Below are 72089 nucleotides of genomic sequence, written 5' to 3'. Positions count from 1 at the left end.
CCCTTCAAATATAAAGGGAAGACCTTCTTCTTAGCAACATCATCGGGTATACCTGCAAGCTTAAATAATCCACAAACTTCATCCACATATATTAAGTGCTCATCAGGATGCTTTGTTCCATCTCCTGTAAAAGGGTTAGCTAGCAGTTTTTCCATCATACCCAAAGGAAATTCAAAAGTAGTTTCATTTTCAATAGGTTCAGTAGGTTGAGGAGAAACTCTTTGCTCTACTGGACGGGGTGAAGACACCCCGAACAAGCCCCTCAGAGAATTACTTTCCATAGTAACAAGTGACAGTAAATTTCAGCACACTATATAAATTTTTCCTTACCAAATTCCACCTACCAAAGGCGCTAAACTCCCCGGCAACGGCGCCAGAAAAGAGTCTTGATGACCCACAAGTATAGGGGATCTATAATAGTCCTTTAGATAAGTAAGAGTGTTGAACCCAACGAGGAGGAGAAGGAAATGATAAGCGGTTTTCAGCAAGGTATTCTCTGCAAGTACTGAAATAAGTGGTAACAGATAGTTTTGTGATAAGATAGATTGTAACAAGCAACAAGTAACAAAAGTAAATAAAGTGCAGCAAGGTGGCCCAATCCTTTTGTAGCAAAGGACAAGCCGGAACAAACTCTTATAATAGGAAAAGCGCTCCCGAGGACACATGGGAATATCGTCAAGCTAGTTTTCATCACGTTCATATGATTCGCGTTCGATACTTTGATAATTTGATATGTGGGTGGACCGGTGCTTGGGTGCTGTTCTTACTTGAACAAACATCCCACTTATGATTAACCTCTATTGCAAGCATAAGCAACTACAACAAAAGTATTAAGGTAAACCTAACCATAGCATGAAATATATGGATCCAAATCAGCCCCTTACGAAGCAACGCATAAACTAGGGTTTAAGCTTCTGTCACTCTAGCAACCCATCATCTACTTATTACTTCCCAATGCCTTCCTCTAGGCCCAAATAATGGTGAAGTGTTATGTAGTCGACGTTCACATAACACCATTAGAGGCTAGACAACATACATCTTATCAAAATATCAAACGAATACCAAATTCACATGACTACTCATAGCAAGACTTCTCCCTTGTCCTCAGGAACGAACGTAATTACTCACAAAGCATATTCATGTTCATAATCAGAGGGGTAATAATATGCATATAGGATCTGAACATATGATCTTCCACCAATTAAACCAACTAGCATCAACTACAAGGAGTAATCAACACTACTAGCAACCTACTAGCACCAATCCCGGACTTTGAGACAAGAATTGGATACAAGAGATGAACTAGGGTTTGGAGATGAGATGGTGCTGGTGAAGATGTTGATGGAGATTGCCCTCTCCCGATGAGAGGAGCATTGGTGATGACGATGGTGATGATTTTCCCCTCCCGGAGGGAAGTATCCCCGGCATAACAGCTCTGCCGAAGCTCTAGATTGGATCCGCCAAGGTTCCGCCTCGTGGCGGCGGAGTCTCGTCCCGAAAAGTTCCTTCTTATTTTTTTCTCATCGAAAGAATTCATATAGGAGAAGATGGGCGTCTGAGAGCCACCAGGGGGCCCACGAGGTAGGGGGCGCGCCCTAGGGGGGGTGCCCCCCACCCTCGTGAGCAGGGTGTGGGCCCCCTGGCCTTCATCTTTGGCGAGGATTTTTCTTTATTTGTTTTAAGATGTTCCGGGGATGTTCAAGACTTTTGGAGTTGCGCAGAATAGGTATCTAATATTTGCTCCTATTCCAGCCCAGAATTCCAGCTGCCGGCATTCTCCCTCCTTATGTAAACCTTGTAAAATAAGAGAGAATAACCATAAGTATTGTGACATAAAGTGAAATAACAGTCCATAATGCGATAAATATCAATATAAAAGCATGATGCAAAATGGACGTATCAGGCATAAGGCCGAGCCTTCCACCCTTTACCAAGTATATAGATGCATTAATTAAATAAGAGATATTGTGATATCCCAACCAATATCCATGTTCCAACAAGGAACAAACTCCAATCTTCACCTGCAACTAACAACGCTATAAGAGGGGCTGAGCAAAGCAGTAACATAGCCAAATAACGGTTTGCTAGGACAAGGTGGGTTAGAGGCTTGGCTTAACAATATGGGAGGCATGAAATAGCAAGTGGTAGGTATCGCAGCATAGGCATAGCAAAAGAGCGAGCAACTATCAAGCAAAGATAGAAGTGATTTCGAGGGTATGGTCATCTTGCCTGAAATCCCGCAAGGAAGAAGAATGAGTCCATGAAGAAGACAAACGGACATAGTCTAACGGATTCCTCACAAACACGACGTTAATGGAAGTAACCCGAAGAAGCAACACCGGAAAGAAGCAAACAACATAGTAAACAAGCACCACATAAGCATGGCATGATGCACAACCAAGTATGATGCATGTCCGGTTTAATGATACATGGCATGGCAAAGTGCACAAACAATCCTACAAATTAAGTGGAGCTCAATATGCAACGAGTTGCATAGTGACGGAACACCACATTCAAGTTGTTTAGTTCGATCTCGTTTATGTACCCAACAATATTAAATGTTGATTAACATGGCAAGAGGGGAGGCATGATAAACTACACCATCTAAACAATTTAAATGGGTCCGGATATAACAAATAATGAATCTAGTAAATCCCCATATGCCTTAGTAATCTATTCCAACAACAATCTAAACATTTTAATTGTTGTTATCATGATGCGGATGACATGAACAAGTTTATGCAATTTATTAAAAGTTGACAAGAGCATTATGAAGCATTTGTCACCGTGGTGGAACGGAAAGGGGTGCCACGAAAACGATAACGAAAACGGTGCCACGGCAGTGTTCCGGTTCCGGTAACTCAATTGAGATACTGATGCAAAGGAGAAGTGTGCGGATGCATGCAAAAGATGGTGGGGCGCTCCCAGATACCGGGTTCCCATATGTCGGTGGCAAGGCAAAAGAGGGGCAACGTGCACCGATAGTCCAGACTCGAGGCAAAACAACCGTGCATCTCATACAACATGCATTCATTCGTTCACGGGCGTCGTCTCGGGGTTATACCTTCGAAGCGTGCAAACGGGACGGTTCTCGTTCGGTGCAAAGTAGAGGAAGTAGTTGTTCTCGTTTCATAGTTGTACACACTCCATAGGTGTTCGGGGTCACAACGAGGAACTTGTCATCTGCGGGGTCTTCGAGGGTCGACGGTAGTGGTACTCGGTCATTTTGAAGAGGTACTTCGCGACATGCACGGGATGGTAGTTGTACACGGTCATCGTGGGAAGTAAAGGTACACACGAAGGGAGTCGAACTTGACGGTTCCGTTGCAAGGGTGTTCGGCGACAGTAGTGGTACGCGTTTCGTAGTCGTTCGGGTCATCGTTAGAGGAACTTGACGGAGTTGAAACCCTTCGAGGTTGTCCTGGTACTTGGGGTCTTCGGACTTGCCGGTCTCGACGAAACGAAGGGGTACTTGGCGATCGACGGATGTCGTGGTTCTTGTCGGCCCGAGTCCCGGCGTATTCGGGTTCTCCCAACGTAGTTGTACCATGTGATGGCTTGGAGCGGCACCGATCTAATCCAAGCAGCCGGTCTTGGTGATGTCCGTTGGGTCTCATTTGTGGCCATGGAACAGTGGCTCCGTGAAAACAACAGAGCCAGAAGGATTCAAGGCCATGGTAGTGGCGAGAACTTGCAGGACGCAAGTGGAGGGGTGGATGGCGACGGGCGGTGCAGGAGGGCAGCAGCAAGGAGGCGGTGATGCGGCGGGAAGCAGCCAAAGGTGCACGGCTCGGTGACGAGGAGGACCAGCGGGTCCAGGGGTGGAGGTGACCAGCAGGAGGCGGCGGACGTGGGAAGCTCGCCGTGAGGGCGGCATGGCGAGGCACTCCGACGACGAGGCTCGTGATAGGGAAGAAGCCAAAGGTCCCGGTGGTGGAGGTCGGCTCCGAGGCAGACGCGGGGGAAGGCAGCGATGCAGGCGAGGAGGAGTCCCAGCGGCAGAGCTCCATGGGAGGCGCAGCTATGCGCGGTGGACGAGCAGGACGAGCAGGAGGCTCGCGGGGCCTCGGGCGCAGCGTGCAGAGGAGGCAGCGGCGCGGCTCTGGAGCATGGCAGGAGGAGGCGACGAGGATCCGGGCAAGGACATCGACATCAGAGGCATGGTGCTGGTCGCAGGGGAAGGAGAGGCCGACGCGGGGTCTTATGTGTGTGGGGTCGCGCGAGAGGAGGAAGGAGATCGAGAAGAGGAGGTTGGCGGCGCTGGGAGATCAAAGAAAGAGGAAGGGGATCGAGCAAGTCCTCCTGGCTCGATGCGTGCGTTGAGTGTGGCGGCGCACGCAGGGAACCGAGGGAGAGGGGGTCAAGCGAGGCTAGGGTTGGTAGGAGGCTGGACTAGGCTAGGGATTAGGCGGGCCTGTGGGGGAGATGGACCTTGGGCCGGCCAGCCTGAGGCTGCAGCTGGGCTTAAATGGATTTCCCCCTCCGTTCTCTACTAACTCTCTTTAACAAATTTTCCAAGGAGAAAAAAATAGCAAGTAAAGCCCAGGGAGATAGGAGAGGAGTATTTTGGATCATCCGATCAAAATTGGATGGTCGGAGATGAATGGGTTAGGGAGTCCAAACAAGGAAACAGTGATGTTTTGTAGATGTTTGGGGATAATCCGGATCCAACGATGATGACTGCCCGATTCGGGTTCGGGTGAGTTTCGGACACGCGCGAGGGGTCGATGCACTGAGCAAAGAGGGGTTTCAGACCATGCGATCGCATCGGACGGCTCCAGACGCGAAGAGGGGTAGGTGGATGGACTAGGTGGGTTGTGGCGAGGCTGAGAGGAGAGAAGAGAGAGAGAGAGAGGGCCCGGCAGCAGTTTTCGGAGACCGAAAACGTCCGACGATAGACCGGCTACTATTGCCGCTATAGTTATCCGTTGGGGCGTCAAACGGACTCTGGATGCGATTAAACTTGGTAGACGACCTATCTACACTATAATAAGACCGCACGCCAAATTTCAACCCATTCCGAGAACATTTTCCGGCCACTTATAAAATACTAATTCGGACATGCCACGGGTGCGTGCAAGTGTGACTAGGCTCAGAACGGACAACGGAAGGAACGAGGAGACCGGGACGGATGCAAGTTTTGAAAACATGATGATGCAATGCACCTGATGACATGCTAAGATGCGACACGCAAGAAAATGACAAGGCAACAACCACGAATAACTGGAAGACACCTGGCGCATCGGTCTCGGGGCGTCACAACACTCCACCACTACGAGAGGATCTCGTCCCGAGATCTTGAATGGCACCGGAGGGAAACGGAAGAGGAGGGGAAAGAGGTAAAACTAAGTTGCTTCTTAGACCAATGAGTGAAACCAAAGAACCTTGCGAGGTTAAACAATTGGAAAGAAGAATACAATGGAGATGAACAAATTTGAAAACAGTCCGTTAGAAAAGAGGAACAAAGAACATTACTAGAGCCTTGTAGGTTGAAAGACATAAGAAAAAGGGTTGCAATTGTCAAGAAGTACATACAAGCACTCCGGTAGAAACGAGAAGTACATGGAATGATAAGGATCAATTACGACAACACTCGGATTGGAAATGGAAGGTAAAGAATATGAGCTTGGCAAAATGAAAGCACTTGGGTGAGAGTCCGGTTAGAAGAGGAATAATAGCGACAACACTCCGGTTAAAGCAAGATAGAGAAGGAAAAAGAATGAAATGATTTGGACAGCACTCCGATTGTAAATGAAAGGAATTAAACATGATCTTGACAAAACAAGATGATGGGTCGAAAAGAGCAACATCACAGTGCCTCCGTAACAAATATAAGAATGGAACCAAAAGAACAGAGAAGAAGACAACAAGTTCTGCCTGAAATGAATTTAAGAAAGCATCCTTAAAAAGAAGGATTGAATGGAGTTGTTGGAAGATCAATACGAAAGGATATGATCCTCGTGGGCTTATGGAGACATCTCAAAATTATGAGGTGACAACCAACCACTACCAAAAGATTGATTAGCTGAGATGGACGAAGATATGGAAAACTTCTTTCACCGCGAGAATAGGAGGAAAACTTGGATCATTGATAAACACCATAATATCAACATTCCTTAGGGAAGGTTTTAGGTGAAATATAATCCAAGATAACTCCAATGAAGAGATTGATGGATTTAAGATACCTCATTCTTGACCACATGTGAATCATGAAACATGAACTCAAATATCAAGAATGACATAATACCACCTCCAATGATACGGAAGAAAGAATTGCCCTCTGGATTGCAAGATGAAGAAAGCTTGAGCTCCTCTGAAAAGAATCTCGATGAAAACTTCGAGAAGGAAATTAAATCCTTTATGAACCATCATGTAGAACCTCCATGAAGAACTCCGATAACAAAAGGATGATCACACGAAAGGAAAGAGAAGTTGAAAAAAACAAGGTGAATCCTTGTAATGATTTAGAAGGAGCTTCGCGATGAGATAAAGCGGAAAAGCTTGGAACTCCGGAAAAGAAAGATAAAGCATCTCGAACCGTGAATGTGATATGATGAACCACTCCGGAAAGCATGAAATGAACTTACTCAATGAAACAAGAATAAGAATTCTATTATGCTCATACTTCACCAATTAAATTGATGACAAGCAACGGATTTGGCATACTACTTATTCTCGTAGAAAGGATTAAGAGAGATCTAGCGCAAAGTTGAGAAGGTCTTCGACGAACCACCGGTAGAATTGAAAGAACGAATGAATTGATACGATAACGAAGGAAGAGAATTCTTGAACCAAACCACCGTAAGAATTAAAGACGATCAAAGGAAAGATATCGAAGCACTGGGAAGAATTAGCAAATGAATGAAAATGCTTGAGAGAATTTAGATACAAGTGAATGAAGAGATCCCATGCTGATTAGAGAAATTTGAATGATGCACCAGATAGATTTAGAGAATGAGAGCTGAAAGCTGAGAATGAATAATATTTGAAAAGATGGCCTTCAGAGGAAAAAATGGAAACAACTCATGAAATGCTACGGATGGGTGAAAAGAATTCTCACGATCGAAAACAACAATGAGAGGATGACATAAGGCTAGCACCATGAATCTTTGAGAGAACGGATAAGATTGAGGAGAAACTCTTCTTCGATCTTCAAAATCTGAGAATGACGACGAGAAACACCACCAAGAATTCTTGAGATACTCCGATATGAAGACTAGAAAGGTTGAACCAACGACGAAGAATTTGAAAGACCTTGGAGAAAGACATATGACTGATGATAATTCATTCTTATGTCAATTTTGAAAGAATTTAGGTTAGCTCCGGGAAAATTAGAAGAGTCAGGTAAGAACGTGGGAAAAACCTGTGGGTTATGGGCCCACTCAAAAGATACACCATTGAACGATTGCTTGAAAAGAGATATTGCACCGGTTAAATTAAATGGATTGAATAAGATAAGACCTCGAAATAGGCTAAACGGATCTTGGATGTCAAGACGAGCCTTCCGAGATATCTTCAACACTTTGGAAAAAATGAATAGTGAGAGGTGAATGATTAAGAGGTGCACCGACATAAGAAAACATTTGAAACGAGGAAAAGATATGATCGACAAAGCTTGAATTGAATCCACCGGAGAAGAAAATGAGTGAAGAGTGGCGAACTTGAAGCTCCGTTAGTATCTTCTTGAGAATCACCGGATATGAACATTGAAAGAAAAGAATGAAGAGACTTCACATGAACAAAATAGATTCTTGGTTAAGAAATCTTAGTCCTTGAAGAAACAAGGGGTGGGTGGGTAGGTGGGAAAACAAAGACAACTTGGAACGGATGAAACAAACAATGTTGTGAATAACTGAGCATTGATCTTGCGAATGTTGAAAAGATTGGATCCACCTGAAGAGGAGCACACCAGTTGGAAAGAATTGACATGACCAACTCGATGATCAAGAAGGATTTGTATTCACATAGGAATATGAGAACACTGCTTAGGAAAGGTATGGAATCAACATCTGACTTCGAAGCAACTCGATACCACAACTGAAAACAAAACAAAGATTGGCTTGCAGAATAAGCCTGAACAAACATATGATAGAGATTTCGTCCGAAGTTTTCATGGTGGGGCCCACACGGGCTCGATCATACAACACCATCATGTACAAGGCAGTGCACATGACATATGAAGCGTCCTCGAGTCAGCATAGCCAAGGACTCTTTAAGACACAACGAGACAACTGTAAAACCAACCGTGGATAGGCGGACCACTAGACATCGAACCCCAATTTCATATCATACATCTGTTAGAAAGATATCCTAGGAGCTACTTGAATTCCCACTTATAAACTCCCGAAACTTTTTGGTTATGCAATCAGGTGTTGGGGATATAGGGGAAGCATAATATCTCACCCAAAACTAGCAAATCCTACATCCAGCTGTATCCATCCTTCAACACATAACCAAGAAACATTCAGAAATCATTTACCTCAACCTTCGAAAAGCATCCGTTATACGAGTTATGGCAATACTCCCGAACTCCCGCCCCAGTACTGGGTGGCGTCGAGGTTATCTCACCAACAACTGCATAAAAGAGATTTTCGATGTCGGCCAAACTCAGGTATTCTAGAACTGCAACTATAAAATTGTGACGACAACACCTCGGAGCTCAACTCCCCGGGACACTGCCACAACCCCTAAATGTCAGGAGGCACCAAGAACAATGTTCTTGTCACAAAACCATCGGAACGATTCCAAGATACCCGCGTGATCCTAAAATTTTTTTTAGTGAAATTTGAGAAGAGAAGAGTCAAAACTCTACGTCAGGATGCCTCACCAGAGCGACGAAGGGACTGAGGAGTAAAAAGAATCCTACTCTCCGATATATATAATCCTAAAAGACTCAAAACATTTTTCTAGACTCAACAACGCCAGCGATTCGATCAAGCAGGGGGCTCCTAAGTCGGGGAAGGCTCTGATTACCAACTTGTAACACCCACGATGCAGCTATATCTCCCACGTGTCGGAGCACGACTTAGAGGCATAACCGCATTGTAGGCAATGTCACAAGTGGGGTAATCTTTACACATCCATTGTACTGAATAAGAAAGAGGTACAGAGTTGGCTTACAATCGCCACTTCACACAATACATAAATATAGCATTACATCAACCAGATACAATCAAGGACCGACTATAGAACCAAAATAAAAGAAGACTACCCCTAATGCAAAAGATCCCTGATCGCCCCGACTGGGCTCCACTACTAATCAACGGAAACGAAACAACACGATGAACAAGATCTTCATCGAGTTCCTCATTGAGCTCGGTTGCGTCACATGCATGGTATCATCGGCACCTGCAAACGGGTTTTGGAAGTAATCTGTGAGTCACGGGGACTCAACAATCTCACACCCTCGCGATCAAGACTATTTAAGCTTATAGGTAGGGAAAAGGTATGAGGTGGAGCTGCAGCAAGCACTAGCATATATGGTGGCTAACTTACGCAAATGAGAGCGACGAGAGAAGGCAAAAGCACGTTCGAGAATCTATGATCAAGAAGTGATCCTAAAACTACTTACATTCAAGCATAACTCCAACACCGTGTTCACTTCCTGGACCCCTCCGAGAAGATACCATCACAGCTACACACGCGGTTGATGCATTTTAATTAAGATAAGTTTCAGGTTTTCTACGACCGGACATTAACAAATTCCCATCTACCCATAACCGCAGGCATGACTTTCGAAAGTTCAAATCCCTGCAGGGGTGTCCCAACTTAGCCCATCACAAGCTCTCGAAAGTTCAAATCCCTGCAGGGCTGTCCCAACTTAGCCCATCACAAGCTCTCACGGTCAACGAAGGATATTCCTTCTCCCAAGACAATCCGTTCAGACTCGGAATCCCGGTTACAAGACATCTTGACAATGGTAAAACAAGTCCAGCAAAGCTGCCCGAATGTGCCGACAAATCCCAATAGGAGCTGCACATATCTCATTCTCAGGGCACACTCAGATGAGACTAGCTACGAGTAAAACCAACCCTCAAGTTTCCCCGAGGTGGCCCCGCAGGCAGCTCAGTTCGGACCAACACTCAGAGGAGCACTGGCCTGGGGGGTTAAAATAAAGATGACCCTCGGGCTGGCCGACCCAAGGGAAAAAGGGCTAGGTAGCAAATGGTAAAACCAAGGTTGGGCCTTGCTGGAGGAGTTTTATTCAAGGCGAACTATCAAGGGGGTCCCATTATAACCCAACCGCGTAAGGAACGCAAAATCAAGGAACATAACACCGATATGACGGAAACTAGGGCGGCAAGAGTGGAACAAAACACCAGGCATAAGGCCGAGCCTTCCACCCTTTACCAAGTATATAGATGCATTAATTAAATAAGAGATATTGTGATATCCCAACCAATATCCATGTTCCAACAAGGAACAAACTCCAATCTTCACCTGCAACTAACAACGCTATAAGAGGAGCTGAGCAAAGCGGTAACATAGCCAAACAATGGTTGGCTAGGACAAGGTGGGTTAGAGGCTTGGCTAAACAATATGGGAGGCATGAAATAGCAAGTGGTAGGTATCGCAGCATAGGCATAGCAAAAGAGCGAGCAACTAGCAAGCAAAGATAGAAGTGATTTTGAGGGTATGGTCATCTTGCCTGAAATCCCGCAACGAAGAAGAATGAGTCCATGAAGAAGACAAACGGACGTAGTCTAACGGATTCCTCACAGACGCGACGTTAACGGAAGTAACCCGAAGAAGCAACACCGAAAAGAAGCAAACAACATAGTAAACAAGCACCACATAAGCATGGCATGATGCACAACCAAGTATGATGCATGTCCAGTTTAATGATACATGGCATGGCAAAGTGCACAAACAATCCTACAAATTAAGTGGAGCTCAATATGCAACGAGTTGCATAGTGACGGAACACCACATTCAAGTTATTTAGTTCGATCTCGTTTATGTACCCAACAATATTAAATGTTGATTAACATGGCAAGAGGTGAGGCATGATAAACTACACCATCTAAACAATTTAAATGGGGCCGGATATAACAAATAATGAATCCGGTAAATCCCCATATGCCTTAGTAATCTATTGCAACAACAATCTAAACATTTTAATTGTTGTTATCATGATGCGGATGACATGAACAAGTTTATGCAATTTATTAAAAGTTGACAAGAGCATTATGAAGCATTTGTCACCATGGTGGAAAGGAAAGGGGTGTGTCGGTGTCAAAACCGGCGGATCTCGGGTAGGGGGTCCCGAACTGTGCGTCTAGGCCGGATGGTAACAGGAGGCAGGGGACACGATGTTTTACCCAGGTTCAGGCCCTCTTGATGGAGGTAAAACCCTACGTCCTGCTTGATTAATATTGATGGTATGGGTAGTACAAGAGTAGATCTACCACGAGATCTGAGAGGCTAAACCCTAGAAGCTAGCCTATGGTGTGATTGTATGTTACGGTTATTATCCTACGGACTAAAACCCTTCGGTTTATATAGACACCGGAGAGGGTTAGGGTTACACAAGGCCGGTTACAAAGGAGGAGATATCCATATCTGTACTGCCTAGCTTGCCTTCCACGCCAAGTAGAGTCCCATCCAGACACGAGACGAAGTCTTCAATCTTGTATCTTCATAGTCTAACAGTCTGGCCAATGGAGATAGTCCGGCTGTCCGGAGACCCCCTAATCCAGGACTCCCTCAGTAGCCCCTGAACCAGGCTTCAATGACGATGAGTCCAGTGCGTAGTATTGTCTTCGGCATTGCAAGGCGGGTTCCTTCTCCGAATACATCACAGAAGAATTTGAATATGAGGATAGTGTCTGATCCTGCAAAATAAGTTCCACATTCCACCGCAGAGAGAATAATATTTTTGCAGATCTAATCTGCTGGCTTGTTTTGGCAGCACGACGTTATGTCATGGCCCGGTGATTATTCGAACTGTTTCTTTTAACCAGCTCCACACATAACGCGAGGCGGTTTCTTGACACGTCTTGTCGAAGCAGAGATCATGTTCCCCCAATTACGGGATTCTCATTAATGCGGTCATGGGTAACCCAACCGTGTCTAGGATTCCTAGATTATATGCAAGTGCTAAACGGCTACGGAGAGGACGCTTGATATTCACCCTCTTTATAAAGGGACAAGGTTTTCGCTTTTTCCCTCTCGTGCTCAATTGAACCCTTCCCCCGCCTCGAGTTCTAACACCCAAAGCCCAGGTTAGGTGCTCCGGATCTTCAATCATGTCTGGATCCAGCCTTCAAGGCTGATGGATGCCCTCCTCCGTTACGGAAGAGGACATTAAGAAGTTGAGGGAGGCCAGATACCTGACCGCCGAGGTTTCGCATCGGCTGCCTGCTCGAGGGCAGATCGTCCCTACTCCCGAACCCAACGAGAATGTTGTGTTCGTCTCCCACTTCCTCTGAGGTCTAGGCCTCACTCTGGATCCTTTCGTTAGGGGTTTGATGTTCTATTACGGGCTAGATTTCCATGATCTAGCTCCGGACTCCTTTCTCCACATCTCGACATTTATTGTCATGTGTGAGGCCTTCCTCCGCGTTACCCCTCACTTCGGCCTGTGGCTCAAGACCTTTGAAGTAAAGCCGAAGATGATCGAGGGGCAACATGCAGCGTGCGGAGGTGCATCAATAGGCAAGGTGGCAGGAGCTCCATGGCCGAAAGGTTCCTTTCCAGAGGTGTCCTAATTATGGCAACGGGAGTGGTTTTACGTCACGGCTCCCAAAAGTGCCAAGTGGGCGGCTGCCCCTGCTTTCCGCTCGGGCCTCCCACCACAACTGATGCCATGGATTAGCATAGGTCTGAGCTGGGGTCCAGCCAAGGACGTTCCTATACTGCAAAGCCACATCCAAGATCTCTTCGAGGGAGATTTTAATTTGGCTGTGGTAATACAAGTTATGCTGGTTCGTCAAGTCCAGCCTTGCAGACACCGGCCCCTTTGCTTGTGGGAGTTCAACCCAGAGGGACCGCGTGCCATTCAAAGTTTCCTCGGCCTGATGCACAAGGAGATGTACAAGTCATTCTTCGGACCTCAAGTAGAGTGTCCGGATATTACTGAGGATGTGGGCCTGAGCAGTAACTGCGCCGCCGAACAAGTAAGAAATCCTCTGGCCGAACACACTGTCTTTTATTCGCCATGAAGTTATTTTTGAGAGTTCGCTTTTTGACCAGGACTGGCTAATGAAGGCGAAGATGATTCGGTGTTTGGCCCCCCTCCCCGAGGGTTTGGAAAATCCGGTATTGGAAAAGATGCTCGAGGTCGCACCTTGCCCGGAGCCCTCGAAGGAAGATACCGGGGGGATAATATGGGCGGACGCGGGGCCCCATCGCTGCCCGTTCCAACCGAGGGAATGAGCGTCTCCACAAAGGAGGACAACCGGGGGAGGAAAAGGACTGCTTCCGAGGATCCAGAAGCCGAAGCCTCCAAACGGGAGAAGAAGTCTCCCACAGAGGGTCCTGCCTCGGGGGTGCTTTTGCCGCACAAAGTCCGCGAGGGGATCAGCCCTCCAACGAGTCGTAAGTGATCCAAAATACTTTAATAGTAAAGGTATGCTATCTTTTTTCTAAGAAAATAACACCGCATATATCTTGCAGTTCGGGTCTTAGCCCTTCTCAGATGAGCTCGTCTTCGGGGGATCTTCTTCCAGAGATGATGCAGAGCGAAAGGCCTCCCCCGGACTCCTCCGCTCAAGAAGCGGGCGACCCCGAAGTGTCATCACGGAGGGCCTCTCCGGATCCGGTGAGGCCAGAAGATAATCCCATGGACCCCCGAAGTCCCCAGCGTCCGGCTCCCGAAGAGAGCAGACAAAAGAGTCTAGCACCGTCTGGTGTGCGGTTGGACGTTCTGAGGGAGTTGGTGGGGCGAGCGACCATCTCAGAAGAACACCGTATGCTGATGGGTACGGTGATGGAGAGAATCTCGTCCGCCGAAAGCGGATTACATGAAGCCTTTATGAGTCTACTGACAGGCTTTGAGGTACGTGAGATAATATGTGATAGTACTGCACATGTTAGGTGTGCCCTGTGTAGATAGTAGCCCCTGAGACTCTGGTTGTCGTCGAGAATGGCGGCGAACAGAGGATCATATTCCCAGGCAATAACCAGACTGCCCCTATGTGCAGGTGGTGGAAGCTCCGGTGGCTAGCCGGACTAGTGAGTTTGCCAAATTAAAACGGCAACTGGATGCGGCAGACGCCGACATCGAGCTTGTTAACAAGAGGCTTGACGAGGCACAGGGTAAGTGTTATTATCTGGTGAACGCCACATAGTAAGAGCAACATGATGCCAGTATCTTTAATATGTTGTGACTGCAGATGGAGTTGCCACCGTGGAAACCTTGCGGGCAGAACTTGCCCGAGCCAAGGAACAAGCGAGGATTAGTAATGTCGCTGCTTTGAAGGCGGCCGAAGAGTTGAAAGCCGAGAAGGCCGCACATTGCGAGAGCTAGGAGAAGATGGCCAAGATGGTCGTTGAATTAAAAGACACTGCCTACCATTGTCGGGTCCTTGAAAAAGAAAACCGACTGAAGGCAACGGACCTTGAGAAGTCCACGACGGCGGACAAAGACACCCGTTCTGCTATGAGAGCGAAGAAGGAGGAGCCGCGGGAAGCCGGGGATATTGCGGCTAGGAAACCGTTCATGTTACGGAGGAAGTTCGGAGATCCACGGTATGCCCCCTCTGGATTGGCTGTGGAGTTCGGCAGATGCATATATGGATTTGGCGGCGAGCGCTGCCGATGCGGCCAAGTACTTCCAAGGTCAGACAGATCGTGAAGTGGACAAGTTGTTCTGGTCACAATTCCACGTTCCAGAGCGTCCACTTTCATTGACTGACCAGCTAGCCGAATGGGCCAAACTGAATAGGTTGTCCAGACTCGCCATGAGGTCTGTTGTGGATCAGCTATGGCCGGAAAAGCCAAAGCCGAACAGCTATTTCAGCTTAGTGCAGCAGTTCCTTGGTGCGGTGCCACACATTAATGCGATGAAGAGGTCGGCGTGCATAGAAGGCTCGTGGATGGCCCTTGCCCGTGTTAAAGCATACTGGGCAGAGATGGACGCTACCACTGCTGTGGCGCAGGGTTCGGCCATAGGCCGAGTGGCTGCCGAGCACTATTTCGAGGAGGTTCTCGAGGGTGCTCGTTTGATAGAGGCCCAGTGCTCGAAGAATATTATGTTTGAGTGATATGTATTCTCATTGTAAACACAATGCTTTTATGAAGTTTTATAAGGCTATGTTTATACTTTTACCTGAAAGTAGTGTGATACCTCCTGTGCGGCCGTTTATGTATACATGTGTATAACCTGAAACATTGCAACCGTCGGCTTCAACCCTCACGCATATAATGCGGAGGTGCTCGCAAAAAACGTGTGTTCACACTTAACCCAACGTCTTGGTCCTATTAAGGAGGTGATAGCGCAGCGAGCGAGACAACCGGACTATAATGCTTTAACACTTTCACTTAGCCATAGGAGTTTGACAGTGGGGCTACTAGATAGCCCCTGGTGGCTCCGCACTCTCCCGATCGCGGGGTGCATACATGCCTGGCCAGAAAACGGCCCTTCGTTAAGGCGTAGGAATTCTAACATTCCGATAGGTCATCGAGTGGTTGACCAGTCTCACGCTATATCATGACAGTCAGTTTTCGGCTTTCTCTACTGAGGTGCTCATCCGGATGAACCAGGGCACAATCGCAGTAGTTCTCCCGGTGCTACCTTAGCCGATAAAGCGGAACGTAAGGCACCAAAACACAGGAGCCGGGCAAACCCAACATTTGACCAAAGACAATGATTCGGAGCTGATGCATATAAGGCCAAACTCGCGACGCTGAACACTCCCTAAGGTATTCGGTCTTTATGGTATAAACCAGGCCTAAATAGTGCCCTTTGTAAGAAGCCCCTTATGTCCAGGTACGTACATTATTCTGACGTGGCCACATGCCAAGACGTCAGCATTCTTCTCAACTGTGCTGAGAATTCGGTGGATATGTATCAACAAGAGACAATAAAAAAAGGTTTACGCAGGGTCTTAATCTAAAAAGAATCCTTGGGGCGGGTCCCTGCTGCACGTCTGCGCCTGTGTCTCCATTGTGCCGTATCCTGGACGGGTGTAGCACGATGATCATCTATAAAAGAGAGGAACTTAGGTAAAAAAGTTGTCGTGCAAAAAGATAGTTTTTAAAGAAACCATGTATAATTCAAGATGAGTAAAAATTGCCACTTGTCTGCGCGTGTTGAGCCCCTTGTATTTGTAATAGGGGTGTGACCATTGATCCGGTATGAATTACTTACATAGAGTTGCGCCAGACTCGTCTAACCGTGTTCGAGGTCTTGACAACCTGTTAAATGCTTTAGCTGGTGAGGCCGTTTTTAGTGTGCGGCTGCCCAGGCAGCCGCACTCTCTTCGGCGTGCAAAGATCGCTTAATACTTCCGTTTACTGTAATGATGCCACGTGGGCCGGGCATCTTGAGTGTGAGGGAAGCGTAGTGCGGTATTGCATTAAAGCGAGCGAAAGCTTCGCGTCTGAGTAGTGCTTGATAGCCACTTTGGAACGGAGCGATGTTGAAGGTTAAATGTTCGCTACGGGAGTTATCGGGGAAGCCGGATATAACCTTTAGTAGCAGGGAGCCCGTGCAATGAGCCCCTGGGCCTGGCATTACTCCTTTAAAGGTAGTATTGCTATGGCAAATTTTTGTTGGGTCTATCCCCATTTCGCGGATTGTGTCCTGGTATATCAGGTTTAGACTGTTCCCACCATCCATCAGGACTTGTGTGAAGTGGTATCCGTCAATTATTGGGTCTAATACCAGGGCAGCCCATCCTGCACGCCGGATACTTGCTGAGTAATCACGATGGTCGAAAGTCATCAGTTGGGACGACCAGTGGCAGGACTCCGCGGTGATAGGCCCTTGGGCATATTTTTCTGGGAGTGTCGTTTTGTTTCTTCCCTTGATCACGTGTAACACATTTACTATTTTGACTTCTGGTGGAAATTTCTTTTGTTCCCCAGTGTCTTGCTTGAGAGGCTCATCCTCGTCTTCGCTTGGTATATCCTCCCCCTTGTGTACGGTGTTGAGCTTGCCGGACTGCTTGAAGACCCAACATTCTCTATGGGTATGATTAGCGGGTTTACCAGGGGTGCTATGGATCTGACATATTTGGTCCAGAATTTTGTTTAGGCTGGACAGTTCGTCTCTGGCGCCTTTAGAGGGCGGCTTTTGCTGACCTGGCCGAGAGCTTTTGAATCTGGCGTTTACTGTCGTGCTCTTCATGTTGTCTTCTTTATTCCGGCGTTTGTTGTTGCTATTGCGCCGTGATTTCCTGTTTCCATCTCTAACTTCACATGTACTGGGGTCGCTGGTGCTGCATCTAGCTAGCCAGCTGTCCTCACCCGCGCAAAAGCGGGTCATGAGGCTTGTTAATGCTGCCATTGTTCTCGGCTTTTCTTGGCCGAGGTGTCTGGCAAGCCATTCGTCACGGACGCTATGCTTAAAAGCTGCCAAGGCCTTGGCGTCCGGACAGTCGACAATTTGGTTCTTTTTAGTAAGAAACCTGTTCTAAAGTTTTCGGGCTGACTCTCCGGGCTGTTGAGTTATAAGACTCAAATCGTCCGCGTCCGGAGGTCGGACATAAGTCCCTTGAAAATTTGCCCGAAAAGCGTCTTCGAGCTCTTCCCAGCTTCCAATGGAGTTTTCGGAAAGGCTTTTAAGCCAGTGACGAGCTGTCCCTTTGAGCTTGAGGGGTAAGTACTTGATGGCGTGGAGATCATCTCCTCGGGCCATATGGATATGGAGGATATAGTCCTCAATCCAGACCCCAGGGTCTGTTGTTCCGTCATATGCCTCTAAGTTTACGAGTTTGAATCCCTCTGGAAATTCATGGTCCAGCACCTCATCGGTGAAACATAGGGGGTGTGCGGCACCCCTGTATCTGGGTGTACCGTGTTGTTCGGATGTTTGTTGTGTTACATCGTATGTTGGGGCGCACTTGCGTGGTCCATAGATGGATCTAGTTGTGCCGTCCTTTTGGTGCGAGCCCTCGCGTGGATCGCATATTGTCTTGTGAGTGACATTGGTTGCCGCTCTATGTTGGCCGTGAGGTCGTCTATCCGGCCAGGTGGCTGTTTTCATTTTTGGTTGTGGGGGGTCTGAGGCCTCCTCATCGAATTCAGGTAGAAACTTCCGCTTTGGGTAGCTCTTGATGGGGCGATTGTCGCCATACTTCGCTGCTGTGTTGAGTACTTTACTCCATCTGATTTGGAGTGTGTCCTGCGCAGCCTTGAGCATTTGCTTCTACTTTTTCAGACTCCTCGCGATGGCAACAAGCCTTTGACGGGCGTTCTGCTGCTCCGGGTGCTTGTCCGGCGTTATGTCGTCCGGACTATTATCTTTGACAGAATTGGTTTGTTTGGTTTGATTCTCCGTATTACCGTGGTCCGGCAGTGGTTTGCCCTGCTCCAACGCTGGGTCTGTATGATCGTTATTTCTGCGAGGCGGGATTTGGGGCGGCGCTTGCGCCGCCGCTTTGACTGCTTCTCGAGGAACAAGCCTTCGGTGTGTCCTTCCGTTCCTCGTCGTCGTCTTCTTTTGGTGTGTCCACCATGTATACGTCATATGAGGAAGTGGACGTCCAACGCCCTGTGGGTGGTGGTTCCTCTTCTCCTCCCGCATCATCATCCATACCGTCGATGTCCTCAGAGTCGAAGTCGAGCATGTCGGTTGAGTCATCGACAGTGGCTATTAAGTGGGTGGTGGGTGGGTGTCGAATTTCTTCGTCGTCCGCATCCCAATCCTGTTGGCCATAATCCGGCCAGGGCTCTCCTGACAAAGAGAGAGACCTTAGTAAATTCAGAATGTCGCTGAAGGGCGAGTGCTGAAAGATATCTGCGGCGGTGAATTCCATGATCGGCGCCCAATCGGATTCGATTGGCAGGGGCGCGGGCGGTTCGGAGTCAGAAAAAGAGTCTGGCACCTTGGAGTCACGGGTTGCGCAGAGGGTTAGGCTGGTGTTTGGCTCGATCACCGTTGAGACTGCATCCCCTGAGGCGGTGTCTAACCACCCGTCCTCGTTTGGCGCAGTTGGCTCCGAGCTAAAGGTCAGAGCTGGTGTGGGCGCGGCCTCTGGGTACTGTTCGGCGGCAGAGCTAGGTCATACCCATCGTGACAGTGCGGCGCGCCCGGCTGCGGCTCGAATCCGTCGAAGATCAAGTCTCCGCGGATGTCGGCCGTGTAGTTCAAACTTCCAAATCTGACCTGACGGCAAGGGGCGTAGCTTTCAATATGCTCCAGATGGCCAAGCGAATTAGCCCGTAGTGCAAAGCCACCGAATACGAAGATATGTCCGGGGAGAAAAGTCTCACCCTGGACCGCATCACTATCGATGATAGTAGGAGCCATCAAGCCTAACAGTGACGACACAGAGGAACTCTCAATGAAAGCACCAATGTCAGTGTCAAAACCGGCGGATCTCGGGTAGGGGTCCCGAACTGTGCGTCTAGGCCGGATGGTAACAGGAGGCAGGGGACACGATGTTTTACCCAGGTTCGGGCCCTCTTGATGGAGGTAAAACCCTACGTCCTGCTTGATTAATATTGATGATATGGGTAGTACAAGAGTAGATCTACCACGAGATCAGAGAGGCTAAACCCTATAAGCTAGCCTATGGTATGATTGTATGTTACGGTTATTGTCCTACGGACTAAAACCCTTCGGTTTATATAGACACCGGAGAGGGTTAGGGTTACACAAGGTCGGTTACAAAGGAGGAGATATCCATATCCGTACTGCCTAGCTTGCCTTCCACGCCAAGTAGAGTCCCATCCAGACACGAGACGAAGTCTTCAATCTTGTATCTTCATAGTCTAACAGTTTGGCCAATGGAGATAGTCCGGCTGTCCGGAGACCCCCTAATCCAGGACTCCCTCAGGGTGCCACGGCAATGATAACGAAAATGGTGCCATGGCAGCGTTCCGGTTTCGGAAACTCGATTGAGATACCGATGCAAAGGAGAAGTGTGCGGATGCGTGCAAAAGATGGTGGGGCGCTCCCGAATACTGGGTTCCCACATGTCGGTGGCAAGGCAAAAGAGGGGCAACGTGCACCGATAGTTCAGACTCGAGGCAAAACAAGGGTGCATCTCATACAACATGCATTCATTCGTTCACGGGCGTCGTCTTGGGGTTATACCTTTGAAGCGTGCAAACGGGACGGTTCTCGTTTGGTGCAAAGTAGAGGAAGTAGTTGTTCTCGTTTCGTAGTTGTACACACTCCGTAGGTGTTCGGGGTCACAACGAGGAACTTGTCGTCCGCGGGGTCTTCGAGGGTCGACGGTAGTGGTACTTGGTCATTTCGAAGAGGTACTTCGCGACATGCATGGGATGATAGTTGTACACGGTTATCGTGGGAAGTAAAGGTACACACGAAGGTAGTCGAACTTGATGGTTCCGTTGCACGGGTCTTCGGTGACAGTAGTGGTACGCGTTTCGTAGCCGTTCGGGTCACCGTTAGAGGCACTTGACGGAGTTGAAACCCTTCGAGGTTGTCGTGGTACTTGGGGTCTTCGGACTTGCCGGTCTCGACAAAACGAAGGGGTACTTGGCAATCGACGGATGTCATGGTTCTTGTCGGCCCGAGTCCTGGCGTATTCGGGTTCTCCCAACGTAGTTGTACCGTGTGATGGCCTGGAGCGGCACCGATCTAGTCCAAGCAGCGGGTCTTGGTGATGTCCGATGGGTCTCATTTGTGGCCATGGAACAGTGGCTCCGTGAAAACAACAGAGCCAGAAGGATTCAAGGCCATGGCAGTGACAAGAACTTGTAGGACGCGGGTGGAGGGGTCAGGGGTGGATGGCGATGGGCGGTGTAGGAGGGCAGCAGCAAGAGGGCGGTGGTGCGGCGGGAAGCAGCCAAAGGTGCACGGCTCGGTGACGAGGAGGACCAGCGGGTCCAGGGGTGGAGGTGACCAGTAGGAGGCGGCGGACGTGGGAAGCTCGCCGTGAGGGCGGCATGGCGAGGCACTCCGACGACGAGGCTCGCGACAGGGAAGAAGCCAAAGGTCCCGGTGGTGGAGGTCGGCTCCGAGGCGGACGCAGGGGAAGGCAGCGATGCATGCGAGGAGGAGTCCCAGCGGCGGAGCTCCATGGGAGGCGCAGCTATGCACGGCGGACGAGCAAGAGGCTCACGGGGCCTCGGGCGCGGCGTCCAGAGGAGGCAGCGGCGCGGCTCTGGAGCATGGTAGGAGGAGGCGACGAGGATTGATAGAGGCAAAGGTGTCCCAATGTTTCAATGAGATAGATATCGTTTTCGGTGGGAGTCGACTTTGACGATCCGACTACAAACGTGCGAAGACGTCGCGCCTTAGCAATCGCTAATCCAACTTCCGAGGGTTATTGACTACGCCGGAGCATGATCAACCTGACCACGTGGGTCTATTTCCTGCGAGCAAACGAAGAACAAGCAAGAAACTGAGATTGCAATCTGGATATTGCGAATAAAAGAGGAAAGCTTTATTAATGAAGGTGGGGTTCTGTGACGTCTTGGTCTGGTCGTTGGACACAAACGAAGGATGCGAAGTTGCAGCTATGGCGAACTTTTAGTCTAAACAAAACCCAAAGTCTAAACGATGCCCTAAGGGCTATATATATGGAGGAGAGGGGGGAATTTCGTGGCCCTTGGTGGAGGGGTCCGAAACCAACCCTAACTCTTGTTTCCCCACACATACGGACTCTAAAAACAACCTATACTTAAGTACTTCAAAAATACATGGGCCTGGCCCAATAATAGGGTGACGCAGCACCTAGAATAGCCTCTGGACGAAATTTATGAAGTGGCATCTTGTATATTTCGTCCCATGCTTCATGCACTCATTATGGTGGCTTTAGAGTCCTGGAATCATCACTTGTAACTATGTTCTTGTTCCCCTTGCGCATGCCATCATCTCCATGCTTGAACTTGCTCCAAGGTTCATCTTTCTTGTCCAAGCTAGGCCCTTCATTTGTAAGAAAAAAAATGTATCCAATTTAGGCAGCATCATATTCTCATGAACATTAGAATCGTTACCAAGAAACGAAAGTACCTGATAATTCAATTGGCGTGCATGAGCTCTAGTAATTGGTCCAGTATGTATAGCAGCAGGGGCTGTGGGTGTAACAATGGTATTGATGTCCTCATCATCCTCCCCTTCTTGAAATGAAGTCGTCCTCGACGAAAGTTCATCGTCCTCACCCAAATAAGGCTTCAAATCTGCAATGTTAAAAGTGGGACTAACCCCTAAATCTGCAGGCAGCTCAAGTTTATATGCATTATCATTTATTTTCTCTAACACCTTAAAAGGACCATCAACACGTGGCATTAGCTCTGATTTGCGCAAATTAGGAAACCTATCCTTACGCAAATGTAACCAAACAAGATCTCTAGGTGCAAACACAACATGTTTTCTACCCTTATCTCCAGCAAGTTTATATTTAGCATTCATACGCTCAATGTTTTCCTTAGTTAACTCATGCATTTTTAAAATCAATTCAGCACGTTCTTTAGCATCAAAATTAACCTTCTCCGAAGATGGAAGAGGCAACAAATCAATAGGTGCACGAGGTAGGAAACCATACACAATTTCAAAAGGGCACATCTTAGTAGTAGAATGCAATGAACGATTATAAGCAAATTCAATATGAGGCAAGCATTCTTCCCACATTTTCTTGTTATTCTTCAAAACAGCCCTAAGCATAGTAGACAATGTTCTATTGACTACTTCAGTTTGTCCATCAGTTTAGGGGTGACAAGTAGTACTAAAAAGCAGTTTAGTCCCCAACTTAGCCCATAAACATCTCCAAAAGTGGCTAAGAAATTTAGTATCACGGTCTAAAACAATAGTATTTGGCACACCATGCAAGCGAATAATTTCACGAAAAAACAAATCAGCAACATTAACAGCATCATCGCTTTTATGACATGGTATAAAGTGTGCCATTTTCGACAACCTATCCACGACAACAAATATGCTATCCCTCCCCTTCTTTGTTCGAGGTAAACCTAAAACAAAGTCCATAGATATATCCTCCCAAGGAACACTAGGTACAAGCAAAGGCATATATAAACCATGAGGATTGAGTCGTGACTTAGTTTTTTGACATGTAGTGCAGTGAGCAACAAAACGCTTAACATCCCGTCTCATCTTTGGCCAAAAGAAATGTGTAGCAAGTACGTCCTCCGTCTTCTTCACGCCAAAGTGTCCCATTAGTCCTCCTCCATGCGCCTCCTGCAACAACAAAAGAGGAACGGAGCTAGCTAGAATGCATAGCTTGTTAGCACGAAACACAAATCCATCGTTAAGAACGAACTTGTTCCAAGTTCTCCCTTCCTTACAATTCTGCAATACATCTTTAAATTCAGCATCATGCACATATTGATCTTTGATGGTCTCCAAACCAAATATTTTAAAGTCAAGTTGTGAAAGCATAGTATAACGACGAGACAATGCATCAGCAATAACATTTTCTTTACCCTTCTTGTGTTTAATGACATAAGGGAAAGTCTCAATGAATTCAACCCATTTAGCATGTCTACGGTTCAGTTTTGCTTGACTTTTAATGTGTTTCAAAGATTCATGATCAGAATGTATAACAAATTCCTTTGGCCATAAATAATGTTGCCATGTTTCTAAGGTCTGAACAAGAGCATACAATTCTTTATCACAAGTAGAATAGTTCAGACTAGGCCCACTCAATTTTTCAGAAAAGTATGCAACAGGTTTGCCATCTTGTAATAACACACCTCCTAATCCAATTCCACTAGCATCACATTCAAGCTCAAAAGTCTTATTGAAATCAGGAAGTTGGAGTAAAGGAGCATGTGTCAACTTATCTTTCAATACCGTGAAGGCTTCTTCCTGTGCGGTACCCCAAACAAAAGGCACATCCTTCTTTGTAAGCTCATTGAGAGGTGCAGCAATGGTGCTGAAATCTCTCACAAAACGCCTATAGAAACCAACGAGGCCAAGGAAACTCCTCACTTGTGTGACCGTTTTGGGCTGCGGCCAACTCTCAATAGCTTCAATCTTGGCTTTATCAACTTCAATTCCCTGTGGAGTAACAACATAGCCAAGAAAAGATACTCGGTCAGTGCAAAAGGTGCACTTTCCAAGGTTACCAAACAAACATGCATCACGTAGAGCAATAAAAACAGCACGTAAATGTTCCAAATGTTCCTCCACAGATTTGCTATAAATTAGTATATCATCAAAATAGACTACCACAAATCGTCCAATGAAAGCACGTAAAACTTCGTTCATTAGTCTCATGAAAGTACTAGGTGCATTAGTTAACCCAAAAGGCATGACTAACCACTCATATAAACCAAACTTAGTTTTAAATGTTGTTTTCCATTCATCTCCCAATTTCATACGAATTTGATGGTATCCACTACGCAAATCAACTTTGGAGAATATTGTAGAGCCACAAGACCACTACATCCAAAGGTTCAACAACAGTTCGCGCCAATGCCTGTCGATCCTGCACTTCACATTCAGCTTTACAAGCAAGATGGAATAAACGAGTGATATTAGTATACTCCTTATACTCTAGAATGGTCTGAATCTCTCTATTTAATCCACCCATAAAATGTGCAAGCATAGCTTCATTCTTCTCAACAATACCACATCTAATCATGCCAGTTTGTAATTCCTGATAATATTCTTCTACAGAATTTTTTTCCTTGTCTTAAACGCTGCAATTTTTGAAGTAATTCACGTTGATAATATGGTGGAACCCAACGAGTATGCATGGCAGTTTTCAAAGCAGCCCAAGTAGCTGGAATAGGATATAATCTACAATGTTCAGACCACCAAACACATGCAAAGCTAGTGAAAGCACAAACAGTAGCAGGAACACGTCTCTCCTCAGGATATTGTAAACATGTAAATCGTTGTTCAGTTTCTAACTCCCAAGTAAGATATATATCAGGAACATATCTACCCTCAAATGGTGAAATATTCAATTTTAGTTTAGGAAGATGGTCATGTACCTCAAGTGGTGGTGCAGCCCTACCGTTGCGATGATATGCATGAGGATGACCTGGTGGTGGTGGTGCTGGTGGTTGCACGTAGTTCTGATTTTGGTCAACCTCATCCTCGTAATGGTCCTCCACCTCTGCAGTAGCAGCAGGAGCGGCAGAAGCATCAACAGCGGCACCAGAATTTTGCCCAGGTTTTATGGGAATGCGTTGTGCTCGTCCCACTTGATTTGGAAAGCGACGTTGTTGTTGTTGTTGTAGAGGTGCGTTAGGGGCAGCCGGTGGTGGTGGTTGAAGACGCGCGAGCAATTCATTAAACCTGTTATCAAGCTTTGTTTCAAACGTCTTCTCCATGCCATCTATCTTCTCCATGGCCTCCTCAAATCTGTTTAGCACATCTTGCACCTGTCCACTCACCATTTGCTGAAACTTATCATGCAACTCCTTATTCGTCAGGTTCTCCCAGTCAGTCTCGTCGGCTTGTGATCCTGCCATGGTTAGCAGCAATAGAAACACACAAGAATATGATCCTACAGACTGCTAACAAGAGGTGGTGGTGGATGTCACAAATCCGTCAAGCAAATCTCAAATTCTTACCAGTTCTTACCCAGCAGCAGGCGGTGATCGGCAACCGTCGTAGTCAAAACTCTCAAAGCTTGGATAGAGCGATTACCAGGGAGAGTCAAACGCACGAGTAGACGTATGTGGAGCTGGGAAGGCTTATAATATGGTAGCAAAAAGGTCAGCAATAATCAATTCAGAGATGCAAAGTTGAACAAACGCTCAACGACGGTACTGTGCTGGTCCTAGGCTAGACCGTGCTAGAGACGCGAGCCTAGAACACTAACAAAATCACGGCGCTGCACGTAAACAAGGGAAAAGCACACTCTGGAACTTTTTTCGCTCTTTTTTTGCGCTCCTCTTTTTTTTGCGAAAAATCACTATAATGGCGAGTGTCTCAAAACTCTTCCCTCGTCAAACTGAGAGGATGGGCACGAAAAAAAATTCACTTTTTTCAAAAATCAGGGCAGCGGCGACGAAAAAGTGCGACAAAAAATCACTATGATGGCACGTGGCTCAAAAGACTCAGAAAAGCCTAAAAAGGATAGGGAAAAAATATTTTTGCCTGTGAAAATTTTGGCCTAAAAACTGCCCGGGGGTCTCCAGACTCTTTTTTTCGAGACCTACTCAGGCAAGGAAACACGAATCGGAAATTAGACTGACCTCGAAAACAAACCTAATATGAAAGGAACTCGAATTGGTAGTGGATATATGATGGTAGGATATGGCAGTGGTGGTGGTATATAGATACGGATTGGTGGTGGTATATGGATACGGATTGGTGATGGTATATGGAGACAGATTGGTGGTGGTATATGGATACCGATCGATGGCGGATAAGCGGTGGTGGTAGATGGCAGGAGCGATGATGATGGTGCGGCGGCGGCGTGACAACTTATGACCAGAACTTGAAACTCTAAAAGGCTAGACTCTAAGACCAGCAACTAGACACGACGATGCACCCGCAAATTCAACAAAGCAAAATACTGAAAAGACTATGCAAAGGCTCAGATTGGTTCAGATATGATGAACTAACCCTAACTTGTTTTTTGGCTTTTTTCGTGGATTGTAGGTATGAAGAACAGACTCGATCTAAACTATGAAAAACTGGAAAATCTCACCGAGCAACCTGAAACTCTGATACCACTTGATAGAGGCAAAGGTGTCCCGATGTTTTGATGAGATAGGTATCGTTTTCGGTGGGAGTTGACTTTGACAATCCGACTACGAACGTGCGAAGACGTCGCGCCTTAGCAATCGCTAAACCAACTTCCGAGGGTTATTGACCACGCCGGAGCACGATCAACCTGACCACGAGGGTCTATTTCCTGCGAGCAACCAAAGAACAAGCAAGAAACTGAGATTACAATCTGGATATTGCGAATAAAAGAGGAAAGCTTTATTAATGAAGGTGGGGTTCTGTGACGTCTTGGTCTGGTCATTGGACACAAACGAAGGACGCGAAGTTGCAGCTATGGTGAACTTTTAGTCTAAACAAAACCCAAAGTCTAAATGATGCCCTAAGGGCTGTATATATGGAGGAGAGGGGGGGATTTCGTGGCCCTTGGTGGAGGGGTCCGAAACCAACCCTAACTCTTATTTCCCCACACATACGGACTCTAAAAACAGCCTATACTTAAGTACTTCGAAAATACATGGGCCTGGCCCAATAATAAGGTGACGCAGCACCTAGAATAGCCTTTGGACGAAATTTATGAAGTGGCATCTTGTATATTTCGTCCCATGCTTCATGCACTCATTATGGTGGCTTCAGAGTCCTGGAATCATCACTTGTAAATCCGTTCTTGTTCCCGTTGCGCATGCCATCATCTCCATGCTTGAACTTGCTCCAAGGTTCATATTTCTTGTCCAAGCTAGGCCCTTCATTTGTAAGCAAAACAAATGTATCCAATTTAGGCAGCATCATATTCTCATGAACATTAGAATCATTACCAAGAAACGAAAGTACCTGATAATTTGATTGGCGTGCGCGAGCTCTAGTAATTGGTCTAGTATGTATAGCAGCAGGGGCTGTGGGTGTAACAATGGTATTGATGTCCTCATCAAGGATCCGGGCAAGGACATCGACATCAGAGGTGTGGTGCTGGTCGCAAGGGAAGGAGAGGCCGACACGGGGTCTCCTGCGTGTGGGGTCGCGCAAGATGAGGAAGGAGATCGGGAAGAGGAGGTTGGCGGCGCTGGGAGATCAAAGAAAGAGGAGGGGGATCGAGCAAGTCCTCCTGGCTCGATGCGTGCGTTGAGTGTGGCGGCACGCGCAGGGAACCGAGGGAGAGGGGGTCGAGCGAGGCTAGGGTTGGTAGGAGGCTGTACTGGGCTAGGGATTAGGTGGGCCTGCGGGGGAGATGGACCTTGGGCCGGCCGGCCTGAGGCTGCAGCTAGGCTTAAATGGATTTCCCCCTCCGTTCTCTACTAGCTCTCTTTAACAAATTTTCCAAGCAGAAAAAAGTAGCAAGTAAAGCCCAGGGAGATAGGAGAGGAGTATTTTGGATCATCCGATCAAAATTGGACGGTCGGAGATGAATGGGTTAGGGAGTCCAAACAGGGAAATAGTGATGTTTTGTAGATGTTTGGGGATGATCCGGATCCAACGGTGATGACTGCCTGATTCGGGTTCGGGTGAGTTTCGGACACGCGCGAGGGGTCGATGCACTGAGCAAAGAGGGGTTTCGGACCGGGCGATTGCATCGGACGGCTCCGGACGCAAAGAGGGGTAGGTGGATGGACTAGGTAGGCTGTGGCGAGGCTGAGAGGAGAGAAGAGAGAGAGAGAGAGAGGGCCCGGCAGCAGTTTTCGGAGACCGAAAACGTCCGATGATAGACCGGCTACAATTGCCGCTATAGTTATCCGTTGGGGCGTCAAACGGACTCCGAATGCGATGAAACTTGGCAGACGGCCTATCTACACTATAATAAGACCGCACGCCAACTTTCAACCCATTCCGAGAACATTTTCCGGCCACTTATAAAATACTAATTCGGACATGCCACGGGCGCGTGCAAGTGTGACTGGGCTCAGAACGGACAACGGAAGGAACGAGGAGACCGGGACGGATGCAAGTTTTGAAAACATGATGATGCAATGCACCTGATGACATGCTAAGATGCGACACGCAAGCAAATGACAAGGCAACAACCACGAATAACTGGAAGACACCTGGCGCATCGGTCTCGGGGCGTCACACTAGTGATCGACTAGAGGGGGGTGAATAGGCGATTTTTATGAAAGTCTTCAAAACATGGAAGTTTCGAAGACAAACGACATAAATAAACCTATTACCATGCAGCGGAAGGTAGACTACACTAGGCAAACCATAGTCAAGTATTCAATGAAATGAAAGCACAAAGACTAATAGCAGCTAGGCAGTATAGATCAGGATGGAAGATACTATGAAGCCAATCAGAACCCGCAGTCACTCAGTGAAGACAAAAGATAATGCAAACATGCAATGACTTCATAAGGACCAACTGTAAATAAAGAGATGGAAAGGATAGAACCAGTTGCTCGTTGAAGACAATGATTTGTTGGACTAGTTCCAGTTGCTGTGACAACTGTACGTCTGGTTAGGGAGGCTGAGATTTAACTCAGAAGACCGTGTCTTCACCTTATTCCCCTTGAGCTAAGGACACCCAGTCCTCGCCCCATCACTCTGGTAAGTCTTCAAGGTAGACTTCCAAACCTTCATAGACTTCGTTCACCGGCGATCCACAATGACTCTTGGATGCTCAGAACGCGATGCCTAACCGACTGGAGGATTCACAGTCCTCAAGTGTAATAAGTCTTCAGATCACACTGACAAGAAGACTTAAGTGATGCCTAACACTCTTTGGCTCTGGGTGTTTAGGGCTTTGTCCTCGCAAAGATTTCTCTCTCAAAGGCTTCGAGGTGGGTTGCTCTCAAACGACAAAAGCCGTGCACTAACTCTGAGCAGCCAACCAATTTATGGTGTAAGGGGTGGGCTATTTATAGCCACTAGGCAACCCGACCTGATTTGTCCGAAATGACCCTAGGTCACTAAGGAACTGACACGTGTTCCAATGGTCAGATTTCAAACACACACGATAACTTTACTTGAGCTACAAGCAAAGCTGACTTATCCAGCTCTGGATAGGATTTGCTCTCATTGTCTTCGCTAGAAGACATAGGATTTTGGTTAAGCATCACTTTAGTCATTCTGACTGGTTCACTTGGACCCCACTTAACAGTACGGTGGTTCCTATGACTCAACAAAGAAGAAAACGAAACAACGAAACAACTAAGTCTTCGCGCTCCATAGTCTTCACACAATGTCTTCTCTTGTCATAGTCTTCAATGTGAATACCTTCACATACCACCTTTGTCTTCAATGTCTTCATACATTTTTAGGGGTCATCTCTGGTGGGTAAACCGAATCAGTGAGGGACTTCTACCTGTGTTATCCTGCAATTCTCACAAACACATTAGTCCCTCAACCAGGTTTGTCGTCAATACTCCAAAACCAACTAGGGGTGGCACTAGATGCACTTACAGATATGCATTCTGTTATCCCTTCACTGCATAGACCCATGTGCATATAGATGTCATGCAGTCTAACATGGAGTGTCTCCATGAATCTTGGCACCCACACAATACACAACTGTTGGAACTTGGAAGTGGCCATATGCCGATGATGCAGCAGGTCAGATGAGGGTAGGGATTGACGTGCCAATCATCGTACGAAGATTTTTAGCTTGGAAGGGACAAAGAGTTTCCATAGTTTCGCCCAGGCCTTGCCACTAGTTGGTGATGTCTACTACACAACCTTCTTCTTGTAGACGTTGTTGGGCCTCCAAGTGCAGAGGTTTGTAGGACAGTAGTAAATTTCCCTCAAGTGGATGACCTAAGGTTTATCAATCCATAGGAGGCGTAGGATGAAGATGGTCTCTCTCGAGCAACCCTGCAACCAAATAACAAAGAGTCTCTTGTGTCCCCAACACACCCAATACAATGGTAAATTATATAGGTGCACTAGTTCGGCGAAGAGATGGTGATACAAGTGCAATATGGATAGTAGATAATAGTTTTTGTAATCTGAAAATATAAAAACATCAAGGTAACTAATGATAAAAGTGAGCGTAAACGGTATTGCAATGCTAGGAAACAAGGCCTAGGGTTCATACTTTCACTAGTGCAAGTTTCCTCAACAATAATAGCATAATTGGATCACATAACTATCCCTCAACATGCAACAAAGAGTCACTCCAAAGTCACTAATAGCGGAGAACAAACGAAGAGATTATGGTAGGGTACGAAACCACCTCAAAGTTATTCTTTCCAATCAATCCGTTGGGCTATTCCTATAAGTGTCACAAACAGCCCTGGAGTTCGTACTAGAATAACACCTTAAGACACAAATCAACCAAAACCCTAATGTCACCTAGATACTCCAATGTCACCTCAAGTATCCCTGGGTATGATTATACGATATGCATCACACAATCTCAGATTCATCTATTCAACCAACACATAGAACCTCAAAGAGTGCCCCAAAGTTCCTACCGGAGAATCACGACGAAAACGTGTGCCAACCCCTATGCATAGGTTCATGGGCGGAACCCTCAAGTTGATCACCAAAACATACATCAAGTGAATCACGTGGTATCACATTGTCACCACAGATATGCACGGCAAGACATACATCAAGTGTTCTCAAATCTTTAAAGACTCAATCCGATACGATAACTTCAAAGGGGAAACTCAATTCATTACAAGAGAGTAGAGGGGGGAGAAAACATCATAGGATCCAACTATAATAGCAAAGCTCGCGATACATCAAGATCGTACCACCTCAAGAACACGAGAGAGAGAGAGAGAGAGATCAAACACATAGCTACTGGTACATACCCTCAGCCCTGAGGGAGAACTACTCCCTCCTCGTCATGGAGAGCACCGGCATGATGAAGATGGCCACCGGAGAGGGATTGCCCCTCCGGCAGGGTGCCAGAACGGGTCTAGATTGGCTTTCGGTTGCTACGGAGGCTTCTGGCGGCGGAACTCCCGATCTAATCTCTGTTCTGAAAGTTTTAGGGTACGTGAGTATATATGGGTGCAAGAAGTACGTCGGTGGAGCTTTACGGGCCCCACGAGGCAGGGGGCGCGCCCTAGGGGGGGCGCCCCCCACCCTCATGAGCACCTCCCTTGGCTCCTGATGTGGGGTCCAAGTCCATCCGGTAGCTTTCCTTCCAAAAATAACTTCTCCAGTTGATTTTGTTCCGTTTCGACTCCGTTTGATATTCCTTTTCTTCGAAACACTGAAATAGGCAAAAAAACAGCAATTATGGGATGGGCCTCCGGTTAATAGGTTAGTCCCAAAAATAATATAAAAGTGGACAATAAAGCCCACTATTGCCCAAAACAGTAGATAGCATAGCATGGAGCAATCAAAAATTATAGATACGTTGGAGACGTATCAAGCATCCCCAAGCTTAATTCCTGCTCGTCCTCGAGTAGGTAAATGATAAAAATAGAATTTTTTATGCGGAGTGCTACTTGGCATAATTTCAATGTAATTCTTCTTAATTGTGGTATGAATATTCAGATCCGAAAGATTCAAGACAAAAGTTCATATTGACATAAAAATGATAATACTTCAAGCATACTAACTAAGAAATTATGTCTTCTCAAAATAACATGGCCAAAGAAAGTTCATCCCTACAAAATCATATAGTTTAGTCATGTTTCATCTTTGTCACACAAGAATGCTCTCATCATGCACAACCCCGATGACAAGCCAAGCAATTGTTTCATACTTTAGTAATCTCAAACCTATAAACTTTCACGCAATACATGAGCGCGAGCCATGGATATAGCACTATGGGTGGAATAGAATAATGAAGGGGTTATGTGGAGAAGACAAAAAGGAGAAAGTCTCACATCAATGAGGCTAATCAATGGGCTATGGAGATGCCCATCGATTGATGTTAATGCAAGGAGTAGGGATTGCCATGCAATGAATGCAGTAGAGCTATAAATGTATGAAAGCTCAATAAAAGAAACTAAGTGGGTGTGCATCCAACTTGCTTGCTCACCAAGACCTAGGGCACTTGAGGAGGCCCATTGTTGGAATATACAAGCCAAGTTCTATAATGAAAATTTCCCACTAGTATGTGAAAGTGACAAAACAAGAGACTCTCTACTATGAAGATCATGGTGCTACTTTGAAGCACAGGTGTGGTAAAAGGATAGTAACATTGTCCCTTCTCTCTTTTTTCTCATTTTTTTGGGCCTTCCCTTCTTTTATGGCCTTTCTCTTTTTTTGGGGCCTTCTCTTTTTTTATGGCCTTCCCTTTTTTTATTCCTCACTTGGGACAATGCTCTAATAATGATGATCATCACACTTCTATTTATTTACAACTCAATGATTACAACTCGATACTAGAACAAAGATGACTCTATATGAATGCCTCCGGCGGTGTACCGGGATTGCGATGATGCATGAGTGACATGTATGAAAGAATTATGAGAGGTGGCTTTGCCACAAATACGATGTCAACTACATGATCATGCAAAGCAATATGACAATGATGATGCGTGTCATAATAAACGGAACGGTGGAAAGTTGCATGGCAATATATCTTGGAATGGCTATGGAAATGCCATAATAGGTACGTATGGTGGCTGTTTTGAGGAAGATATAAGGAGGTTTATGTGTGAAAGAGCGTATCATATCCCAGGGGTTGGATGCACCGGCGAAGTTTGCACCAACTCTCAATGTGAGAAAGGGCAATGCACGGTACCAAAGAGGCTAGCAAGGATGGAAGGGTGAGAGTGCGTATAATCCATGGACTCAACATTAGTCATAAAGAACTCACATACTTATTGCAAAAGTCTACAAGTCATCAAAAACCTCGGCACTACGCGCATGCTCCTAGGGGGATAGATTGGTAGGAAAAGACCATCGCTCGTCCCCGACCGCCACTCATAAGGAGGGCAATCAAATAACACCTCATGTTTCAAATTTGTTACACAATGTTTACCATACGTGCATGCTACGAGACTTGCACACTTCAACACAAGTATTTCTCAATTTCACAACTACTCAACTAGCACGACTTTGATATTATTACCTCCATATCTCAAAACAATCATCAAGCATCAAACTTCTCTTAGTATTCAATACACTCATAAGAAAGTTTTATTAATCTTGAATACCTAGCATATTAGGATTAAGCACATTACCATGCTGCTTAAGACTCTCAAAATAATATAAGTGAGGCATGAGAGTTCATCTATTTCTTCAAAATAAAACTAACACCATGCTCTAAAAGATATAAGTGAAGTACTAGAGCAAACAACAAACTATTCCGAAAGATATACGTGAAGATCAATGAGTAGTCGAATAATTATGCAACTATGTGAAGCCTCTCTAACATTTAAGAAATTCAGATCTTGGTATTTTATTCAAACAGCAAGCAAAGCAAAATAAAATGACATTCTAAGAATGGCAAACATCATGTGAAGAAGCAAAAACTTAGGATCAACCGAAACTAACCGATAGTTGTTGAAGAAAAAAGGTGGGATGCCAATCGGGGCATCCCCAAGCTTAGACGCTTGAGACTTCTTGAAATATTATCTTGGGGTGACTTGTGCATCCCCAAGCTTGAGCTTTTGTGTCTCCTTAATTCCTCTCATATCACGGTCTCCCTAAATCTCAAAAGCTTCATCCACACAAAACTCAACAAGGACTCGTGAGATAAGTTAGTATAAACCATTGCAAAAACCTTATCATACTCTATTGTAGCAAATCACTAAAATTATTATTCAACATTGCATACTAAATGCCTCTGTATATTTAATAGTCCTATCCTCAAATAGAATCATTAAAGAAGCAAACATATGCAAACAATGCAAACATAATAGCAATCTGCCTAAACAGGACAGTCTGTAAAGAATGCAGCAATATACATACTTCCCTAGCTCCAAAAATTATGAAAGAAAATTCACACTGTAGTAAATTTATCAGATCTTAATATGCAAAAGGTTTCAACATTTTATCACATTCTGACTTTTCTAGGTAATTATTGCAACAGCGGTAAACTTTCTGTTTTCAGACAGCAACATGAAGACTTGTAAAATAGGCATTGTAAAGGTTATCAATGCCACTTTTATTGAAATAAAAGATGCAAAACATTGTTCTAAATAACATCAAGAAAATCCTAACAAAATAAATTGACACTCCAAGCAAAACACATATCATGTGGTAAATAAAAATATACCTCCAAATAAAGTTACCGATGAACGAAGACGAAAGAGGGGATGCCTTCCGGGGCATCCCCAAGCTTAGGCTCTTGGTTGTCCTTGAATATTACCTTGGGGTTCCTTGGTAATCACCAAGATTAGGCTCTTTCCAATCCTTATTCCATAGTCCATCGAATCTTTACCCAAAACTTGAAAACTTCACAACACAAAACTTAACAGAAATCTCGTAAGCTCCGTTAGCGAAAGAAAACAAAACACCAATTCAAGGTACTGTAATGAACTCATTATTTATTTATATTGGTGTTAAACCTACTGTATTCCAACTTCTCTATGGTTTATAAACTATTTTACTAGCCATAGATTCATCAAAATAAGTAAACAACACATGAAAAACAGAATCTGTCAAAAACAGAACAGTCTGTAGTAATATGAATCAAACGTATACTTATGGAACTCATAAAATTCTCAAATAAATTTCTGGACCTGAGGAATTTATCTATTAATCATCTTCAAAAAGAATTAACTAAATATAACTTTCCAAATAAAAATGGCAGCAATTCTCATGAGCGCTAAAGTTTCTGTTTTTTACAGCATGATCAACAAGACTTTCCCCAAGTCTTCCCAAAGGTTCTACTTGGCACAAACACTAATTAAAAGCATAAAACCACATCTAAACATAGGCTAGATGAATTATTTATTACTAAACAGGAACAAAAATAAAATTGGGTTGCCTCCCAACAAGCGCTATCGTTTAACGCCCCTAGCTAGGCATGATGATTTCAATGATGCTCACATAAAGGCTAAGAATTGTAACATAAAGAGAGCATTATGAAGAATATGACTAGCACATTTAAGTCTAACATACTTCCTATGCATAGGGATTTTGTGAGCAAACAACTTATGGGAACAAGAATCAAATTGCATAGGAAGGTAAAGCAAGCAAAACTTCAAAAATTTAAGCACATAGAGAGGAAACTTGATATTATTGCAATTCCTACAAGCATATATTCCTCCCTCATAATAATTTTCAGTAGCATCATGAATGAATTCAACAATATAACCAGCACCTAAAGCATTCTTTGTTGGGGAATGTAGTAATTTCAAAAAAATTCCTACGCACACGCAAGATCATGGTGATGCACAGCAACGAGAAGGGGAGAGTGTGATCTACGTACCCTTGTAGATCGACAACGGAAGCGTTAACTTGGTTGATGTAGTCGTACGTCTCCACGGCCCGACCGATCAAGCACCGAAACTACGGCACCTCCGAGTTTTAGCACACGTTCAGCTCGATGACGATCCCCGGACTCCGATCCAGCAAAGTGTCGGGGAAGAGTTCCGTCAGCACGACGGCGTGGTGACGATCTTGATGTACTACCGTCGCAGGGCTTCACCTAAGCACCGCTACAATATTATCGAGGACTATGGTGGAAGGGGGCACCGCACACGGCTAAGAATATGATCATGTGGATCAACTTATCTCTCTAGGGGTGCCCCCTGCCCCCGTATATAAAGGAGCAAGGGAGGAGGAGGCCGGCCCTAGGAGGAGGGCGCGCCAAGGGGAGTCCTACTCCCACCGGGAGTAGGACTCCTTCTTTCCTAGTCCAACTAGGAGAAGGGGGGAAAGGAGGGAAGTGGAGAAGGAAGGGAGAGGTGGGCCGCGCCCCAAACCCCTTGTCCAATTCGGACTGGGCTTGGGAGGGGCGCGCGCCATCTCCTGGCTCCTTCCCACTAAAGCCCATTAAGGCCCAATACTCTTCCCCGTATTCCCGTAACTCCCCGGTACTCCGAAAAATACCCGAATCACTTGGAACCTTTCCGATGTCCGAATATAGTCGTCCAATATATCGATCTTTACGTCTCGACCATTTCGAGACTCCTCTTCATGTCCCCTATCTCATCCGGGACTCCAAACTCCTTCGGTACATCAAAACTCATAAACTCATAATATAACTGTCATCGAAACCTTAAGCGTGCGGACCCTACGGGTTCGAGAACAATGTAGACATGACCGAGACACGTCTCCGGTCAATAACCAATAGCAGGACCTGGATGCCCATATTGGCTCCTACATATTCTACGAAGATCTTTATCGGTCAAACCGCATAACAACATACGTTGTTCCCTTTGTCATCGGTATGTTACTTGCCCGAGATTCGATCGTCGGTATCCCATGCCTAGTTCAATCTCATTACCGGCAAGTCTCTTTACTCGTTCCGTAATACATCATCCCGCAACTAACTCATTAGTTGCAATTCTTGCAAGGCTTAAGTGATGTGCATTACCGAGAGGGCCCAGAGATACCTCTCCGACAATCGGAGTGAAAAATCCTAATCTCGAAATACGCCAACCCAACATGTACCTTTGGAGACACCTGTAGAGCTCCTTTATAATCACCCAGTTATGTTGTGACGTTTGGTAGCACACAAAGTGTTCCTCCGGCAAACGGGAGTTGCATAATCTCATAGTCATAGGAACATGTATAAGTCATGAAGAAAGCAATAGCAACATACTAAACGATCGGGTGCTAAGCTAATGGAATGGGTCATGTCAATCAGATCATTCAACTAATGATGTGATCCCGTTAATCAAATGACAACTCTTTGTCCATGGTTAGGAAACATAACCATCTTTGATTAACGAGCTAGTCAAGTAGAGGCATACTAGTGACACTCTGTTTGTCTATGTATCCACACATGTATTATGTTTCCGGTTAATACAATTCTAGCATGAATAATAAACTTTTATCATGATATAAGGAAATAAATAATAACTTTATTATTGCCTCTAGGGCATATTTCCTTCAGTCTCCCACTTGCACTAGAGTCAATAATCTAGATCACATCACCATGTGATTAACATCGATAGTTCACATCATCATGTGATTAACACCCATAGTTCACATCGCCATGTGACCAACACCCAAAGGGTTTACTAGAGTCAGTAATCTAGTTCACATCACTATGTGATTAACACCCAAAGAGTACTAAGGTGTGATCATGTTTTTCTTGTGAGATAATTTTAGTCAACGGGTCTGTCACATTCAGATCCGTAAGTATTTTGCAAATTTCTATGTCAACAATGCTCTGCACGGAGCTACTCTAGCTAATTGCTCCCACTTTCAATATGTATCTAGATTGAGACTTAGATTCATCTAGATTAGTGTCAAAACTTGCATCGGCGTAACCCTTTACGACGAACCTTTTCCACTTCCATAATCGAGAAACATATCCTTATTCCACTAAGGATAATTTTGACCGTTGTCCAGTGATCTACTCCTAAATCACTATTGTACTCCTTTTCCAAACTCAGTGGTAGGGTATACAATAGATCTGGTACACAGCATGGCATACTTTATAGAACCTATGACCAAGGCATAGGGAATGACATTCATTCTCTTTCTATCTTCTGCCGTGTCGGGCTTGGAGTCTTACTCAATTTTACACCTTGTAACACAGACAAGAACTCTTTCTTTGACTGTTCTATTTTGAACTACTTCAAAATCTTGTCAAGGTATGTACTCATTGAAAAAAAACTTATCAAGCTTCTTGATCTATCTCTATAGATCTTGATGTTCAATATGTCAGCAGCTTCACCGAGGTCTTTCTTTGGAAAATTCCTTTCAAACACTCCTTTATGCTTTGCAGAATAATTCTACATTATTTCCGATCAACAATATGTCATTCACATATACTTATCAGAAATGTTGTAGTACTCCCACTCACTTTTTTGTAAATACAGGCTTCATCGCAAGTCTGTATAAAACTATATGCTTTGATCAACTTATCAAAGCATATATTCCAACTCCGAGATGCTTGCACCAGTCCATAGATGGATCGCTGGAGCTTGCATATTTTGTTAGCACCTTTAGGATTGACGAAACCTTCTGGTTGTATCATATACAACTCTTCTTTAATAAATCTATTAAGGAATGCAGTTTTGTTTATCCATTTGCCAGATTTCATAAAATGCGGCAATTGCTAACATGATTCGGATAGACTTAAGCATAGATACGAATGAGAAACTCTCATCGTAGTCAACACCTTGAACTTGTCGAAAACCTTTTGCGACAATTCTAGCTTTGTAGATAGTAACACTACTATCAGCGTCCGTCTTCCTTTTGAAGACCCATTTATTCTCAATTGCTTGTCGATCATCGGGCAAGTCAACCAAAGTCCATACTTTGTTCTCATACATGGATCCCATCTCAGATTTCATGGCCTCAAGCCATTTTGCGAAATCTGGGCTCACCATCGCTTCTTCATAGTTCGTAGGTTCGTCATGGTCAAGTAGCATGACCTCCAAAACAGGAATACCGTACCACTCTGGTGCGGATCTCACTCTGGTTTACCTACGAGATTCGGTAGTAACTTGATCTAAAGTTACATGATCATCATCATTAGCTTCCTCACTAATTGGTGTAGTAGTCACAGGAACAGATTTCTGTGATGAACTACTTTCCAATAAGGGAGAAGGTACAATTACCTTATCAAGTTCTACTTTCCTCCCACTCACTTCTTTCGAGAGAACCTCCTTCTCTAGAAAGGATCCATTCTTAGCAACGAATGTCTTGCCTTTGGATCTGTGATAGAAGGTGTACCCAACAGTAACTTTTTGGGTATCCTATGAAGACACACTTTTCCGATTTGGGTTTGAGCTTATCAGGATGAAACTTTTTCACATAAGCATTACAACCCCAAACTTTAAGAAACGACAACTTTGGTTTCTTGCCAAAACACAATTCATATGGTGTCGTCTCAACAGATTTAGATGGTGCCCTTTTAACGTGAATGCAGCTATCTCTAATGCATAACCCCAAAACGGTAGTGGTAGATCGGTAAGAGACATCATAGATTGCACTATATCCAATAAAGTACGGTTATGACGTTCGGACACACCATTATGCTGAGGTGTTCCATGTGGCATGAGTTTGTGAAACTATTCCACATTGTTTTAATTGAAGACCAAACTCGTAACTCAAATATTTGTCTCCGCGATCAGATCGTAGAAACTTTATTTTCTTGTCACGATGATTTTCCACTTCACTCTGAAATTCTTTGAACTTTTCAAATGTTTCAGACTTATGTCTCATCAAGTAGATATACCCATATCTGCTCAAATCATCTGTGAAGTTCAGAAAATAACGATACTTGCCGTGAGCTTTAACACTTATCGGACCGCATACATCAGTATGTATTATTTCCAATAAGTCAGTTGCTCGCTCCGGAGAATGGAGTCTTAGTCATCTTGCCCATGAGGCATGGTTCGCAAGCATCAAGTGATTCATAATCAAGTGATCCCAAAACCCCATCAGCATGGAGTTTCTTCATGCTCTTTACACCAATATGACCTAAACAGCAGTGCTACAAATAAGTTGCACTATCATTATTAACTTTGCATCTTTTGGCTTCAATATTATGAATATGTGTATCACTACAATTGAGATCCAACAAACTATTTTCGTTGGTGTGTATGACCATAGAAGGTTTTATTCATGTAAACAGAACAACAATTGTTCTCTAACTTAAATGAATAACCGTATTGCAATAAACATGATCATATCATATTCATGCTCAATGCAAACACCAAATAACACTTATTTAGGTCCAACACCAATCTCGAAAGTATAGGGAGTCTGCGATGATGATCATATCAATCTTGGAACCACTTCCAACACACATCATCACTTCACCCTTAACTAGTCTCTGTTTATTCTGCAACTCCCGTTTCAAGTTACTAATCTTAGCAACTGAACTAGTATCAAATACTGAGGGGTTGCTATAAACACTAGTAAAGTACACATCAATAACATGTATATCAAATATACTTATGTTCACTTTGCCATCCTTCTTATCTGCCAATCACTTGGGGTAGTTCCGCTTTCAGTGACCTGTCCCTTTGCAGTAGAAACACTTAGTCTCAGGCTTAGGACCAGACTTGGGCTTCTTCACTTGAGCAGCAACTTGCTTGCTGTTCTTCTTGAAGTTCCCCTTCTTCCCTCTGCCCTTTTCTTGAAACTAGTGGTCTTGTCTACCATCAACACTTGATGTTTTTCTCGATTTCTACCTTCGTCAATTTTTGCATTACGAAGAGCTTGGGAATTGCTTCCGTTATCCCTTGCATATCATAGTTCATCACGAAGTTCTACTAACTTGGTGATGGTGACTAGAGAATTCTGTCAATCACTATCTTATCTGGAAGATTAACTCCCACTTGATTCAAGCGATTGTAGTACTCAGACAATCTGGGTACATGCTCACTAGTTGAGCGATTCTCCTCCATCTTTTAGCTATAGAACTTGTTGGAGACTTCATATCTCTCAACTCGGGTATTTGCTTGAAATATTAACTTCAACTTCTGGAACATCTCCTATGCTCCATGACGTTCAAAACGTCTTTGAAGTCCCGATTCTAAGCCATTAAGCATGGTGCAGTAAACTATCAAGTAGTCATCATATTGAGCTAGCCAAACGTTCATAACGTCTGCATCTGCTCCTGCAATAGGTCCATCACCTAGCGGTGCATCAAGGACATAATTCTTTTGTGCAGCAATGAGGATAAAGCTCAGATCACGGATCCAATCCGCATCATTGCTACTAACATCTTTCAACATAATTTTCTCTAGGAACATATCAAAATAAACACAGGAAAGCAACAACGTGAGCTATTGATCTACAACATAATTTGCAAAATACTACCAGGACTAAGTTCATGATAAATTTAAGTTCAATTAATCATATTACTTAAGAACTCCCACTTAGATAGACATCCCTCTAATCCTCTAAGTGATTACGTGATCCAAATCAACTAAACCATGTCCGATCATCACGTGAGATGGAGTAGTTTCATTGGTGAACATCACTATGTTGATCATATCCACTATATGATTCACGCTCGACCTTTCGGTCTCCGTGTTCCGAGGCCATATCTGTATAGGCTTGGCTCGTCAAGTATAACCTGAGTATTCCGCGTGTGCAACTGTTTTGCACCCGTTGTATTTGAACATAGAGCCTATCACACCCGATCATCACGTGGTGTCTCAGCACGAAGAACTTTCGCAATGGTGCATACTCAGGGAGAACACTTCTTGATAATTAGTGAGAGATCATCTTATAATGCTACCATCAATCAAAGCAAGATAAGATGCATAAAAGATAAACATCACATGCAATCAATATAAGTGATATGATATGGCCATCATCATCTTGTGCTTGTGATCTCCATCCTCGAAGCACCGTCGTGATCACCATCGTCACCGGCGCGACACCTTGATCTCCATCGTAGCATCGTTGTCGTCTCGCCAATCTCATGCTTCCACGACTATTGCTACCGCTTAGTGATAAAGTAAAGCATTACAGCGCGATTGCATTGCATACAATAAAGCGACAACCATATGGCTCCTGCCAGTTGCCGATAACTCGGTTACAAAACATGATCATCTCATACAATAAATTTTTGCATTATGTTTTGACCATATCACATCACAACATGCCCTGCAAAAACAAGTTAGACGTCCTCTACTTTGTTGTTGCAAGTTTTACATGGCTGCTACGGGCTTAAGCAAGAACCAATCTTACCTACGCATCAAAACCACAACGATAGTTTGTCAAGTTGGTGCTGTTTTAACCTTCGCAAGGACCGGGCGTAGCCACACTCGGTTCAACTAAAGTTGGAGAAACTATCACCCGCAAGCCACCTATGTGCAAAGCACGTCGGGAGAACCGGTCTCGCGTAAGCGTACGCGTAATGTCGGTCCGGGCCGCTTCGTCCAACAATACCGCCGAACCAAAGTATGACATGATGGTAAGCAGTATGACTTATATCGCCCACAACTCACTTGTGTTCTACTCGTGCATATAACATCAACATATAAAACCTAGGCTCGGATGCCACTGTTGGGGAACATAGTAATTTCAAAAAAATTCCCACGCACACGCAAGATCATGGTGATGCACAGCAACGAGAAGGGGAGAGTGTGATCTACGTACCCTTGTAGATCGACAACGGAAGCGTTAACTTGGTTGATGTAGTCGTACGTCTCCACGGCCCGACCGATCAAGCACCGAAACTACGACACCTCCGAGTTTTAGCACACGTTCAGCTCGATGACGATCCCCGGACTCCGATCCAGCAAAGTGTCGGGGAAGAGTTCTGTCAGCACGACGGCGTGGTGACAATCTTGATGTACTACCGTCGCAGGGCTTCGCCTAAGCACTGCTACAATATTATCGAGGACTATGGTGGAAGGGGCACCGCACACGGCTAAGAATATGATCACGTGGATCAACTTATCTCTCTAGGGGTGCCCCTTGCCCCCGTATATAAAGGAGCAAGGGAGGAGGAGGCCGGCCATAGGAGGAGGGCGCGCCAAGGGGAGTCCTACTCCCACCGGGAGTAGGACTCCTTTCCTAGTCCAACTAGGAGAAGGGGGGAAAGGAGGGAAGTGGAGAAGGAAGGGAGAGGTGGGCCACGCCCCAAACCCCTTGTCCAATTCGGACTGGGCTTGGGAGGGGCGCGCGCCATCTCCTGGCTCCTTCCCACAAAAGCCCATTAAGGCCCAATACTCTTCCCCGTATTCCCGTAACTCCCCGGTACTCCGAAAAATACCCGAATCACTCGGAACCTTTCCGATGTCCGAATATAGTCGTCCAATATATCGATCTTTACGTCTCAACCATTTCGAGACTCCTCGTCATGTCCCCGATCTCATCCGGGACTCCGAACTCCTTCGGTACATCAAAACTCATAAACTCATAATATAACTATCATCGAAACCTTAAGCGTGCGGACCCTACGGGTTCGAGAACAATGTAGACATGACCGAGACACGTCTCCGGTCAATAACCAATAGCGGGACCTGGATGCCCATATTGGCTCCTACATATTCTACGAAGATCTTTATCGGTCAAACCGCATAACAACATACGTTGTTCCCTTTGTCATCGGTATGTTACTTGCCCGAGATTCGATCGTCGGTATCCCATGCCTAGTTCAATCTCGTTACCGGCAAGTCTATTTACTCATTGCGTAATACATCATCCTGCAACTAACTCATTAGTTGCAATGCTTGCAAGGCTTAAGTGATGTGCATTACCGAGAGGGCCCAGAGATACCTCTCCGACAATCGGAGTGACAGATCCTAATCTCGAAATACGCCAACCCAACATGTACCTTTGGAGACACCTGTAGAGCTCCTTTATAATCACCCAGTTACGTTGTGACGTTTGGTAGCACACAAAGTGTTCCTCCGGCAAACGGGAGTTGCATAATCTCATAGTCATAGGAAAATGTATAAGTCATGAAGAAAGCAATAGCAACATACTAAACGATCGGGTGCTAAGCTAATGGAATGGGTCATGTCAATCAGATCATTCAACTAATGATGTGATCCCGTTAATCAAATGACAACTCTTTGTCCATGGTTAGGAAACATAACCATCTTTGATTAACGAGCTAGTCAAGTAGAGGCATACTAGTGACACTCCGTTTGTCTATGTATCCACACATGTATTATGTTTCCGGTTAATACAATTCTAGCATGAATAATAAACTTTTATCATGATATAAGGAAATAAATAATAACTTTATTATTGCCTCTAGGGCATATTTCCTTCATTCTTTTCATGATCTACAAGCATAGAAATTTTATTACTCTCCACATAAGCAAAATTCTTCTTTGAATAGTAGTGGGAGCAAACTCAACAAAGTAACTATCATGGGATTGAAAATTGAAATCAAGATGACAAGTTTCATTGTTATCATTATTCTTTAAAGCATACGTGTCATCACAATAATCATCATAGATAGGAGGCATGCTTTCATCATAATAAATTTGCTCATCAAAACTTGGGGGACAAAAATATTATCTTCATCAAACATAGCTTCCCCAAGCTTGTGGCTTTGCATATCATTAGCATCATGCATATTCAAGGAATTCATACTAACAACATTGCAATCATGCTCATCATTCAAATATTTAGTGCCAAACATTTTATAGATTTCTTCTTCTAGCACTTGAGCACAATTATCCTTTCCATCATACTCATGAAGGATATTAAAAAGGTGAAGCGTATGAGACAAACTCAATTCCATTTTTTATACTTGTGCATCCCCAAGCTTGAGCTTTTGTGTCTCCTTAATTCCTCTCATATCACGGTCTCCCTAAATCTCAAAAGCTTCATCCACACAAAACTCAACAAGGACTTGTGAGATAAGTTAGTATAAACCATTGCAAAAACCTTATCATACTTTACTGTAGCAAATAACTAAAATTATTATTCAACATTGCATACTAAATGCCTCTGCATATTTAATAGTCCTATCCTCAAATAGAATCATTAAAGAAGCAAACATATGGAAACAATGCAAACATAACAGCAATCTGCCTAAACAGGACAGTCTGTAAAGAATGCAGCAACATCCATACTTCCCTAGCTCCAAAAATTATGAAAGAAAATTCCCACTGTAGTAAATTTATCAGATCTTAATATGCAAAAGGTTTCAACATTTTATCACATTCTGACTTTTCTAGGGAATTATTGCAACAGCGGTAAACTTTCTGTTTTCAAACAGCAACATGAGGACTTGTAAAATAGGCATTGTAAAGGCTATCAATGCCACTTCTATTGAAATAAAAGATGCAAAACATTGCTCTAAATAACAGCAAGAAAATCCTAACAAAATAAATTGACGCTCCAAGCAAAACACATATCATGTGGTAAATAAAAATATAACTCCAAATAAAGTTACCGATGAACGAAGACGAAAGAGGGGATGCCTTCCGGGGCATCCCCAAGCTTAGGCTCTTGGTTGTCCTTGAATATTACCTTTGGGTGCCTTGGGCATCCCCAAGATTAGGCTCATTCCAATCCTTATTCCATAGTCCATCGAATCTTTACCCAAAACTTGAAAACTTCACAACACAAAACTTAACAGAAAACTCGTAAGCTCCGTTAGCGAAAGAAAACAAAACACCACTTCAAGGTACTGTAATGAACTCATTATTTATTTATATTGGTGTTAAACCTACTGTATTCCAACTTCTCTATGGTTTATAAACTATTTTACTAGCCATAGATTCATCAAAATAAGTAAACAACACATGAAAAACAGAATCTGTCAAAAACAGAACAGTCTGTAGTAATATGAATCAAACGTATACTTATGGAACTCATAAATTTCTCAAATAAATTTCTGGACCTGAGGAATTTATCTATTAATCATCTGAAAAAATAATTAACTAAATATAACTCTCCAAATAAAAATGGAAGCAATTCTCGTGAGCGCTAAAGTTTCTGTTTTTTACAGCATGATCAACAAGACTTTCCCCAAGTCTTCCCAAAGGTTCTACTTGGCACAAACACTAATTAAAAGCATAAAATCACATCTAAACAGAGGCTAGATGAATTATTTATTACTAAATAGGAACAAAAATCAAGGAACAAAAATAAAATTGGGTTGCCTCCCAACAAGCGCTATCGTTTAACGCCCCTAGCTAGGCATGATGATTTCAATGATGCTCACATAAAGGCTAAGAATTGTAACATAAAAAGAGCATTATGAAGAATATGACTAGCACATTTAAGTCTAACATACTTACTATGCATAGGGATTTTGTGAGCAAACAACTTATGGGAACAAGAATCAAATTGCATAGGAAGGTAAAGCAAGCAAAACTTCAAAAATTTAAGCACATAGAGAGGAAACTTGATATTATTGCAATTCCTACAAGCATATATTACTCCCTCATAATAATTTTCAGTAGCATCATGAATGAATTCAACAATATAACCAGCACCTAAAGCATTCTTTTCATGATCTACAAGCATAGAAATTTTATTACTCTCCACATAAGCAAAATTCTTCTCTTGAATAGTAGTGGGAGCAAACTCAACAAAGTAACTATCATGGGATTGAAAATTGAAATCAAGATGACAAGTTTCATTGTTATCATTATTCTTTAAAGCATACGTGTCATCACAATAATCATCATAGATAGGAGGCATGCTTTCATCATAAAAAATTTGCTCATCAAAACTTGGGGGACAAAAAATATCATCTTCATCAAACATAGCTTCCCCAAGCTTGTGGCTTTGCATATCATTAGCATCATGCATACTCAAGGAATTCATACTAACAACATTGCAGTCATGCTCATCATTCAAATATTTAGTGCCAAACATTTTATAGATTTCTTCTTCTAGCACTTGAGCACAATTATCCTTTCCATCATACTCATGAAAGATATTAAAAAGGTGAAGCGTATTAGACAAACTCAATTCCATTTTTTATAGTTTTCTTTTATAAACTAAACTAGTGATAAAACAAGAAACTAAAAGACTCGATTGCAAGATCTAAAGATATACCTTCAAGCGCTAACCTCCCCGGCAATGGCGCCAGAAAAGAGCTTGATGTCTACTACACAACCTTCTTCTTGTAGAAGTTGTTGGGCCTCCAAGTTCAGAGGTTTGTAGGACAGTAGCAAATTTCCCTCAAGTGGATGACCTAAGGTTTATCAATCCGTGGGAGGCGTAGGATGAAGATGGTCTCTCTCAAGCAACCCTGCAACCAAATAACAAAGAGTCTCTTGTGTCCCCAACACACCCAATACAATGGTAAATTGTATAGGTGCACTAGTTCGGCGAAGAGATGGTGATACAAGTGCAATATGGATAGTAGATAATAGTTTTTGTAATCTGAAAATATAAAAACATCAAGGTAACTAATGATAAAAGTGAGCGTAAATGGTATTGCAATGCTAGGAAACAAGGCCTAGGGTTCATACTTTCACTAGTGCAAGTTCCCTCAACAATAATAGCATAATTGGATCACATAACTATCCCTCAACATGCAACAAAGAGTCACTCCAAAGTCACTAATAGCGGAGAACAAACGAAGAGATTATGATAGGGTACGAAACCACCTCAAAGTTATTCTTTCCAATCAATCCGTTGGGCTATTCCTATAAGTGTCACAAACAGCCCTGGAGTTTGTACTAGAATAACACCTTAAGACACAAATCAACCAAAACCCTAATGTCACCTAGATACTCCAATGTCACCTCAAGTATCCGTGGGTATGATTATACGATATGCATCACACAATCTCAGATTCATCTATTCAACAAACACATAGAACCTCAAAGAGTGCCCCAAAGTTCCTACCGGAGAATCACGACGAAAACGTGTGCCAACCCCTATGCATAGGTTCATGGGCGGAACCCTCAAGTTGATCACCAAAACATACATCAAGTGAATCACGTGGTATCACATTGTCACCACAGATATGCACGGCAAGACATACATCAAGTGTTCTCAAATCTTTAAAGACTCAATCCGATACGATAACTTCAAAGGGGAAACTCAATTCATTACAAGAGAGTAGGGGGGGAGAAAACATCATAGGATCCAACTATAATAGCAAAGCTCGCGATACATCAAGATCGTACCACCTCAAGAACACGAGAGAGAGAGAGAGAGAGAGAGATCAAACACATAGCTACTGGTACATACCCTCAGCCCCGAGGGAGAACTACTCCCTCCTCTTCATGGAGAGCACCGGCATGATGAAGATGGCCACCGGAGAGGGATTGCCCCTCCGGCAGGGTGCCGGAACGGGTCTAGATTGGCTTTCAGTGGCTACGGAGGCTTCTGGCGGTGGAACTCCCGATCTAATCTCTGTTTTGGAAGTTTCAGGGTAGGTGAGTATATATGGGTGCAGAAAGTACGTCGGTGGAGCTTCAGGGGCCCCACGATGCAGGGGGCGCGCCCTAGGGGGGCGCCCCCACCCTCGTGAGCACCTCCCTTGGCTCCTGATGTGGGGTCCAAGTCCATCCGGTAGCTTTCCTTCCAAAATAACTTCTCCAGTTGATTTCATTCCGTTTCGACTCCGTTTGATATTCCTTTTCCTCGGAACACTGAAATAGGCAAAAAACAACAATTATGGGCTGGGCCTCCGGTTAATAGGTTGGTCCCAAAAATAATATAAAAGTGGACAATAAAGCCCAATATTGCCCAAAACAGTAGATAACATAGCATGGAGCAATCAAAAATTATAGATACGTTGGAGACGTATCAGTTGGCTGTTTGACGATTCGGGGATTCCATGAAGCTAGTTCTCCCTTCGAGTCTGTGTGTCAATGAGCATTCGCTAGGATGGACTGACGATGAAGTAGCCCTTTTATTCGAAATACCAGACCCAAAAATCACTAACTCCACCGGTGCAAAAGGGGAATACTCAGTATGGCCTCAACGTCCATGGGCAAGAACACTTGCCGAATAAGATTTGAATTCCAGATCGCCTCTGAATGGTTTATTATTTCGCGTACCATTGTAGGAGGGTTTGGCACAAAGCGGAATAAGTGGTCTAAGGAGAGGTTCCCTAGGAATCCAGTTACAACCCCAAATTTCAGTTGAGTGTCCATCTCCAATCCTGCGAATCAGGCCCTGTTTTAGTACTTCTCTACCATCCAAGATTGCTCTCCAGATTTGTGAAGGATTAGATCCCAGCTCGGCTTCTAGTATGGACGTGGCCGGGTAGTAATCTGCCTTTAGAATGCAGACACTCAGAGACATGGACTCCTGCAGCAACCACCAAGATTGTTTCGCAAGAAGTGCCAAGTTAAAAAGTTCTAGGTCACGGAAACCCAGTCTTCCCAGGGACTTGGGTGAAGTCATTACCTACCAGGATACCAAATGTGATTTTCTTTTTCCTTCTCTGCTACCCCACCAGAAGCCCCTGGTCAAGGAATTAATGTGTTCACACAAGCTTCGAGGTAGCCTAAAGCATGCCATGAAATATACCGGGAGTGCCTGTGCCACAGATTTGATTAGAACTTTTCCCCCTGCCGACAAAATGGAAAACCGGCTTCATTTGCCTCAATTACAAAACACGCCTCATAGTTATTACGTGCAAGCCTTTGACGCACTGGATAGCAGCGCGAACATGAGCTTCTTATCCCCATTTTCTTTTCCTTTTTCATTCAAGTGCGAGAACATGGGCCGGCCAATTAGTTAACGCCCTTCGGCGAGAGTTCGCGCGAAATCACTAGTTGAGGAGTACTTATTGCAAAAATCACTCCAATTTCCCAGGTTGTGACAAGTGGCGCACATGCAATGCGCCACATGTCGCAACCTGGGAGTTTTCCCTTTTTCATAGATCTGTTTATTCAACATGTTTTATCTCTCAACCCGTGCGTCCAAATCTCAAACCGTTTTCACCGTTGGATTCCTCGCGTCGAGATCTTCAAAATTAGATCCCATGTTGATAGGTTTTGGTGAACTTTTTTTTCACGAAAAAACCGGCCGAAAAAACCGAACCAGGAGCACGGGTTTTCTCCCTTTCCGAAACAGGCACACCCGTGCCTCTCACGAAATCACAACCGTGCTCTCACGGAAGCAAAACCGTGACTCTCGTGGAAGGAAAAAAAGAAAACACGATTTTTCCGTTTTCGAGGAGGCACGGCCGTGACTCTCGCGAAAGCACACCCGTGCCTCTCGCGGAAGCAAAACCGTGACTCTCGCGAAAGGAAAACAACAGCGCGTTTTTTTGTTTTCGAGAGGCACGGCCGTGACTCTCGCAAAAGTACAACCGTGCCTCTCGCGGAAGCAAAACCATGACTCTCGCGAAAGGAAAAAAAAATAGAAAACGTGTTTTTTTTTTCGTTTTCGAGAGGCACGGCCGTGACTCTCGCGAAAGCACAACCGTGCCTCTCGCGGAAGCAAAACCATGACTCTCGCAAAAGAAAAAAACAGAAAACGCGTTTTTTTTCGTTTCCGAGAGGCACGGCCGTGACTCTCGTGAAAGCAAAACGACTCTCGTGAAAGGGAAAAAACACATTTTTCGCATATTTTTTTTGATTTTTTTGTCGAAAAGCTAAGGAAGACCGATGGAAAACCAAAACGTTGAAAAAACAAAAAAAAACTGTTTAAATAGCCGAAAACGCGTGCGGAAAAATAAAAAATAAAATTCGAAGGGAGCGCCTAGAACATGACACGTGACAAATGACTGAGAGCGCGCCAAGTGACGTTGATCGTTGCGAGGCTCCCGAAAGAGCGGCCGTTAACTAGTGGCTTCCGAGTTCACGCACGGCTTGCTTTTTTGAGGGGTAAGGCGCACTTTATTGATCATAAACCACAGTTTGTGGGATACAATTTGCATGGGGATGAACAAGCCAAATATGGCGCCCCTGCTGAAGAGAAAGAGAAGATCTAGCTATATTATGAGCATCGCTATTCGACGCTCGGCCTTAGAAAACGAGAGTACAATTAAAAGCAGAAGCTCGTAAGCTTATTTCTAATATGATCGCTCCATACTTGCCCTTATAACCCTTGTTAATATCATTGATCACCTGCTTGGGTCTGATGCTATGACAAAATCTCATATGTGCAAGTCTTTAGCCAAAGACAGTGCCTCCCGACGCGCAATAGCTTCCAGTGTTGCTGCATCCACGACCCCTGGGATCACCAATGATGTGCTGCCCAAGTAGTTTCCTTCACCATCTGTACATATAGCTGCTGCTGAACCACCCCTGTTGAAACGCGCCACACCGGCATCAACATGAATCTTGGCAAAGCCCGCCGGCGGCGCCTTCGGCCGGGCTCTAGGTGCAGCGTTGGGTTGCCTAGTTACCGTTGTGTTGCCTATCGGCTTGCGGGCTTCCAAACTCTGAAGCTCACTTATAAATCTCTGAACAAAATCATGGGTGGAGTAAGGGCTTTGGAATATTCCCTCATGGATATCTTGTCGTCGAGCCCACCAAAAAGCCCATAGGGTTACTAACAGTTTGACAAAAGATACATGCGATAACAGCTCCATCATGGTAAACAGCCAAAGTTTGGCGTTAGGCTCAGTCAAAACACTTAGGTGTTCAGCTATCTCTTCCTCTGCTAAGGCCCAGACACATCTCGCTGAGGTGCACTCTAACAATGAGTGTCTCCAAGAATCCGGCTCACCACACAAGCCACATGTGGAAGTTGTAGACATATTTCGGTGAGATCGAATATCCTTAGTGGGCAAAGACTGCCTATCGAGTCGCCACAAGAACATCCGGACTTTGCCCGGTACCTTGACCTTCCACAAATACTTCTAGGATGTCCCCTCCGCGTGATCACTTGACGATCCGGCGGTTTCCTCCAACCAAGCCTCTCTCCGCTGCCTAGTCGAGACGAGCATGGCGTAAGCAGAACGGACTGTAAAGACTCCTGTTTTCTCATAGTGCCAAGACCAGAAGTCCGCAACATTCCTTGTACAGAGAGGAATACCCAGCACTATTGGGACATCCATTGGCATAAACACTTGTCCAACTCTCTCTCCATCCCATGCAGTAGCAGTAGAATCAATCAATTCTGAGACATGTGCAGGAGGGTTCGCTACCCTACTCCCATATGGCCGCATCATTTCAGTGCGTGGTAGCCAATTATCGTTCCAGATGTTAGTGGTTTCTCCATTGCCGATCCGTTTCACCAGCCCCTGCTTCAGCACTCCTTTACCTTCTATGACAGCCCGCCAGATTTGGCTAGGATGGTTTCCCAGAGAAGCCTCCAAGAAGGACATTGTGGGGAAGTAAACACTTCTCAGGATACGGGCACTGAGGGACTCTGTGTTTTGCAAGATCCTCCATGCTTGCTTGGCTAGCATCGCCATGTTGAAAAGTTCAAAATCTTTAAAACCCAATCCCCCATGTTTTTTGGTTGTGTCATTGCCTTCCATGATACCCAGCTCGGTTTTCGTTGTCCATTCTTGCTACCCCACCAAAATTTCTGGATCAACATATTCAAGTGCTCACACAATCCTCTTGGCAGTTTAAAACATGACATTGAATATACTGGGACAACTTGTGCTACTGCCTTGATCAACACCTCCTTTCCTGCCATAGAAAAGTTTTTCTCTATCCACCCTTGTACTTTGCTCCATAGTCTATCTTTCAAATATTTGAAAGCACCATTCTTTGAAGAACCAATGTCACTGGGCATACCAAGATATTTCTCATTCAATGTTTCATTGGGCACATGGAGTATACCTTTGATTTGCTGGCGTACATCATCAGAAACTCCCTTGCTGAAAAAGATTGAAGACTTGTCATAGTTTTTGCGTTGTCCAGAATCTTGACAGTAAATATCCAAGACTTGGAGCACCTCCGTAGCACCCATACTATTTGCCTTAAAGAACAACAGGCTGTCATCTGCGAATAACAAATGGTTCACTGGTGGCGCCGTAGGTGCCATAGTTAAGCCATGAAGATTGGATGACTCACTTTTTGATTTCAGTAGGCACGAAAGGCCCTCTGCTGCAATCAAGAACAAGTATGGGGATATAGGGTCCCCTTGTCTTATACCTCGCGAAGGTGAAAACTGCTCCAGCTTCCTCCCATTCATCATGACAAAAAATTTAACCGAGCTTACCATGTCCATTATGATCTTTACCCACCTTTCAGTAAAGCCCAATTTTAACATGATAGCCCTCAGATATGCCCATTCAACTCTATCGTAAGCCTTCATCATATCCAGCTTGAGAGCACATCGCTGATTTTTCTTTGCTTTGTTTCTCTTCATAAAATGTAAGCATTCATATGCAGCAATGATGTTATCTGTGATGAGGCGACCTGGAACAAAAGCTGATTGTTCCTCTGAAATTATCTCTGGAAGTACTTGCTTTAACCGGTTAGCTATAACTTTCGATGCAATTTTGTATAGAACATTGCATAAACTAATCGGTCGGAATTGTGAGAGTAGTGTAGGATCTTTTACCTTTGGTATTAGTACCAACACCGTCTCGTTAATGCAGGCCGCTGACTCTGTCCCATTGATAATGCTCATTACTGCCCTCGTAACCTCATCACCACAAATGTCCCAGTGACGCTGAAAAAAGTGGGCGGGAAATCCATCCGGCCCCGGGGCCTTTATCGGAAACATCTGAAACAAACCACGCTTGACCTCCTCCTTATCATATGGTGCATTCAACATTGTGTTCATGGTTTGCGTCACCTTCACCGGGACTGTCTGGAGGACCACTTGCATGTTATGAACCCTCTCTGATGTATATAAGTTCTTGTAAAACTCAGTGGTCATTGCTTCCAATTCTGCCTTATCCTCCGTCATGCTCCCGTCGGGGCGCGCCAAAGCCTTTATTTGGTTCTTACGTAGCCTTCTGCTGGCCCGTAGGTGGAAAAAGTACATATTTTTGTCACCATGGGCCAGCCATTCCAGCCTTGCACGTTGCCTCCAGAGTATTTCCTCACGATGGTACAGTTCAACCAAACGGTCTGTAACTTTCACTTCCACATGTGATGGAGCCGACCTCGCCGGCTGGGAGCGCAACGTCTCCAGCTGTTGCTTTAGTAATTTTATTTCCTGGCGTACACTTCCAAACGTCTCCCGATCCCAGTTGGATAGGTCCACCGATAGAGCCCCTAGCTTCGTTTTCAGTGCATGGACAGAATCGGCAGGTGTCGCTGTCCAGCCATCTTTCACGCACTCGAAAAGGCTTGGTTCCCTCTCCCACATGAGTTCGTATTTAAAGCTCCTAGGTCCCATCTTGCATGCATGCACGTCGATCTTGAGCAGGAGAGCCGAATGATCAGATGAGGCTGAATTTATGTGTTCAAGTGTCGCGTCTGGGTAAGAGAACACCCAATCAGAACTAGCAACGCATCTGTCGAGATGTACATGGGTGAAAGTACCCCCGGTTACCTTTCTTTCAAACGTCCAGCTGTTCCCCGTGTATCCAATATCAGTTAAACTGCAGGTGTCCAAAGCATCACGAAAAGCATCCATTTGTGCTTGGCTTCTGTTTCCAACCCCGTCGTGCTCATGACCATGTAACACTTCATTAAAATCTCCAATCACCGCCCATGGAAGGGTACTTGTGCCTACAATACCTCGTAGCATGTTCCATGTTTTATACCTCTCGTTCATCTGAGCTTCTCCATACACAAAAGTAACTCTAGATTTTACTCCAACCAAGTCATCAACAATCACGTCAATGTGATACTCCGAGTAACCAACAACTTCAAGTTTTATTGAATCATTCCAGAAAATTCCCAAACCACCACTTCTACCTCTACTACTAACAGCATAACTCTTATTGAAACCTAAATTACTGGATAAATTCTCAACATGTGAGCCTTCTATCTGAATTTCCAGGATACAAAGAATAGAAGGGGCATACTGCCTCATCATGTCACGAAGCTCCTTCACTGTCGCGGGTTTGCCAGCCCCGCGACAGTTCCAGCATAGAAGACTCATTGCGCTAGGCGCGACCCATCGTGGGGGCCCGCCAAGAGCGCGTTTGAAAGCTTGTCATTGGAGCTGTTCTTCCCATTAGCCTTGTCGTCTGATGGTGGAGATGGCCGGTTCCTCTTCGGCTGTTTCTTGGAGGAAGGGCTCAGGGGGACCGACGCGTTCTGTGGGTTTGTTCCGCCCTCTAGCATTAACACAGCTTTTGCCATCCCCGATCCGGCCAGGGTCTCGGTCTGGGCTGCCCCCTTTTCCTGTTTAAACCAGCCTCATCCATCTCCGCATCAACTTCCGCATCATTCTTGCCTTCATCTCCTCCGTCATACCCGAAAGGATCATCCCCGCTGCGGCCACCATTGCGGCCCCCTCTTCGTCCTCCTCTCCGGCCCCGTCCGCCACCCGGGCCTTGACCGGTCCGCATAACCCACGATGCTCGCAAGTTCTTGAAGATCAGCACTTCTGGTGGGTGGATTCCGGTACCGTGCTCCTCGAAGAGATGCCCAAGCATGCCACACACAGCACACTAGTCCGGTAGCTTTTCATATTTGATCCAGTATATCTGGCGCTTCCCCTCTCTGATCATAGACACTGCATTCTTCAGAGGGTTCGTGATGTTGATCCTGACCCACACGCGATGAAAATTCCCCGTGAAATCTTGTGACTGGGGTTCAGCATAAAGTACTTCCCCTACTTTCGCCGCGAGGGATGGCACCAGGTGGGCATACAGGGGCGGTACATCATGAACTTGCGCCCAGATCTCAATGGTGTCTAGGGGGACTGTTGATGGTTTAGCAAGTCCATCGTAAGGCTTGAGGATGACCGCGTCACCCCTGAAGTGCTATGGCCCCTCCTGGGTTACTCTTTCCCAATCACCTAAGCAGGAAAATTGGACGGTGTAGAGATTTTCTTCCAGCGGCTTGAACTTCACCTCTTGGGCTAGATCCCATGCCGCCCTCATATTCCGGAAGAACCAGTATTGACTGAAAGTTTTGGAGCAGTGAACCTTGGCAAGGGCAATCCAGCGGGCCGCCTCCGGTGGAGCTGCTTCCTCATCAAAAACCACATCGTCCAGGTCCTCCTCCCGGAGACCCAGCTCTTTCATCATTGTTTCCACATCATCGACCTCCTGTGAACCTGGTGCAGCAGCGTTCGAAGTCGAGGTTGAAGCCATCGCGAAACCCTAACCCGATGGGAGAGTATCGGGTCTTTTTTTGGAGAAAACCCTAAATCGCTCTCCGCCCTGCCGCAACCGCCTACCTCAGGACGACCCGCCGGCCGCCCTAGATCAAGAGCAGGCGTCAGACCAAGAGAGGAGAGGTAGGGGAGGCAGATCTCGACGGCGGCGACTGTGTCGCCCCGGGAGGAAGACAAACCCTAACTAGAGGGAAGCGACCTTCATTGGTTCGCGCACGGCTTGCTTAATGGCAAAAATAGTCGGTGCGGCCTGAAGCTGCAACGGGGAAGCAGCACGGGCCGGGCGGCGGCCACTCTGGGCTCTTATTATCCCTTACTTGATCATTGCGGGCCAAAGTTTTCTTACTGGGCCAAGTTCCCGTAGAGCGACGCGGCCCAGATAGAGGGCGGGTGCTGAAGGCGGCACACGTGGAGGTGGAGGTGGAGTGCGAAGCAGAAAGGCACAGCACCATTTCCTCGCCTCGCCTGGGTCGGGGCGCGTGTGCGTGTGCGTGTGCGTGGCGTCTCCTCCTCTCTCTTACTTCCTCCTCCCATCCCCATCTCTCCTCCTCCTCCTCAATTCGGAGGAAGCGAGGGCTCGCGCCCGATCGGCTTGGTGGCTCGCCGCGATGGCGACCGACGCCGGCGCCGCCGACAGGAGCTCCGTCTTCCGCAAGCTCCGCGCCAAATCCGACAATAAGGTAACGCGCGCGCGCGCGTGATCGGTTCCCGCCTCCGTTTGCTCCGATGCGATGCGATTGCCAAGGAAGGGCTTTGTTGCCCTCCCTCCGCCGTCCGCCGATTCCGCCTCGTTTCATCCCCCTCTCCTGCGCCCCTCCCTCCTTATGTGTGTGTCTGTCTGCAGATGTGCTTCGACTGCAACGCCAAGAACCCCACCTGGGCCTCCGTCACCTACGGCGTCTTCCTCTGCATCGACTGCTCCGCCGTCCACCGCAGCCTCGGCGTCCACGTCTCCTTCGTCAGGTCCAATTTCCCGACCTCCTTTCCTCACTACGCTTGCCTTTGTGATGCGCTGCGCTTCCAGAATATACAATCAGCCATGCACGTGTAAATTCTGGATTTTTTAATACGATTTTGGGCCCGCCTGGTTAGGGTTTCAAAATTCGTCCATTGTGTATTCCTTCGTGCCTGTCATGCCATGTGAAGTAGCACTACCGAACTTTGTGAGAGAATGTGCAGGCTTGCTGATGAATGTGGATGAGGCCAGCTGTAATTTTGACGCTGGACTTTTTTTACATGGGGGAATTGCAGTTTATTCTGGCATAGATTGTGTGAGTGGAGATGCATAATGTTGAATGCCATTACCAATTGTTCAAAAGCTTCAGCATAACCTGTAAGAAGCATGGTGGCGTGTTTTTCTTTCTGCATACTGAACTTTGTAAATCACCTTTTGATGCAACATGACACTTCCGAAGTTGTTGTATGCTCTGTCCAAGTTGGCTTAGCCTGTCTGAATGGAATGTTTATCAGATAGGTCTTGCTTTACATGTTTAATACAAAAAAACAAGTTATTTCCTTCTTCGCCTAACACCTAGCATATTGTCACTATGGAAATCTATGCATTTCTTGAACTTCAGTACTTCCTGAAAGCACATTGACTGGATTTATTCGTGGTGACATTATATAAAATTTGTCACTAAATTTTGACAATAATCTGCAGGTCAACAAATTTGGATTCATGGACCCCAGAACAGTTGAAAATGATGGTTTATGGGGGAAACAACCGTGCACAAGCTTTCTTTAAGCAGCATGGTTGGACTGATGGTGGAAAGATTGAGGCAAAGTACACTTCAAGAGCTGCTGACTTATACAGACAGTTGCTCCTCAAAGAGGTTTCTAAAAGTTCCACAGAAGATGGCAATAATAGTGGGCCGCCCTCCCCAGTCGCAGCTTCTCAGACTTCAAGCCAAGCAGCTGCATTTCCTGATTTCAAACTGGCAGAGGTGCCGAAAGTAGTTGTAAATGAGAAGAATGAGCCTGAGTCTGAAACTATTCGTTCACCTAAAGCTCCTACCCATTCATTCAAGAAGCCAATCGGTGGAAAGAAGCCTGGAAGTAAGACTGGTGGACTTGGTGCGCGCAAGCTTACGACAAAGGTACGCAGTCTGCAGCTTACACTTGAGTAAACTGAGGAGACAGCAGACCTTTTACTTTTCATACAATGACGAGCCAGTAGATTTGCCCAGTTTGTGTTAGGAATAAGAAATAGAAGAGTAGCTCCATGCTGATATGACACTCATTTTTGTAGATTTCCACTGAACTTGCCAGTTACCAAATGTATTTATTTGGTTTCGTTTAGGTTTGTGAAATTCTGTACTAATAACTTTTGTCATTTGCTTCAGCCAAGTGAAAGCCTCTATGAGCAGAAACCTGAAGAGCCAGCTCCTGCCCTGCCATCAGTGGCTGAAAGCACTACAGCTAGGAGCAAATCTCATACTTCCCGATTTGAATATGTGGAAAATGTACCTTCTGCTGGGAGCAGCTCTGCGGAAAACCAGGCGTTTGGGCATGTTGCGCCCCCAAAGTCTTCAAACTTTTTTGGTGAATACGGGATGGACAGTGGATATCACAAGAAATCTACTTCTGGTGCATCCAAAATGCAGGTAATGTTTAATTATCCTGTAGTTGTATCATTTATATGATGATGAATCATGTACTCCCTCCATCCGAAAATACTTGTTATCAAAATGGATAAAAAGGGTTGTATCTAAAACTAAAATACGTCTAGATACATCTCCTTTTATCCATTTTGATGACAAGTATTTCCAGACGGAGGGAGTATATGATAAGTCAGTTATGTAATATTGGTCATAATGTTAGTTCAGTTCTAGTCTTAGGTAACCAAGTTCTATGTGGCGGTATGCTTTGAATTGGCTAGCATGCTTTCCAGAAGCACAATTGACTTGGTTCATCTTGATGTGTGATAATGGTTAACAGCATTACAAGGCATTTCCAGAAGCACAATTGTCTAAAAATGCATGTTGAGGTGGTAGAATATTCACTGTGTTTCATCATTTTGAGAAAAATTGCAGTTTTGAAGCTGAATGACTTGTCTAACTTATCCCTGGCTACAATTTTAGTTCTGCTGTAATTGTGCTTTAGTTCTGAGTGGCTTGTCTATAAATTCCCACTGATCGTGATGGTTTCTTTATTCCATCTGTGCATAATGAAGCATTTGAGTGTGTTCCCTCTGGAAATGAGAAAATTGTTTACATATAGTGAAATGTAGACTTGTTTTACATATTCTTGTCTTGGGGTCCAACTTTCAAGTGGCCTGTGAATAATCGATTGTAATAATGATCTCCAGGTCGAGGAAAGTAGCGAAGCAAGACAGAAGTTCTCAAATGCAAAGTCTATTTCATCTTCTCAGTTTTTCGGTGATCAAGCCAATTTAGAAAAAGAGGGCCAAATCTCCCTCCAAAAATTCTCTGTAAGTATATCACTGCGTCTTTGCTGACAATCTGGGATGATAATAAACTTATTCCTGATCTTTGTTTAGAACAAACCCCAATGCCATGGATCTGGCCTATACGCCCTTGTTTTTTTTAATCCCGGGACGTTCTTTTCGCCTTTTTATACTCCTACTTATCATTTTGATTTTTACAAGTATAGTACTCCCTCCGTCCCAAAATAAGTGCCTCAATTTTGTACTCCCTCCGTTTTTATTTAGTCTGCATATTAGGTTTGACCGAAGTCAAACAAAATTTGACCAACTTTATAGAAAAAATTATAAGCATTTACCATAACAAATCTATATGGTGTGTTAGTACATTCAATAATGAATCTAATAGTATTGATTTGTTATTGTATATATTAATATTTTTGTTTATAAACTTAGTCAAAGTTTACAAAGCTTGACTTTGACCAAAACTAATATGCGGACTAAATAAAAACGGAGGGAGTACTAACTTTAGTACAAAGTTGTACTAAGCTTGAGACACTTATTTTGGGACGGAGGGAATCATCACAGTTTTTTTCTTACGTTGATTTCCAACTCTCCATCACAGTTGATCAGCTTGACCCTAACTCCCCAAGTGAATAATCTGTTTTCAGTACTGCACGGCTTTGCTAGTTTACCTTGTTTGATAGCTCCGGATTGATTGGTACTATGTGTAATACGTTGCTGTAGGGATCCTCTGCCATTTCAAGTGCTGATCTGTTTGGCCAACAAGCGAACAATTCTAATGCCGATCTGAGTGCTTCGGATTTGATCAACAGAATCTCCTTCCAGGTAACACTGGCGAGGCATCAGCATACTTAGCATGGCTGGTTTCCTTGATGGACTTGTGTTAATGCTCTGTTGACTGGTGCAGGCCACTCAGGACTTGACCTCTCTCAAGAGCATGGCTGGGCAGACTGGGAAGAAGCTGACATCTATGGCGTCCAACATCATATCTGATCTTGACCGGATCCTCTGAGCTGAATTTACAGTCAAGACTCTATCACAGGCCTTCGGCGGTCCGCCTCTCCTGATTGTTAGAGCATGACAACAGATTGGTGGTGGCTCTGTATAAGAGTCCATAGGAATCTTAAAACTTAAAGTCGGTAGAGAAAGAATGAGGATTTTCTCGCAAATGCTTTCTGGCTAAAGTCGTAATAGCATTTGGAGTTTCGTGGGAACCAGATGGGTGTTGTGCTACCAAAGAAAATGCTTTTGCTTTGTAATGACCATTTCATACCATATATGGTTATCAGTACAGGCGTGTCCTTGCCCTATGGAAAGCTGGTAGTCACCAGCCAGTTGATGCATACATCAAACAAAACCATGCAACAGGGATGATAACTACTAGAGTATAGTTCAGCAAAGCTCAGGTGGCCATCTGTTACAAGTGTCCAAAAATTGCCGTGTCACTGTTCTGCTTTCTCACTGCGAAACCCTTGTGCTAACGGTAATTAGCTACGCGCACTTATGAAGTTTATATATATGATGAGGCGATGTCCCCTTCTACCTCCGCTTTCTCCTGCCCCTCCCTCTTGTTACCCTCGTCTTCTGTAGATAGTTCTTTACACCGCCATTCGTCTTCTGCTTCTTCGCCGTCACTGCAGCTGCTGTAGCCTGGGTTCTCATCCGCTTCCCTGCTCTGGTCTTGACTCCGACATCTGCACGCGGGACACAGCTGATTGAGAGTAAACTAACATAGATTACAACTGTATAACAAAATAAAGACGCACACAAAATTGCAGTGTTACCCCTATTTTTTGCGCTCAAAGCTTTAAGGAACATTACACGTTTCATCAGTCTTTTCCTTTCAAAACGCTAAAAAGCTTAAAACAAGAGTGGATTTCTAGTTAATATATATAAAAGGGGACTGAATGACTGGTTTATATCTGATGTTTGCTTTGCTCACATGAGCTCACAAGTGCGTGACAAAAACAGAAGCCAATTAAACAGCCGCCCATCCCTAAAAGGTGTCTGAGAGAAAATCAAAAAGGGCTGGCATGAAACCATTCCAATTTTGTATCTGAATCTAAATGAACTTAGTATTGCACTCGCCATTAGTAGTGTGGTCGGAGTTGGAGCCTACTGTTCTGAGCCTTGAAGTGCCAGCACTCCCACGTGCGTGCAGCGATCCAGCAGGAGAATCACAAGAGCCTACCATCCCATCTTCTTCTTCTTCTACAGAAAGAGATAAGCCTCATAAAACACCAGCCACCAGCACAACGTACAAACACATAGAGACTATACTGTGCTGTTGCTTTTTCGCATTTCATTGATATAGAAGGAGCAGGCTCAGAGACACCATTGTGGGAAACTTATGTGAGTAAATTTCAGGTTGTTTTCTTTTAACAGAGAAAGAACACACTTACTGTGCAGTGTCAAGTTTTCAGGACAGCAGTCTTCATGTTTATGTGATGATGACTGGGGTAGGTTGCAGCTTCTCCCATTCTCTTGTGATGACCCTCCATGGGAGCCTGCATCAAGCACCTCTGATGATGGCCCATTATGGTTCGCTTCCCTGGTGCCATGGCTGGACTTCTCTTTGTTCTCCAATAGCAACGGCAACCCACTAGCATCTCCATTTTCCACACTTGATAGGATAAGGGAGGTGGGTTTCTGTGTTCCTCCAGATGGTACTCCACCTAGGCTGCAACCCACTTCGTTTTTGTCAGGTACACTGCAAAGGGTACTGCCGTTTTCAATTCCTTGGACTCCTTGTGACAAGCCGGCCGAACTGGGGCCAGCTTCATTTTTCTCTGCTGGTCCAGAAAAATGCTCCGTGACATCTTGTTCAACACTGCCATTGTCACTGTCACTACCACTGCTACTGTAGCTGCCCGCTTTGGAAGCACCATCCTCATCTAATCCTTTGCCCGCCAATTCTTCAAAATAATCCGACAGCAACATCTCCTTCTCAAGTAATGTAGAGAACCATGGGGATGAACCTTTCTTGACATAGAACAGAACATATGCTTTTTTCTCCAAAACTCTGTCCTCAGTCATTTTCACAATCTGCACCATGGAATGTTAGAGCCAGGTAACTTGACAAAAGGTCAAAAAAAATATACAAGCAGTAGATAGATTACCTTATCATCGTCAAAGAGAAACCAATCAGTTTCTGATGAACGGATATAACAAACATAGTGACCCTTGGCTGTGTTACCCCAGTGTTCTACAACTCCATACAAATCATAGCATTGAGGTTTCTGCAACAACAATGTGCATCAGCCATATATACTTGGGTGGTTGGGAAATATGATCAAATTAGAAGAAAGTGGACTCACGTCAACAGGGGAGCTCATGAAGGGGTTTAAATCCAGCTCTAACTGATACTTCACCATGTCATGAATCTTAGATATATCACTCCCCAAATTTTGAAACCGTTTGAGCTGGATTACAAGAACTTCTGGAGCCTGCTCCACCTTGAGGTGCTTTTCCATGTTCACACGAGATTTGCATCCATCACAAATGAAATCTTCCACAACCTCAATTTTGGTATAAGATGATAGTGAATCCATGATAGTGTCCATTTGGTTAACCTCCAGGTTAAGGTCAAGGAAAGACTCCAATCTGTCCGAGCAATGATTGCACTTTGGACAATTCAACTGAGCAAATCAAAAACATTTGAGTGAATTATCAATCATAGACCAAGTCAGAACAATACTGATGTAACTGGTAGTGAGGATCAACAGACACACACCTGGCTTTTCAGTTGGCCCCCAAAAAGTTCTTTGACAATAGAAGAGGGCTCCTCGGATTCAGACCTGGGAGCGACAGTTACCTCATCTAATTTATCAAGCAAGCAGCGGAGGAATTCATGTGCATCTTGGTGTTGTCCCTGCTCGAAATCTCGAAATATCGCTGCAAACCATTTTATGGAAAACGAAGTTCAGTACATAATCACAGGGATGACTCAAGTATGTAATAATAATATGAATATAATAACTGAAATGGGTTAAACGGACACAATATAGCTAAACAAGACTTGAATCTCTCTGATAATATAAGCGGCCAATGAAGTATACACAGAAGAAAACTGAAAGTTCAGTTAAATAGACTAAAACTCCGCTACACACGACCAACACCACAGGCAAAGGAACCAACCACTGATTTAAACAGTTTATGAGTATACGGGAAGGAATTTTAAAAGCTCGGTTGAACAAACATAGACTTGAGGCGTTTGACAAACTTTCTGGGGTAGAGAACATCTCCTGAGAGCCTGATAACTTCAGAAGCATGGTGTCGTAGGGAGCAGTAACAGCAGAATTCGTCAGAACCACCTACAGAAAAATCATCAAAAAACCCAATTGAAAACACAACGGTTGATATGAAGAGATGCTCGACAGTAGCTAAACTAGAAGAATGACAGTAGATTGAACTAGATGACTTACTAGGACATGGACCTAGGTGGCGATCTTTCAGAAGCTTCGACACTAAAGGAACTGTGTGAACAACACACTGGAGAATACAATTAAGGAAGCATATCCACTTCTCAGGATTACTTAGCGATGCAGCCTATGAAAGCAGCGCAAACAGTATAACAAACACATTTACTTGATCTGAGAGGAAACGAAGCATCGCAAGCATGATGTTGCACGTGTCTAGCTTACCACAGGGAAATCGTTCTTTCCACGAGTCAGTTTGTACCGAGAACAGCATTGAGTATCTACAAGCTTGTCATCCCAAGAATCCTAGGGCAGAAAACAAAAGTGGAAGATGTCCAAGTCAAACAGACTAAGATAACAAAATATCACAAAATGTCATGAATGTTTGCATGATAGCGTAAAATGAATTACTTCAATATCTTGTCATTATCAGGAATATTAGTACACAGTCAATAATATATACAAAAGAAGCAATAGGTTGTGCCTACCATCAGACTCGGATTGTACAGATCCATACAATCTTGATCAAATCGTCCAATTGGGTAGCCATAGCCACGATGTGGATGACCTGGGTAACCATACCTATCGGGATAACCATTTCCAAGATGTAGTGCACTATGATTCCAATTCGGACAACAGTTCTGACGAAATCTGACACAATGAAATTCATGATCATAATATCTAGGATCTCTTTGTTCATGACGGTACAAAAAGTGCGACCTCCTATAGTGGGAACAACCACAAGAATCCTCCGAATCCTGGAGAACAAACAGAACTGAAATGTTAGCTACTATGTAAATATTGGAGTGCATGAGCTTCCAGTTTGTGTGAGATAGAGGGAGAGTGCATGTAACACACTAGATAAAATTGGTACACCAAAGTGGCATTTAGTGATAACTCCACGGTGCCAGTAGCAAACAAAATGACAGCTTCAAACAAGAATTGACAGAAATTAGCAAATGCATACATCATCCTCAGGACGTCGGCCTTGCCCGATCCCCTTGTGGTATCTCTCATCTGCTCGACCCATAATCCGCAAGAGCTTCCGGTCTCGACAGGTCTCCTTGTCTGCCTCGTCGGCTGAAACTGGAACCTTGAAGGGATTCTTGTCCTTTGATAATGTCTCCTCGTGTCCCTCATCAGCTGGATCTGGAACCTTGAAGGGATTTTTGTCCTTTGATAATGTCTCCTCGTGTCCCTCATCGGCTGGATCTGGAACCTTGAAGGGATTTTTATCTTTCAATGTATCCTCGTGTCCCTCCTCGGCTGAAGCCGGACCCTGCAATAACCGATCATCCAGAACCCAGGCACCAGATTAGTGATGTTAATGTCGGAAATACGCAGCATTGCAATTTGAGGTGCGGAGCTAGCAGCAAACCAAACTAACCACCAAATTCAAATCTGGACCAATCAACTACGCACCAAACCACAACGAAGATGGACACTTGAAATCAAGCTACCATATAATCTAGTGCCAAATCAAGGGGGTAGCCGTCGAAATTAATTTGGGGAAATTAAAACGTTGGAATCGCGAAGGTAGCTACCTATCTAGGGGTAATCAAAGGGGCGCACAAGCACAGCTAACGAAGCAAACACGCGTGAGGAACTCGAAATCTATGTAGATTGCCTCGACGCCATCCCGATCAAGCGCGCGGAGGCCACGGGTAAAATATCTAGGGTGGAACTAAAGCGGCAAGCGCGGGGAAGCAAAATACAAGATATTCCAGCGGATTAATTAGCGCTCGATTAAGCACGCCGCAGGTAATTAAACACGATCGGAACTGCCCGATGATCGACGGATAGAACAGGACTAAACAGGACTAAGAAGATCGGGAGCGAGACAGGCATGGACTAGACTAAACACACAGCAAGGCGGCTACCGATTCGAGCGGCTGGGGCAGCGCCGCGGCGGGCACCGGCTGCTCCTCCTGCTTCTCCTCCGGCTGCGAAGGCAGCGGCGGGGGCGGCGGCATTGGAGCGACGACCGCGTCCGCGGCGGTGGTTGGCCGCTCCCCCGGCTGCTGCTGCTGCTCCTCCTCCTCCTCCAGCGGCGGCGGCGGCGGCGCCGTCATTGGGTCGACGGGGGCGTCCGCGGCATGGGGAGGCTGCTCGCGCTCCTCCTCCGGGCGCGGCATTGGCGCGACGGCGGTGGTGGCGTGGCCGTCGTCCGCAGCCATGGGAGCTGGCTAGGGTTTTGTGGGGGTTTGGGGGGTGGTGCGCGCGGTGGGTGGGGGGTGGGCGGGGTGGCGCGTCGTCGCGGAGGAAATCGGAACGGGCGCGACGCTGCGTGGGTGGAGGCGGCGAGAGACTTTATATGCCGCGGTCGGAGTCCTCCCCTCCCGTGACCTGGCCGGGTCATTCGGGTCTCGTTCTCGCGCGTCCTCTTCGTCCTTATCTCTTGCGTTTGCCTTTGGGTCGCTACAGCTACAGCTTCCTCCATCTTTTTTTTCCAGGGAATGCTACAGGTTCCTCTTTTGTTGCGAGATGCAAGAGCTTTTTTTTTTTGACCCGGAGATGCAAGAGCTTTTAGTAACGTGCCAAGCCACGGTTGTCTAACAGAAGAGCCACGGAAAAATTGCTGTATCGAACATGATATTTTGCCAATATGACAATATCAAAACTTAACTTTGACAATTTCTGTAGAGGCTAGCAAGATATAACCTACCAATGGGTATTTGGCATGGGCAACCAACCAAGCATGCCTCTACCTAACAAATCCTGCCACCACTGGCCGTTTGTTGGCTTTGCCCGGCGGCATGAGGTGATGGTGGCAAAGGAAGCACAATAGTCGGGGTGCTGGCTGCGGCTACAAGAAAAGCTTAAGGCTCGTGAGCCGCTCGAGATTGACTTATATTTTGGCTCGATTCGAGAAGAAATGAGGTGAGTATGAAACCTTTATGTAGCTCGATCGAGAAACGAGCTGATCTTGAGCCAATACCGGCTCGCTTGATTTTAGCTCAATGGCCCGATATCATATAATTATATTAAATAATTTTGATCTATAAAAAGAAATGAGGCATTTTTTACCATATATATACTTATATAGTGAAAAAATATGATGTATGTTGTGTATGATTTTTCTCCGTTTTACCTACTACCAAATATTGAAGCTTAATTAAGTGCGGAGAAAATTTATCCCCATTGTGATATGTGGTCAAACATGTGTTAAATATCATGTTATTTTAGCCCAAGTTCGAGAGCAAATGCACCTTTGCTTTTCTTTTGCTACATCCATGATCTCTTGCTATTAAGTATTCAGTTGAGAGATAACAATTTGAAATATGTAATGGTTTCTTATGTTATGTTGTGGTCTATCTTTTGAAATTTTGGGCTGCATTATGAAAGTATTATTTTATTTAGCTCGAAACTAGCTCAAGATCGAGTCGATATCATTACAAGCTGGGCATGAGCCACTTCTACAGCTCGACCTCGAGCTTCGCTTGGTTTGAGCTCGCTCAATTTTTAGTATACGTTGAGCTAAGCATAATCCAAGTCCCTCGAACTGGACTCGTTTGTAGCCCTAGCACCATCGACCACCCGTAACCACACCACCCGCTTAACCATGATTGCCCGCGCGCACCTGAGTCACACGCTCCTCCCACAAACGCCACGCCTCCCACCGTCCGGGCCGCCGCCCTACCATCCTACAACTCCACGACCAAGCAAGGCACCGACTTTGGTCTTACCGAACCCCAACCACCAACGGAGCCGCCAGTGACCATCCAGATCCCCATCCTTCCTGACCAGCCCCCCACCAGACATCTCATGTGTCTCCCCACCATGGTCGCCGTCTCGGACCACCGCCGGACCATGAACCACAGTACCACCCGCCAAGTGGAGAGCCGGAGCTGCCACCACCAGCAACCGTGGAGCCTCGGAGACGCCTTCACGTGTCGCCCACCGCCGACCAGGTCGCAACGCGCACACACTGCGGCCACCAGCCCCCACGGCAGATCTGGCCACCTCACATCCATCGGAGCAGAGCACCCGCAAACACCGCGCCACCTCTAGGCGGCAAGGGGGCGTTGAGCCGCCACCTTTTTTTATTTTTTTAGAAAAGGAGGATGGCCCCCGGCCTCTGCATCTGGGAGATGCATACGGCCACTTTATTGATTATTCTCGAGGACCTTACAAAGTATTACAAACAATATACCTGAATCCATCATCTTGGCAACATATGCCACTACTCCTATCCATATGATGAAGGGATGCTAGCTGAGCCACTACCCAAACCACTCACCTAAGCCTAACATCAAAAGCCGGAAGCCCCAGCCGAGCCACATACCGGGTCTGGGGCACAATCCGGTCAGACGCACTCGTGTGTCGTCGCCGCCATCTTTCACAGGCCCGTCTTCAGATTATATTGAGGCTTCTACCCTGTCTGGCCACTCTGCCATCGACGTCACCATGACGCCAGACAGCTACCTCCTCCTGCGCGAGTCCAACTCCGCGCATCGGACGCCGAGCCTCCACAACGTCATGCTGCCGATCTCCGCCACCATCAATGTGTGAGATGAAGTACCGCTCCACCATCCCCCTAGCCATCACTTGCTCCAAAACGATGCCCCCAGGAGGGAAAGCGATAAAACACCATCATCGTCCGATCCGGATGACCCAGATCTAGGGTTTCCCCCGGAGCATCCCGAGCCTGATGATGCAGACTGCAACGACGATGCCTCGACAAGGGAACGACATCTAAGACGCCGTCATCGTCCGCCATGACCGTAGTCGGCGCGATTTTCATCGGCAGTTGCTCCACCAGGCGTGTGCCACCGACGTCGCTGGTCCCTTCAACCAGAGTAAACTTCAAAACGATGGCCTAAAGAGGGACTACGAGCAAAATCGCCGTCATCGCTCGATCCCAAGGAGATCTAGGGTTTCCCCCGGAGATGCCCGCACTGTCAAGGATCAGACAAGGGTAGAATCTGTTGGAAATATGCCCTAGAGGCAATAATAAAAGTATTATTATATTTCAATGTTCATGATAAATGTCTTTTATTCATGCTATAACTGTATTATCCGGAAATCGTAATACACGTGTGAATACTTAGACCACAATATGTCCCTGGTGAGCCTCTAGTTGACTAGCTCATTGTGATCAACAGATAGTCATGGTTTCCTGACTATGGACATTGGATGTCGTTGATAACGGGATCACATCATTAGGAGAATGATGTGATGGACAAGACCCAATCCTAAGCATAGCATAAAAGATCGTGTAGTTCGTTTTGCTAGAGCTTTGCCAGTGTCAAGTATCTCTTCCTTCGACCATGAGATCGTGTAACTCCCGGATACCGTAAAAGTGCCTTGGGTGTATCAAACGTCACAACGTAACTGGGTGACTATAAAGGTGCATTACAGGTATCTCCGAAAGTATCTGTTGGGTTGACACGGATCGAGACTGGGATTTGTCACTCCGTATGACGGAGAGGTATCTCTGGGCCCACTCGGTAATGCATCATCATAATGAGCTCAATGTGACCAAGGTGTTGGACACGGGATCATGCATTATGGTACGAGTAAAGTGACTTGTCGGTAACGAGACTGAACAAGGTATTGGGATACCGACGATCGAGTCTCGGGCAAGTAACGTACCGATTGACAAAGGGAATTGCATACAGGGTTTGATCGAATCCTCGACATCGTGGTTCATCCGATGACAACATCGAGGAGCATGTGGGAGCCATCATGGGTATCCAGATCCCGCTGTTGGTTATTAACTGAGAGCGTCTCGGTCATGTCTGCATGTCTCCCGAACCCGTAGGGTCTACACACTTAAGGTTCGGTGACGCTAGGGTTATTAGGAAGACTAGTATGTGACTACCGAATGTTGTTTGGAGTCCCGGATGGGATCCTGGACGTCACGAGGAGATCCGGAAGGGTCCGGAGGTAAAGATTTATATATGGGAAGTTGTCAAACGGACACCGGGAAGTTTCGGGGTCATACCGGTATTGTACCGGGGCCACCGGAAGGGTTCCGGGGGTCCACCGGGAGGGGCCACCCCTCCCGGGGGGCCACATGGGCTGCGTGGGGCAGGGAGCCAGCCCCTGGTGGGCTGGCCGCACCCCCTCCCTTGGGCCCATGCGCCTAGGGTTGAGGGGGGAACCCTAGAGGGGGCGCCCCCCTTGACTTGGGGGGCAAGCCACCCTCTCCCCTCTCCCCTAGGCCGCCGCACCCCCCCCTAGATGGGTTCTAGGGGGCCGGCCCCCTTCTCCCTTCCCCCTATAAATAGAGGGGTGAGGGGAGGGCAGCCGCACCACCCTCCAAGGCGCAGCCCTCCCCTCCCCAACACCTCTCCTCCTTCGTTGTGTGCTTGGCGAAGCCCTGTCGGAGTACTGCCTCTCCACCATCACCACGCCGTTGTGCTGCCGGTGGAGCTGTCTTCCTCAACCTCTCCTTTCCCCTTGCTGGATCAAGAAGGAGGAGACGTCTCCCGTCCCGTACGTGTGTTGAACGCGGAGGTGCTGTCCGTTCAGCACTTGGTCATCGGTGATCCGAATCACGTCGAGTACGACTACATCATCACCTTGCAAGCTTCCGCACGCGATCTACAAGTGGTATGTAGATGCAAACTCTCTCCCTTGACTCGTTGCTTAGATGAACTCATAGATGGATCTTGGTGAAACCGTAGGAAAAATTTTAATTTTCTGCAACGTTCCCCAACAGTGGCATCATGAGCTAGGTCTATGCGTAGTTCTCTTTGCACGAGTAGAACACAATTTTGTTGTGGGCGTGGATTTTGTCATCTTACTTGCCTCTACTAGTCTTTTCTTGCTCAACGGTATTGTGGGATGAAGCGGCCCGGACCAACCTTACACGTACGCTTACGTGAGACCGGTTCCACCGACTGGCATGCACTAGTTGCATAAGGTGGCTGGCGGGTGTCTGTCTCTCCCATTTTAGTTGGAGCGGAATCGATGAACAGGGCCCTTATGAAGGGTAAATAGAAGTTGACAAAATCACGTTGTGGTGATTCGTAGGTAAGAAAACGTTCTTTCTAGAACCCAATTGCAGCCACGTAAAAGATGCAACAACAATTAGAGGACGTCTAACTTGTTTTTGCAGCGATTGATCATGTGATGTGATATGGCCAGAAGTTGTGATGAATGATGAATTGTGATGTATGAGATCATGTTCTTTGTAATAGGATTCACGACTTGCATGTCGATGAGTATGACAACCGGCAGGAGCCATAGGAGTTGTCTTTATTTTTTGTATGACCTACGTGTCATTGAATAACGTTATGTAAACTACTTTACTTTATTGCTAAACATTAGTCATAAAAGTAGAAGTAGTCGTTGGCGTGACAACTTCATGAAGACACGATGATGGAGATCATGATGATGGAGATCATGGTGTCAAGCCGGTGACAAGATGATCATGGAGCCCCGAAGATGAAGATCAATGGAGCTATATGATATTGGCCATATCATGTCACAACTATATAATTGCATGTGATGTTTATTATGTTTATGCATCTTGTTTACTTAGGACGACGGTAGTAAATAAGATGATCCCTTACAAAAAATTTCAAGAAGTGTTCTCCCCTAACTGTGCACCGTTGCTACAGTTCGTCGCTTCTAAGCACCACGTGATGATCGGGTGTGATGGATTCTTACGTTCACATACAACGGGTGTAAGACAGTTTTACACAGCGAAAACACTTAGGGTTAACTTGACGAGCCTAGCATGTGCAGACATGGCCTCGGAACATGGAGACCGAAAGGTCGAACATGAGTCGTATGGAAGATACGATCAACATGAGAATGTTCACCGACGATGACTAGTCCGTCTCACGTGATGATCGGACACGGGCTAGTCGACTCGGATCGTGTAACACTTAGATGACTAGAGGGATGTCTAATCTAAGTGGGAGTTCATAATTTGATTAGAACTTTATTATCATGAACTTAGTCTAAAACCTTTGCAAATATGTCTTGTAGATCAATGGCCAACGCTAATGTCAACATGAACTTCAACGCGTTCCTAGAGAAAACCAAGCTGAAAGATGATGGC

At 45.4% G+C, this 72089-nt stretch overlaps 2 protein-coding genes across 2 annotated transcripts; one reads left to right on the top strand and one right to left on the bottom strand.

The window, feature by feature from the left end:
• Nucleotides 1–56692: 56692 nt before the first annotated feature.
• LOC119273084 (probable ADP-ribosylation factor GTPase-activating protein AGD8) lies at nt 56693–60964 on the top strand. The gene is made up of 7 exons (XM_037554380.1): nt 56693–56928; nt 57093–57211; nt 57909–58344; nt 58591–58851; nt 59556–59678; nt 60378–60479; nt 60562–60964. The coding sequence occupies exons 1-7, from the start codon at nt 56857–56859 to the stop codon at nt 60664–60666; spliced, it is 1218 nt and encodes a 405-aa protein (XP_037410277.1). The 5' UTR covers nt 56693–56856; the 3' UTR covers nt 60667–60964.
• Nucleotides 60965–61097: 133 nt separating this feature from the next.
• Nucleotides 61098–65342, bottom strand: LOC119273073 (ubiquitin carboxyl-terminal hydrolase 18-like). The gene is made up of 11 exons (XM_037554374.1): nt 65040–65342; nt 64561–64830; nt 64298–64378; nt 64079–64202; nt 63877–63967; nt 63388–63548; nt 62972–63292; nt 62774–62893; nt 62057–62699; nt 61774–61865; nt 61098–61348 (listed from the first exon to the last, which is right to left on the bottom strand). The coding sequence occupies exons 5-11, from the start codon at nt 63923–63925 to the stop codon at nt 61313–61315; spliced, it is 1422 nt and encodes a 473-aa protein (XP_037410271.1). The 5' UTR covers nt 63926–63967; nt 64079–64202; nt 64298–64378; nt 64561–64830; nt 65040–65342; the 3' UTR covers nt 61098–61312.
• Between the last annotated feature and the right edge of the window lie 6747 nt (nt 65343–72089).

Source organism: Triticum dicoccoides, chromosome 1A (assembly GCF_002162155.2).
Source record: "Triticum dicoccoides isolate Atlit2015 ecotype Zavitan chromosome 1A, WEW_v2.0, whole genome shotgun sequence".
Lineage (NCBI taxonomy): Eukaryota > Viridiplantae > Streptophyta > Magnoliopsida > Poales > Poaceae > Triticum > Triticum dicoccoides.
This window is presented reverse-complemented; position numbering and strand designations above follow the sequence as displayed.

Excerpts from the sequence above, each read along its gene's own strand:
- LOC119273084 (XM_037554380.1), top strand. The coding sequence starts at position 56,857 with ATGGCGACCGACGCCGGCGCCGCCGACAGGAGCTCCGTCTTCCGCAAG. Across the intron at positions 58,345-58,590 it reads CGCGCAAGCTTACGACAAAG|CCAAGTGAAAGCCTCTATGA; the intron begins GTACGCAGTCTG and ends CATTTGCTTCAG. Across the intron at positions 58,852-59,555 it reads CTGGTGCATCCAAAATGCAG|GTCGAGGAAAGTAGCGAAGC; the intron begins GTAATGTTTAAT and ends AATGATCTCCAG.
- LOC119273073 (XM_037554374.1), bottom strand. The coding sequence starts at position 63,925 with ATGCTTCTGAAGTTATCAGGCTCTCAGGAGATGTTCTCTACCCCAGAA. Across the intron at positions 62,894-62,971 it reads TCATGAGCTCCCCTGTTGAC|AAACCTCAATGCTATGATTT; the intron begins GTGAGTCCACTT and ends TTGTTGTTGCAG. Across the intron at positions 61,866-62,056 it reads TGAAAACTTGACACTGCACA|AAGAAGAAGAAGATGGGATG; the intron begins GTAAGTGTGTTC and ends CTCTTTCTGTAG.